Source organism: Setaria italica, chromosome I (assembly GCF_000263155.2).
Source record: "Setaria italica strain Yugu1 chromosome I, Setaria_italica_v2.0, whole genome shotgun sequence".
Lineage (NCBI taxonomy): Eukaryota > Viridiplantae > Streptophyta > Magnoliopsida > Poales > Poaceae > Setaria > Setaria italica.
Window position 1 is genome coordinate 1889204 of NC_028450.1, and position 70874 is coordinate 1960077.

Below are 70874 nucleotides of genomic sequence, written 5' to 3' on the forward strand. Positions count from 1 at the left end.
GAGCGGCACGGCGCTGAGCAGCGGTGGTGATGCTAGCATTAGCCATGTGCTTGGCGGCCTCGGCGGCAGGGTACTGCCCATGGAGGGTAGCGGCGGTGGAGAGTCGGTGCGGGAGCAGCGCCGCGGTCGGGCATGCTGAGGGCAGCACCGGCGGTCGGGAGCGCTAGGAGCGGTGCTGGCGGCGTGCTAGGATGCGGAAGGTAAGGAATCGGGAATAACCCGAACTCGTGATACCATGAAAGCAATAGGGATTGCGTGGAATAATAGATTAATTAGGGTATACAACATGTACAAATACATAGCAGCCATTGGTGAGGTTTACAGAAACACAACCGACCAAGGGATAAGACTGCTCATCCTAATCCATCTAGGGCATGGCAGGGAGCCGGCCTGTACCTGGCGCACAGCCAGAGCCCATGTACACGCACGGCACATACAACATATACACATCTTCTAACACCCATGAACATGAGAGACGAAATACTTCCAGCATGTATCCCGGCGCTGGGCTGCTGCAATGAGAGCTTTCCACGGACCTATCTTGGCCTGCCGCTTTGCTGTGAAAAGCTCAAGCTAGCGGCTTTTGACCCTTACATCAGCCGGGCAGATCGTTACCTATCAGGATGGCAAGCGTCCTTGCTCAATGCCATGGAGCGTACTGTACTGATCAACTCCGTCCTGGATGGTCAGCTCTCCTACCTGCTCCGTGCACTCCCGCTGCCGCCCGGAGTGATCTCACAGTTTGACAGGCGGCGACGCGGCTTCCTCTCGACTGGCGGCGACGCCACATCGGGTGCCAGTTGCCTTGTTGCTTGGGACACTGTGCGCCAAAGCAAGGACAATGGTGGACTGGGGATCAAGAACATCGGTTGGCAGAACGCGTGCCTGCTTCTCCAGCTTATCCACCGCCTGCACCAGAGCACGACCTCATCCTGGGGGCGCTGGGTCCGCGCCAATGCCTCCATTGCCACCATGGAAGGAGATCTCGCTTGCCACCATTGGGGAGTGCTGAAGATGCTCCTGCCTGTCTACCAGCGATCACTACAGTCCGACTCGGCGACGGTTGCACCACTTCATTTTGGCATGATGTTTGGCACGCCGACGACTACTTCGCCGACCAGTTCCCCGCCCTCCTGACGCATTGCCGGACGGTCAATCTGACTGTGCACGATGTCGTCACCAGCGGGTTGGAACGCCACCTGGTGGCGCGGCGCTCCACAATTGCCCAGACGGAGCTCCAGGCGGTAACGGAGATCGTTGCCGCGACGACCCTTGAGGACCAGCCGGACGCCAGGCTCAACCCTTTCCTGCTGCCCAATGGCAGGCTGCACACTTCCTCTGTCTACAAGCTGCTGTATACTGCAAACGACCCCAGCCCATAGGCTAAGTTTGTCTGGTGCAGAATTGCGCCACCAAGGGTGAAGTTCTTCAATTGGCTTCTCACCAACGACCGTGTGCAGAGCAAAGTGAACCTCCAAAAGCGCAAGGTGGTTAACATGTGAAGTCTGTGCTGCGACCCAAGAGACAGCAAGCCACATCATGTTCGAGTGCTCGTTCGCACGCTCCTTCTGGCAGGCTCTGCACTGTGACGTCGCTCCTCACCACCAAGTCCTCGACCTGCCCGCAATGCCGAGACCATAAGGAATACCAGAGTGCTACTTCGATGGCTTCCTCCTCCTCTGCTGCTGGCAGCTCTGGAAACACCGAAATGGTGTCGTATTCCGGGGCGAGGCTGCCAGACTGCGCACTCTTCTGTTAAAGGCAGCCAGCACATCTTCTCTAATTACCGACCAAGCTGTCTTGTAGGTGACTTATCGTTTGGCAGGTTTCTGATTGTGTTCCATATTTCAAGTTCAGAGAACGGTGCATCCAACGCCATCAAGTCAATGATTTCAGACCTGGCCGAAGGTGTGCCCAGAATTCTGCTGAAGTAGTTGTATAGGAGCTCCTCCTTGCCCCCGTGTGTTACTGCCACCACATCATCTTGCTCCAGTCTGGCAATGTACTTCTTCTTAGTGCGGTAACTTGCCTGCAAATGAAACAGCTTGGTGTTCGCGTCTCCGTCGCGCAAGAACAGCATCCTAGAACGCATTCTTGCCATCGTCCGTTCTAGCGATGTCAGGCCGAAAACCTTGCATTTTAGTTGCTTGCGTAGCTCCCTCTCATCAGGCGTGAGACTTCTATGATCTTGTGCTGCATCGAGCCAGAGGATGAGAGTTTTGGCTATGAGCAATTGTGTTTTGATCTGGCCGACGCTTCGACTGCTCCAACTCTGAAGCACTTTGGCTGTGTGCTTGAGTTTGTGGTCAAGTCGGACAAAGGGATCTGTGGCCGCACTCTGGCATGACCATCCCTCGACTATTGCATCCATATAGCCTGGTAACTTCGCCCACCACGGTTCAAAATGGAATCCGCGCTTGACGTTGAATGTTGAGAAGGAGAGGGCAGTGGTCCGAGGCGTCAGACGACAGCGCCTGCAGGAACGCGAACGGGAATTCAGTGTCCCATTCGACCGATACTAGTACTCTATCAAGCCTGGCCAAAGTTGGATCATTCCTCTCGTTACTCCACGTGTAGCGACGGCCGTGTAGACATATGTCTTTGAGGTGGAGCTCGTCAACGAACCGGCGGAATCTCCCCAAGTTACGACGGTTAACGTTGCTCTTATTCTTGTCGGTGGCGTGGAGTATAAGATTGAAATCGCCCGCGATCATCCACATGGGTGCTGCTAGCTGATGGACTACGCGGAGCTCGTCAAGGAATTCAATCTTATCAGCTTCCGGCTGCGGCCCGTACACTGCCGTTAGAGCCCATGCCGAGGCCTGGCCGGTGACGGTGATCGCCGCCGTGACTGAGAAACGACCTTGGTGCAGCAACGAGCACGCGATGTCGGGGCCTTTGCAGGCGCCCGCGGACGGCAAGTACACAAAGGAGGAGAACGCGTTACCCAACATCTCAGCCACGTCCAACGGGCTTATTACAAGCAATTTTGTCTCTTGGATGCAAACGATGGACGCCACGGCGTCAGTAGCTAGCTACTGAACGTAGTGCATCCCTCCGGCATCGGGCGTTCAGCCCCCTAACATTCCACACAAGGACGTTAACGTTGGCTTCATCCATGGGGATCGGTGGCGACAGGTGGTGACGCAGCGCCCGTTCCCGATCGTCAGGCGCCAACTTGTGTCCCCTGCCATGCGATCTGCAGTAGAGAGACCATTAGCCAAGGGGAAGCGGGGGCGTTTGGATACCAGGGGCTAAACTTTATCCCTATCACATCGGATATTCGGATACTAATTAGGAGAACTAAACATAAGCTAATTATAAAACTAATTGCAGAACCCATAGGCTAAATCGCGAGACGAATCTATTAAGCCTAATTAATCCATCATTAGTGAATGGTTCTGTAGCACCACATTGTCAAATCATGGACTAATTAGGCTTAATAGATTCGTCTCGCGATTTAGCCTAGAGGTTGTGTAATTAGTTTTGTAATTAGTCTATGTTTAATACTCCTAATTAGTATCCCAACATTCGATGTGACGGGACTCCCTCCTCCTAAACACCCCCAAGCGCCGCAAAGTGCTGCGGTTTCATTGTTGAAGAAAGGAATCTGTCGAACTCGCTCGATGTGACGAGGTCAGCCTCAGCATCAGTACTGATCACGCCAAGTTTCTTCATGGCAAGGACCTCACCCTTCCTGGACGGACGAGAACCGCGACGTTTAGTGGCTTGCTGGCCAGGCGGTTGCTTCTTCTCGGCGTGTTCGTCGTCTGCGTCACGGTCGTGTTAGCTTCAGGTGGCGGCCTGTCAGCGAGACGCAGCTGCAGCGCAAGGCGTACGCTGCTCAAGAAGGCGGCCGTTTTTGCTTTGGCCCTCTCTAATGATCCACGCACTGGCTGGGGCATCGTCTCAGTTGCCGGCGGCGTGGGTGCTGCAGGTGTTGTGTTCGACGGCCTAGGGGAAGCCACCCCCGGCGTGTCAGATGTATCAGCTGTTGAGGAAGCTTCAGGTATGGGATGAGCTTGGGCAGGTTCACCACCAGGAGCACGGTCGACTCGCACGCGCCGTGCGTAAGGTTTGGAGTGGGGGGCGGTCCGGTGCGTGCTGTGGCGCGCCGCGGTTCTCGATGTTGGTGCAGGCATGGTCAGTGGCTTGCGAGAGTATTGGCCTACATCAGCATAGGATCCTCAAGAGCTACGAAGGAGCAACGGCTCAACGGTAGCATCTGCTCCGGTGATAGCTCGACGCGTAGACTAGGGCAGCTACAGTCACGTGACCCCATCTCCTGTTGCACTTGCGTGTGTTCGCGCGCACACTGTAGCAGCGTCAACGCCGCGTCTTCAGAGTATGGGCGCGCCGCGTGCCTGTCCGCGTCAGTCACGCACGTCGTGGCCGGCGCACGAATTGGGGACTAAACAGCCACACATTGGGGTGGGGGTGCGTGACCGGAAATCAGCGATGTGCCGCAGTCGAACGATAACATCATACGACAACACTTTCTTCTGCCGGAGGTAGGGGGGAAGGTTACCCCAAATGCGCTGCATTTCCGGATCTTCGTACTGAACGTGCACCTCATTCTCGGCTATCAGGAGCTTCACTCGCCGAGGAATTCGATCGGGATCATCTGTCCATGCCTGAATCATCATCGTGGACATGTCGGTCCTGCCTTCATCCACCTCATCAATCTTCTCGATCCAACACGAGGAGGATAACAGTTTCCTCGCTGAACGGCTGCTCCAAGCATGTGCCGGGATCCCGTCGAGCTCCAGCGCGACGCGGAAAAAGAGCGTCCGCACGTCGGCACGGACAAGCCGCGTCCATGGTCGTAGGAAGTAGCGGGCATCGCCGACCGGGATGCTGCCTGCGCTCATAGCGGCGTCGTGAGCACGCTGCGTGGTGAACGCGACCAGGAAGTGTTCAGGCCAGAACAACCTGACCGTGAAGTTGTCAGTGCCGGCGACGGGCAGCTCAGCAATGGCACGACGAAAATCTTCCAGCAGTGCACGGACAGGCGCACCAGGAGCCACGGCGAGGAGAGAAAGTCGCAGGCGTCCTTCCCCCACATCCATCGCCGTGTCGCGCGCCATGAAGCAGACCTCTTCTCCCGGGCGGTTCGACGGGTGCCCCGGTGGTGTCTCATCATCCAGGAGGTAGAACGCCGGGCCACGGTCCTCGCCCCCAGGAGAACGTGAACCCGACGGCCCTTCCCGTAGGGGTGGCCACGGCAGGTTCTGTCTCCGGTGCGTCGGTGGCGGCGCCTGTGTGCGTGAAGAACCTCCTGAGGTCGGGCGGGTGCGTGCTTGGCCAGCATCGCGTGGCGGCGAGCGGCCACGCATGCCCAGCTTGGATCAGGATGCCGAGGGCGACGGCGTGCGGCCATGGGCGTCGCGTCCACGAGGAGTCGGTGGGGAGTCATTGCGCTGCCGGACTATGCGCCTCCCGCCATCAGCACCGAACGACACCGAGCTGGCAGGGCTTCGTGGCCGCTTACAGTCACGCGCCAGGTGCCAGAATCCGTGGCAACGAAAGCACCTCATCGGTCGCCGGCATTGCGCGACAACATGGGTGAAGGATAGGCAGTTGAGGCACCTACCGGTGAGCTCCTCCGGGATGCACTTCGCCGGCATGGGAGCCCGCGCAGCCATGAACTGTCGCTGAGCCAGCCTCTGTCGACGCCGGCGCCTGGATCTAGAGCGCTTGCTCTCAGCCGTCGTCCACCCCTCCTCGGTCACACGTTGGGCGGGTTCTGGGTGGACAAGGACGGACGGCACCCAGCGGCGTTCCGTCGCGTGAGGTTGCCGACGATGCGGCAGGCCGTGGACAAGGGTGGTGTGGCCGCAGCGTCGCAGGGGACGGCGGTCATCACGACCAGCGGCCTGGGTCACGCAACCGACATCGGGCGTCTCCAACTTGCGTGGGGACTGTGGAGCGGCGGCAGCCGGCGATGCAGGGGCGGCGTCGGTAGTGGCGCCAGACGCCTTTGTGGAGGGCGGGGCGCGGAGGAGGATCTCACGATAGGAGGGTCGCGGCGAGGAGCAAAAGGAAGCGTCGTCGTCGTCGGAGTCGTCTTGCCAGCGAACCTGCTTCCCCCTTCCTCCTGAAGCGCCGCCGGGGTAGAAGGGTGCTGTGAGGGGGGAGAGCTTGGACGGAGGCGAGCGGGAGGTGGTCGCCGGCGCCGGAGTGGCCACCGGCGAAGGTTGGTCGTGGGGACCGTGAGCGGGGGAGCGAGAGCGGGCGAGAGCCATCCTCGTACCGAAATTTAAAATAATTGATAGTCTAAAAGAGAAATGGCACCATGAGAACTGAAATCTACAGCTCCATGACATGCAGCAAGGAAATGAAATTTTTGACATGGCTTTTCAGAATACTGGTGGTGCCTCCTGGCAAGTGACAGAATGACAAGAGAAAAACGTGTAGCTTGGTTTCATCGGAGAACTGGTTAAGGCAGGTCAGTCATTTGTGGCTAGTCCGTTGAGAGAATGAAGCAGCACATTAACACATTGCAGCAAGCTCAATTCATTTGCACTTGCACACTAACGCCTTGCCAAATGCTGAAAGCCGCATTTCAGTGAAGAACACACTTGAGCTAATATTTGTAACAAATGTTAAACCAAGCAAACAAATTCAGCAATAGCTGCACATGATACTGCAGAGTTAATTGCAATTCACATTCCTTCCAACACTCACAATACAGATGTGCCACGCGGAAAGTACACGGTAATTAAAAATTATTCCGCAACACAGCTCCAGGTTCGGTAAATAAGGTACAGTAGTGATCCAACCAAATTTCAAGACACAAGAAGCTGAACCAAACCATGGCACTAAAATGGCACGCATGAAAATTAGGTAAGCACCGGTAGTTTCGATGAAATAGTAGCTACATTCATACAAAGCTGAAGCCTGAAGCACATAGAGTAGGCTGCTGCTTGAGTCACCATCTTGCAGACAGGAACAAGCAAGATTTACATCAACTAGCAAGCTGCAAGCTTTATAGCTATGAGATTAATAACCATTCCTTACGCAAAGATACGAAAACATGAAGGCCATCAGAAAAATACCAGCTGCAAAATCATGAGCTGCAAAATAGCTCTCCCACTACAAAATCATATGATGATCACTACTAGACACTTCATTCTTGATTAAGGAACACCTTCCACCAGAAACTTGAGTTCTTCATGCACCTGCACTTGATCCCTCCACTATAGAGGCCGCACTTAGTGCTGCAAAATGGAAGTGCATCAGTTAATTGAGGAATTGCTCTGCCCACATGAACATTGACGGTGACCAACAAGTTGCCTCTAATGACTGACAAAACAGCACTAACTTATTATCCACGGCTCCACCAGTTAATAGGCACACTTAGCAAAATCACTCATAGAAGATGGATTCAAACACCATAGAAACACGTCATGTTGTCAAGTGGCATTGACATATCCGAGCTAAGGATGTACACAATATCTTTAACGGAAGATGGACTCAAAGAGCAAAGAAAAGCCTCACTTTGTTTAGCACTGATATCATCATTCACATTTCATCATAATGTACATCACTAAACATAAGCACAAAGCAGATATCTGGATTGGAAAGTTTCAGATGTTCTTACGTTTGTGCATTCTATATTTTTCAGATCATACTGCTGTAAGCAACCACCAAGTGAGGCTGCAGCGATGAATCCATTAACTTGAGCAATGCTGCTGTCCACATCTTGCCGAGCCGATGCTTGAAGTGTTCTGTTTCAGTCATGGTCAAGTAGGAAGGTTTGCGGTGATAGAAAAGCAAGTTTCCATGGTCATTTATTCTGTTTATTCAGTGAATCAACCATGATTGTAGCCTAAGATCAATGTTTCCTTATATGGGATTCTGAGACTTGGTAATAGTTAACTTCATGCTTGGCCAGCACACTTGAAACTGATATAACTGCCATCTTTCTTTTTATGAGAAACGAATGCATATGACACAGCTCCGGTATCATCACGAGAATGTTTACTGTCAAAATATCTCTGTATTATTAAGTTTGAGACTTCTTTGTACAAGATTTTGTAAAGAAACTGAAGATTTTATTTCAGCTCCTTCCTTTGCAGAGTAAGCATACGTGCTTATTTTCCTGCTGCTTCTGTGATTCAGGGCACCAATTATTCAGGCTGCAGATACAGCATGCTGTGCTAGTATTCTCAACAGTTCGAGGTGTTCCTTGGAGATTTGCTCATGTTAACCTATCATTTTCTAGGTCTGAATTCAAAGTGCTGCAGCATAGACATCGTAACAGTTGTTGAATATTTGGCTGAAAGTGGACAAAATTATGTTTTCTGGACACAAGCAGGAATCATAACGGTAGTCGAATATTTCGATGAAAATGGAGGGATGCAGGCTTGTCCCCTTGCTGCATCCTAATAAAAAAAGATATTGAAGAGATGTGGAGCTGTAGCATGCCCTCAGCATTTCAGCAATATGGAAAAGCCTGCTGATGTTGGAAAGGATAGCCTCAATCTGGTGAAGACTTCACAAATTCATCAAGAGCAGCCTCTGAAACCTGAACATTGATGAAACTAAACCTAGCATCAGCACTTCTGTGCTGAAGACCATTAATATACTTACGCAATTTCTGTAATACAGTTAAAACTAATGTGTTACCATTCTTTTTGTCTACGTTGTTAGTCAAAGGCCTCAAGATCATGCTCAAGGTTTTTCACCGATCCTACTTCCCAGTGCATAAAAAATAGCCCTTATCATTTGTCTACAACCTACTACCTATTTCCAAGAAATACTAAAACGAAGCAATAAAACTGTAGTTGGCTAATTTCCTTCCATGGTTACATGCTAAAAATAGAATAGAGAATTTTTGCAAGCAAACACTAGTATCAACAAGTTGAACCAAACTACTGGAGTAATATATTGTGATGAAATTGCACCATGTCATACTTTCATACATGAGGAATCACACACGACACATCAATCTCATGATTTGACTCAGAAGACCTTGCGGCACTAGTAATCTGAGCTTCCTATGCACTTGAAGCACCAGCTCCCGGTCACTCATCTGTAGAGACCGCTTTTAGAGCTGCAGGAAAAAAAAAATCGATCATAAAGTATGAGGGATCGATTGCAACAATGAACATTTGCGCTTCACCAATCACACAAGAGCCATCAAATTGCTGCTAATGGCTAACCATACAGGAAAGAGCAGTAAGTTATTATCTAGTAAATGGGAACATATCAACATCACTAAGAGACAAGGATGGAATCAAAATAATCCAGATATAGGACAAGCTCATTTGCATTTTCTATTATGATAAAATTACATTAGCATACCAGAGATAATTAAAGAACATATAACATTAAAGATGGGCACGAGGATAATGTTTGCACTGCGCCGCCTCATGTAGGTATTACAACCTTATAGTAAATATCTCTCCTTCTCTATATGTACATTCTAAGGATGAATAAAGTTCCCTTTTTCAATATATGAACATCTAGTCAATTCCTGGTACGGTCCATAACAGTAACAGAAGATATACAACCGACCATATATATTTTCATGTTAATGACTAAAATATTACTCGTTCTACAAATGGAGAAATTAAAAACCGATCAAATCTGTACCGGGAGTGCTGAAGCTCATGTAGGGAACAACAGAGCGATCGAAGCCGCAGCTCTCCCCTACCTCCTTGCTCCTCCCAGACTTCAGATCGATACTGAAAAAACCGGCACCTGTCCATATGAAAATGACTCCACCTCCGGTCTCTGCAAATCCAGCCACCTGAGGCAAGATGGCACCATATGGGAGTAGCGCACCGAGCTCAATGACCCTGCTTCGTTCCCATCCTGCATCCCCATCATCAGGACCATGCTCTCTTGACGAAAGGTAGAGTCTAGCCCTATCGCACGATGGCAAATCCAAGCCTGCCATCCTTTGTAGCCATGAGCACAACACCCTCGCCAGCGCCTTTTGGTAGGCGAATCTTGGACATTTCTGCTGTCGCCAAATCATAGTTGAGGATTCTTCTTTCCTTGTGACATTTGAAGTAGATCGCGCCGCCGACGAGCACACTAGTGTCCCCAACCTCAAAGGAGCCATAGGAGCACTAGCTCGCGAAGTTGGTGCCGCTCCACGTGTCGGTCTCGGATGAGTAGACGCAAGGGAGCGTCCAGTGGTGGAAGGTCCCCACGAGGACGACGAGGAAAGGATCGCGGTGGCAGTCGAGATGGTCACAGCGGTCGCCGGCGGCGCAGAGCACGGCCGCGTTCCAGGTCCGCAGGGCCAGGGGCACCACGGGAAGCTCCCGCTGCTCGCCGGTGATGGGATCCCATACGGCGAGGAGATCCGTCCGGGCGTCGCCGCCACCCCAGGGCGCGTGGTGGAGCACGACGCGGCCGTGGCACGAGTGGGCGGCCCGCAGGCCGCGGCGCTCGGCGGGGCGGGCGGAAGGAGCACGTGGGGATGCAGCGGGCGTCGTCGGCGCGGTTGCAGAGGAGGCCCAGCAGTGGCGGCGCGCGGTGGAACTCGCGGAACCGGCGGCGGAATCCGCGGCCGGAGACGAGGCGACACCACCGCTTGCTGACGAGCGCGGCGCGGACGAGGCTCGCGGGGTCTTCGGACGGGAAGCGGAGGAGCACCTCCTCCACAATCTCCTCCATCAGCTCCGGCGGACGGTGCTTCACGATCTCCTCCATCATCTCCATCAGCTCCGGCATGGCCGGCGGCGGGCTGGTGGGGTGAAGTGAGGGGTGGGCGTGGACTGGTCAACTGTGGACCTGCTACTTGAAGGAGAGGATGTGGGTGGTGGTGGGCCCAGAGGCCGTGAGAGTAGAATGGTAACAGTTGGAATCCGAAAGGCTACGCGACTCCTCGACGTTGACGGTCAACAGCTGCTTGAACACGCGAGTTTATCAAATTCCCAAGTGAACCGAAAAGCCAAGGATGGAGGGAAACGGTGATTTGCTCCATCAGCTCCGGCGTGGCGGGCGGCGAGCTGGTGGGGTGAAGCGAGAGGTGAGCGTGGACTGGTCAACTGTGGACCTGCTACTTGAAGGGGAGGATGTGGGTGGTGGTGGGGCTTAGGGGCAGTGAGAGTGGAACGGGAACAACTGGAATCTGAAAAGGCTATGCGACTCCTCGGCGTTGACGGTCAACTGCTGCTTGAACACACGAGTTTATCAAATTTCCAAGTGAACGTAAAGTCCAAGGAAGGAGCTAGGAAACGGTGATTTGATAAAGTAAACGATCATCTGCCACGTTAAGCTATCCCGGTTTATAAACTCGCAAATTGTATGTTTGGTTCACTAAACTTGCTTCGCGTGTTACTCCGAGCTCCAAACTTGGAAATTCTAAATTTAGTTTCGGGTATCATCTCGATCCTGATCTTACAAATTACAAATTGCATATTTGGTTATCTAAAGTTGACTTCAAATACCTGTGCCCACAATTTAATTTTGTATTTAAAATTTGACATATCAAATCGAATTATTAGATCCTCATGGAAAAAACTTTCTCAATTATTTGGATTAACATAACTTCATAAAAATAATTTGTCAAACCATTTGTACTTTACTTAAGAGACTAACTTTATCATATATAAGGATAAAATCATGGCAAGAAGGTTCTAGAAAATTGGAGAGAATCCATGAGCTATAGTTGCCATGCTTCATGGTGAAGTGTAGAATACTCTAGAACTAGATATTTTAGCATGGTAGAAATATAAAAAATTAGATAAGAATGAGGAGGGTTCTAGAGTTAGGATATTTGGTATGGAATGGTGTGAAAATTGCCACATGGCAACACCACAATGATCATGAGGACCTATAAGTAGAGGTGCTTGCCCCTGATTCGATTTGAACTACTTATCACAAATATAAAATGAAAGTACATGCATTGAAGTCGAAAATAATAATAAATTACATGATCCAAAAATTTAAAGCCATTGTTTCAGCAATGAAGTCAGGACTATGGAAAGGCTGTTTCTCAATACCTCTCTTTCCCTGAAACAGAAAGATACATTGTAAATATAAACAAGAAACGGTTATAACAACAACAGATGAATATGAAAACATTGTGTGCTTAAATATGTATAGACTGAAGGAAGATTGATGAAAACCAAGGAAAACAGTTTGTATTTGTTGTTCAAATTAATATTCTAAGGAAAATAGTTTGTATTTGTATTTGAGTGTCTAGTCGAAACAGTTTCTTCTGCTCTATTTATATTGTTTCATTGAGAGATGCCTCCTTCTCAACTCTTTTTGCCTCCCATAGCTGCAACAACAACAATAATAATATTCAAATTAATGTACTAAGATCAATGTTCTTAGGAGAATGGACAGTGATGTACCATCTATGTAATATGAACACTTTATGATATTAAATGTAAAGTGGAAAAAAAGAAATTTTCAAAGAAAAGAGGTACAAATGGAAGAACATACCTTCCATTCTTCATTAATAGTTGAGAGTTTAACTTCTAATGATTGTATCTGTTGCTGGTAGGCCTCCTATAGCAATGAAAATTTTAGCAAACCATATTGGATAAGCATGAGATACGTGATCAGATATACTCATACCTCTATTGGCCTTGCAGTCAATAAATCATGTTTTTGGTTCAATATTTTTGCTTCTGCATTCTATAAAAAGCAAACACTAATTTTAGATACCAAAAAGAAAACACTTGTTAAAACAGTGAAAATAAGTTCTTTTTATCAAAAAGAAAACACTTGTTAAAAGGGTGAAAATAAGTTCTTTTTTTAAAGCATGCAAATATACAATGTAAAAATAAGACATAAGATTATACCTCATCACCAAACATTCTTTGTAGAAGTTTTCTGTTTGGTATTTCATGTCCCTCTTTTCTAACTTCAGCATCCCTATCCTGAAAAAAGAACAAACACAAATTATAGAAAATAATAATAATCACACAATCATATTGTACAAATCAAAATTGAATAGCAAATACCTTTATTTTTTTCCAATGCTTCACATCACAAGACTCTTGTTGGAATTGTTGGTATAATTTATATATTCTATTCATTTTTTTCAATTTACTCACCATTTGTTCAATGGTGAGTAAAACTCCTAATCTTGTCAGCATCTTTTCTTTCAGAATGTATAACTCATGCTTTGTGAACTTGAGCTTGGGATTAGGCTCAATGTTATTTAATTTCATTATTTCTACGCAACAGGTGCATAACACTTGGGTAGCAATTGGATCCCATATAATTTTCTTATCCACATGCCACCATCAGAAAAGATCAATACATTAATACAAGTCAAATCAAATCTGAGGGAAATGACCTAGTTCCAAAGTAAGTGTCAAGTAGAAATACGCGCCCATGGTTCTCTAGTCACAAACTGCTTCACATTTCACAATTCTAAGGGGCATAATAAACGAAGAACTATGATGTGTAGGTTAATTCTAAGGGGTATAATAAACAAAGAACTATGATGTGTAGGTAGAAGAGTAGACTGCTGCTGAGGTGGAGCAGGACGAGTAGAAGAAAGAGTAGTAGTAATGGGAATGGGGAAGGCCTGGATTCAAAAAAGAAAGAAAGAAGTTTACCTGATAATCTATATCCATCTTGCCCATTTTGTTGCTGTCCTCTTTCTCAGTATAAGCATGTAGGAATTTAGAAATCAATTAGGCTTGATATTCATGGGGTTCCTTCAAGGAAAAAATGAATAAGAAAAGGAGAGAAGTAAATTGCTGAGGGGGCGAGCGAGTCGAGGGAGACCGACGCGAGCCCTTCCCTGGCGTGCGCGGGTGCGGTGCGAGGGGGCGAGGGGGCGGTGGAGGGGCCGGCGTGATGCGGGGCGACGGGGGCGGCGCGCTGCGGGGCGACGACGGGGGCGGCGCGGTGCGAGCGCCGACGGGGGCAGCGCGGTGCGGGGCGAGGGGGCGGCGCGCTGCGGGGCGACGGGGGCGGCGCGGTGCGAGCGCCGACGGGGAGGCGTGATGCGGGGCGGGGGGCGGTGTGCTGCGGGGCGACGGGGGCGGCGCGATGCGGGGTGAGGGTGGAATGAGTCGGGCGGAAGGGATCTAGGGTTCGTAGAGGCATTAGGTGTTGTTGGGCCGGGCCGTTTCTCAAATTCAGCCTAGGGCGAAATTCACTAACAACTATATTATTGCATGTAACACCATCTATAAAGTTTATAATTTATGATAATATAAAAAGAAAAATAGTTTGTGACAATTTAAGTTTCATAATTCAAGAATAATGATATACTTTGTTTCAATTTTAAACTTACATGAAAACTTTATTGATGACCTTATAGTTTGTGTCATAATTTAAAAAACAATAATATAGTTTCATAATCCATGTAGTTTGTGTCATTATGTTTGTGTTAGATGAAGGCGCCTGCTTTGTGACTTGTGGTCTTCAAGAGTACATGTATGGCCATGTAGGGGAACATGGTACATAGACAATTGCATGGCAAGTCAAATGGGCTAACAAGAGGCTACTGATCTAATCTCACTTTTGGTGGTGGTATTGCGTACTACCTACAATGCTATGTAGAGGAACATGGGACATAGGCAAATGAATGACAGGCCAAAGGTGCCAAACAGTTTTGATTGACATAGTGACCTGTCAAGTACCTCTCGGGATCAAATGTGGTACATGACACCTTGGAAAACCTATATAGAAACTTAAGCTCATAATTTTTAAATTACATTAATTTACAAAAAATGGTAACATTCAAAAAAATTTCTAATGATTTTTTGTATACAAAATTATTGAGTGTTTATATACTAAAGTAACGATAAATATTGCAAAATAAAAAAAAGTTAAAAAAATGGCGACTTGAAAAAATTCGTCAAGGAGATCGAACCCATGCCCTTTTAAGCCAAAACCCACTGCCTAATCCACTAGAATACTAGTGTACATTAATTACATGTGCATTAATAAATTTATTTGTACCCTTCACCGACTGGTTCACGCTATATTTATTTGTACGAAAGGGCCTGGCCTCCATCCGTTGATAGCTCATCCACCGGCTGGTTCACGCTAATTACACGCTATATTTTAATTACGAAAGGGCCTGGCCTTCATCCGTTGATAGCTCACAATGTAAACTAATTAATGATATGATACGGGCCGATCAGCGACAGCACGTAATGTAAACTAACTCTTCACGTGAGGATATTTAAACTAACTCTTCACGTGAGGATATCACATCACCTAATTTAAACTAACTCTTCATGTTTGAATATCGTAGCACCTAATTTAAACTAACACTTGACGTGAGATAATAAAAACAATCTTGGTTCCCAGGGACTCACACGGACAACAATCTTGGTTCACACGGACTCACACAGACAACAATCTTGGTTCACACGGACATCTCTAACCTTCTCTAGCTAGTCAATCTTGCAGCAGCCAGGAAGAGTAGAAGGCAGCTGCAGCAGGCAGCTGCAGTTTACTATCTTGCTTCACATCAGACAACTCAGCCACCATGGATGTGGACGGAGCTACTTCTTCGGTGCCACCCATCAATCCTGACACACAAGAGCAGGACCATACACCACCTACGCAACAGAAGGAGCATGCACCACCTGCGCTAATTGTTCCAATTACATCTCTCCCATTCAATCCAGTAAGTTCAATCTCATCTACAACGATAAAGTTTATGATCAGTTTTATCAATACGACATGACATGTAAAAAAACTGAACAGGACCAGATTCGTTCAACCAATTTTGAGCCACCAAGGCAGATCAAGAAGCAACCAAGCTCTACAAGCCGTGTAAGTCTTCTTGCCTGCTATGAAAAACAACTTAGAAGAAGGAACTAGTGCTACGCGAGGGTAATGATTAAACAAGAGCAAAGAGATCATACATGTAGGTGCATAGTGTCATTCTGATTGCACAAAAGTTGGCACAGAGACAGTGGCATACCGAACCGGCAGTCAATATATAAAAGACACTGGTAACCAGACGACGAAGCTCTAGAAATATTTCGATCCATCCCATCCTGATAAGCTCATTGGCACTAGGTTGGGTGAATATATGCGACCATACTGAAAAGCACTAGGTTGGGTGAATATACTGTGTTCGTGCCACTATAATTCCTTCCGCTCAACAAAGCATAGCACTAGCACCAGTACTCCAATTGCGGACTGTAGGATAAGCTGGCCGAAATTGCACAAATCATGCAGACATGTCAATGGTCAACTAGGATGAAAAGGACAATGACTAAAATGCTCTCTGCAATTATGATGACCAAATTCAATGCATGGGAGTGACTATCTGTAGAATGCACTTGATGCTGGGAACATGCTTAACAAGAATGACAAGGTAAAGAATTATGTAAGCATCTATAGCAGACAACCTATCAGGCATTGTACAACTGTAAGCGAACATGAGCTTACCAAGACAAGGGCAGTAGACATTAGAACAAAAAACCTCCTATACTTTCTTTTTCCAATACATTTGTTGAGCCAATTAATCAGATTGAGGAAAACAGGGGAGTTATTATATGCTAAGTGGGGGAAATCAGAATATAATTTTAAAGGAGTATGTTACCCGGCAGTGATGATCAAAACTATCTACACATTAATATTAAATCAACACCTACAAAGGAAATAGCAGACTATTAATACGTTTATTGAAAAAAAAAGATCAATACCAATTACAAGAAACATACCTGACCTTCACATAAGCTACAGAAAAACATCCCTAATTATTATTTTCCTTCAGGGTACATGTAAATGCTCGCAGAAATTACTAGTAGAGATTATAAACGTGTTGAACCAAGAACAAAAGGATGCTGTTGAGAAAGCAGGATTTGGTTCTTTACTTAAGCTTAAGGACATAGAGATTCGACGCGAGCTATGCAAGGAGATTGCGGACAGTTTCGACTTAGACAAAGAAGAATTCAACATTCAAGAAAACAAGGTGAAAATATCCATCAAAGATGTTGAGCATATACTAGGCCTTCCATCCCAAGGCGATGAAATAAAGGAGCCTCCAAAGAAACATGTACCTGGTCTGTTTGACAAGTACACATGGAATGATTCTACTAAAATTTATTCATCGGAGTTGAGGGAATATTTAAGCAAGAACAAAACCTATGGTGATGACTTTATTCGCATATTTGTGCTGTACACCATTGGTTTTTACTTGTGCCCAACACTACAGCCATACGTCAAATCAGATTATCTTGGGCTCGTTGAAGAAATTGATAATATCAAGAACCTGAACTAGAGCAGCCTGGTTCTTAATTTCTTGATCAGAAGCATACGGGAATTCAGGGAGGTAAATGCAGCTAATCTTAAAGGAAATCTAGTTCTTTTGCAGGTATGTACATTGCATATATTGAACAAAGCTTCATGACACTATTTTTATATTCACAGCAAAAACAACTATAATTTTTTTAACTACAGGTCTGGTATGGGAGAAGGTGTCTATGTCTCATATTTACCCTACATTGGAACAGCCTGGAGGGGACAAACCACTTATGCAATATTGGGATGAAAAGAGAGCCAAAGAACGATGCAAAGTAGCACGCAACCATCATTTTGGGGAAGGGAAGGTAAAGGAATATCGGACATCAGTAACCATCTCATTACTTTATACAAACCCCAGCAGCTACTAACAAAATCCTTATTTCTATTCTATGTCAGATTGTCCATGACATTACAAGACATAAACATAACAACTCATGCTCAATCCCCCAATGCCACACAACATCAGAACAACCGGACCAGGGATAAGCTGATAGCAATCACAAAATTATGCAGGAACTTCAAGAGTTCATTACCAATCAGTACAGGTTACTATCAAATCAAATTGATGACAGGTTCAATGCACTTAACAAGCGGTTCGATGATACAATACAAGAACAACGTGTAAGTCTGTTACCATATTATTTGGCATACCTTCATTCAGTTCCGAGCTCGACTACCATAATTTGCACCGTTGCTAACTTGCAGGAATCAAGGGCAGTGGTAGAACCTACAAATGTCGTGCTTGAGGCGATGGAGACATATATAGGCAAGCCTGAAATCAACATAAAGGAGGATAAGGAACAACCAAAGCACAAAACTACAGCGAGGAATCCATCGAAACGTCAAAAAAAACCCATCCAACAAACAAACATCCAGTATGAGTACAGTATTGGCACAAAACGTCATCGACCCAACAAGAACAAGGAAAAAGAAGAGATCCCAGATGTTGCGATGCCTGATGAACCGCTATCAACTGATAGCACGTCAAATGGTACTACTCCGTGCGAATTTCTTTACCAATACATAGATAATATTAGTCATCTAACTATTATCCGCAGAGTATTTGATCAATGCAGATGAGTTGTCCACTGTCCAGTACATCAATTCAACATCATAGGATAAAGTTTTGGTTGATATTGGTTTTTACACAGCAACAAAGAAGGATCTAGAGTGCCTTCTCAACAGTGAAATGTTCCTGAACAATTCGGTTAGTATATCTCTACATAAAAATGTTCCTATTTCAACAATACAATCTAAAGAAGTTTAACTTGCAAATAAAGGTTATGAATGCTTACATCTGAATATTAAAAGCACAACCTAGTATCAACGAAAGGGAAGATGGATATGCCTATCTAGAGACAACTTACAATGCCAACATGATATGTGGGGATACCATCACCTCATTACGAAATAAAGAAGAAGGCAACTTCCGTTTATATCGAACATTAACTTATCTCAACAATGACATGGTACAGCTTGCATCCTGTTACATCTATAAATAGTTGATTTGATGCAGGCAAACATCTAATGAAATAAGTTTTTTAGGTCTTCTTTCCAATCAACATTAAAGATTGTCATTGGTATTTGGTGGTCATCAATGGTCGTAAGAGTGTCGTTCAGGTACTTGACTCCAAGGGGACTGCCACTCGCCGGCCACAACTACATCAACTGGTGATACACTAATAATCTGATACCGACTACTTAATAACAAATTATACATGATTACCTCAACCACTGATGATTCTATTGAACTCAGTTGCAAGGGTTGCAGAACTGTATGACACGCCTTGCAGACCTGCAATTGATCAAAGAACATAGGTGGAAGGACACCCAAGTCAAAGAATGGCCAGTCATTGAATGCATCAAAAAGACAATCCAGACTGACAAGTACAAGCACATCAACACCTGTCAATATACTCGGGTTCCCATAATTAGTACTTCCTAACTTGTGTAAATACAAATAAACTCGCAGTGCATCGTGTGGACTATTCACGGTTAAATTCATGGAGCTTTGGATCGGAAACAAATTATCTTCCTTATTCACACAGGTAAGTTGAACAACACAAATTCAGCAACCCAATCTATGCCCATCTTACATTAAGACTAACAGGCATTTGTATTTGTTATGTGCAGAAGGATATGACTAATTTCAGGCTCAAGCTAGCTGTCACATTGGTTAACTATGCCTGGAACAAAGTGAAGGGAAGTCCAGGATACAAAGCTACCGATGCCGAGGAGACATACACGAAGCAAGACAATGAAAAATAGATTACATTCCATTATTTCTGTGTTTCACTTCATTATCTATGATGATCGAGTATTCCAAACCAATCAAGTTATTTTCATTTCTATGTGCAGATCCCTAGTTTAGATGTTAATAGGAACATATCATATACCTCAAGGTAGTTTAACTTTTGTCAGGACACACCAACTGCCCTACAGGTCTAGAACAGCACCTATTTCCTCCCGGTCCTCACCATCTGCGCTATTTTTTTCAAAAAAAAGAACCATCAAAGGCGTTAAAGAATTACACCTATTACCTCATTTAGCCAATTCTGAAAAATCATAATTGGATAAACAATCACCAGAGCTACTGTTAGTTTCTACATCACAGAGGTGCCTGCCTAAATCATGCTAGTGAATTCTTTCATTTCTTCAGATTACTAAAGCATCTTCATTTAAGCAAGCTTGCAGTGATTCAGAGCAGCACCAATTCCTTTCCTAGAATCAGTAAGAAGCACAATAACCATACCTCGTATGAATCGGGTACTTTGGGAAGAGCTCCGCGAGGATCCGGTACAGCTCACCGCGGTGCAGAGTCCGCTCGGCACAAACTGGAAAGGAGGGAGGAGGAGGAGGACAAGGAGGAGGAGGTGGCGGACCGGAAAGGTCTAGCGGCGGCGGCGGTGGTGGCAGCGAACTGGAAAGGAGGGAGGAGGACGAGGACTAGGACGAGGCGGCGGCGGACATGAAAGAGCTGGCGGCGGCGGTGGCCCAAGCGAGAGCGACGGGAGGCGTCCAGACGGCGGGCGGCGGGCGGGAGGCGGCGGCGGCCGAGCGATAGGAGGAGGCCTGCGGCCTGGAAGATCCGGAGGCGAACCTTGCGGCGGGAGGCGGCGTGGAAAAGCCGGAGGCGGCGTGCGTGCGGGAAGAGCCAGAGGAGGCGTGCATATCCTAAGCCGCGCCGCCACCCGCCGCCCGCCCGTAGTCGCCGCCGACCCTTGGAGTCTCCGGCGCCCGCCGCCGCGGAGTCGCCGCCGCCGCCCCAATTCAACCCTAGGTACCGTGGAGCAGCAGCGCGGCGCGCATCTCCTGAACCGCGGAGTCGCCACCGCCGACCGCGTAGACGCCGCCGCTCGCCGCCACCCGCTGGAGTCTCCGCCGATCGCCAGATTCTTCGCCTACCGCCGTCGGGGAGTCGGCGCCGCCGCCCCGTTGCAACCCTAGATGAGGCTGCGACGGATTGGAAATGAGGAGGCCCAGTCGCAACCTCTGACTGATTGGAAATGAGCAGGAATAAAAAGAAATAACATTATAATTAACAAAGATTTCATTTGATCTATTACAACATTGCCACTTTACATCTTTCCAATAATACCCTTATACTACCCATACTACCCATGTATACTACCTATACTACAGCTTAAGGTTTTAGTAGTATACAATTAATCTCAACCGTTGGATCCTTCCATACGAGTTCTTTTCGAACAGTAGTATAGAGTAGTATTGTCCACCGTAAAGGAGCTCGCAGAGCCCTTTTACGGTGCACAATACTACCAGGTGGTAGTATAGAGTATAGGTCCTTTTTTAGTATGGGTAAAATGGTAATTAGTACCACGTATATTATCTGGAGATTTATTTTTTTCCACGAGTCGTATAGGTCCTTTCCCCACGCGCCGCCAGTCCCCCGCACCGCGCCCCTACCGCCGGCATGCCGCTCCGCCCCCGCCTGTCGCGTCGCGCCGTGCCTCCACCGCCCGCATGCGCCCTGCCGGTCGCGCCGCCACCGCTGCCTCGCCGGCACCGCCCGCACGCCGCCCCGTCTTTGCTTGAATCTGGCGACAGCTCGTGGCTTCCTTCCCATCTCGATTTCGTTGTGATTTCAGGTCGGCTGTTGCTCACCTTCGCCGATTTGTTTGCTCCCGAGAGCCAGCCTATAAGAATCCCCACCCCACCTTTCCTTCTTCCACTCCACGAGCTCGCGTGGTTTCTTCTCCCAATGGGCAACGCGTTCGCGTGCATGCCATGCAAGGAATAGCGGACCGCGGCCGCGGTGTCGCGCAACAAGCGGATGGGAAGCATGCGGTCGGCGCACGTGGGCCCAAGCTGACGCCGGCGGAGGAGGAGCTCCTGCACCGCCAGGCGCTGGCCATGGCCATCCACCAGCACCTCGACGCCGGCGGCTCCATGTCGCGCCGCATCGACGCCGGGGCCTCCCTGTCCCGACGCATGGGCCCCGGCTCCACCAGCTCTCGCCGCCGCGGCGACCTGCTCGACTCCGTCACGAATGCAACCTTGGGGATTGTGTTCTCCCACAATCCAGTCTCAGTATCATTCATGTTTCGTTGTTAGTTCCATCTTAGTATTGTACAATTTGGTGTTCTAATGAACTTCAGTATCAGTCTGCGAAAATTCTGTAATTCATACTCCATTACTCCAACATCGGCCTGGACGCATTGATTTATACGTAACTGCTCCAGGTTGAGTTATTGACTTATAATGTGGTTGTTAGTGTTGGACTGCTTGTGATTGGGTGAGTTCAACTAGTTGCTTGTGGTGTACTCTTTTGGTTGTTGAATAATTTGTCTTCATTTGTACATGGAAACTGTCCTAAGATTTTGATCTGTTTCTTTGTAACTTCCTTCGTTTGGTAAATTTGATTTGTATTTGAACAGTGAGCTCCTGTCGGTTGTTGAATTATAACAACTTGGCATTCCAGGTTCAGAAAGATGTTAAAACTTAGAAGTAGCTCCATTGTATGGACATGTGCCATACTGAATAAGAAGTTATACTTCCATGCTTGCTTGGTGCTGTGCTAAATGCTTTTTTCAAGTATATACTTCAAACCTAAACATAAAACAGAGCTTGCGTCTTCTGAAAATATGTTTCTTGTTTCAATAAAAAATACAGCAAACACACCTCTCCCTTCATCTGAAAAATGCTATTGTATGTCATAAAAAGAACAACAACAACCGTGTCCATGTTCTAGTTATCAACCCTTCCTTTTTTTCTCCTCACATCGGATAGCAAAAGAATATTACATTTCACAACCACAAGCGTGTCCATGTTCCATTACAAGTAGTTTTGTAGGCATTTGCCTGCTACCTTGAGGCAGTAGCAGCTGATGAAAACTCCTTGTTGGAGGCTGGTCCATCATCTCCAACACCAGGAACTTGCTGTCCGATTCCCCGTTGCAGCCTCTTCGTCCCTGGCCCCTGTGACCTGTGCAGTTTCTTCAGCCGTCTGCTTTCAGCCCCTGCTTGCAGCAGTTTTAAGCGGTGAGTAGTGACACCAGTATAGTATCATACCTATGTCCGTATCCATGGTCAGAGACAACAGAAAACTGAAAAGCAGAAAAGCCACAATACTTGTATGAGTAGATGACAAGGCCCACCGCTGTGCCGGCAAAAGCAACGAAGTACATCCAGTCAACCTGAAGATGGGAAGAGTTTGCTCCCACCAGATCAATTTATGGATGGCCATTGTGATGAATTAATGGAGAAGGGAACCCATATATTCATACCTTCTCATGATAAGCCATGATACGGATTAAAACAGCCCACATATCTGAGATCAGTAGTATCCGACTGTCATGTATAAACAGGATGTCATGTATAAACTATTCATTTTCAACAATCAGTACGTCAATAATTAAAAAGCTGAATGTTGGGCTACGAACTCTCAACAATGAAGACAAATTAAAAATCTGATTCTACTTTTAAGAATATCCGTCCTCGAGGCCCTTTGGGGGATTGTCCGAGGTGTATTTCCCTATCAGAGCACCTGAACCAAGAAAACAGGTAAACCATTACGACAGGATTTTTCATATCAGGTAATACAGCTGAAAGGTTGATTTTAGCATCCATTAAGCAAGCCATTCAGTTCTGAAATAGGCAATCTGTGTACACAGTACACAATGTCAGCTGAAATAGGAAATTACTCGACACGATTCTTATGCACGATAAAGAAAAAGCTGAAATAGGAAATTTCAATCTGTTTGTGCACGCTCATGTAGATACATGAGATAAACAAACCCTATACAGGAACTAAACCTTTTCCAGAAATGTGCTAAAACTCTAGGGAAGCAGAAAAATGCAATACATATCGATGTCAAATTATCAAATATTAACTATGATAGCGTTGCATAGTCATGACTTGTGACCAACATGCTTGGAAAGAAGATTACCTTTTGGGATCTCAGTTGAACCTTCTGCAATTCCATTTTCTATCCGCCAAAGCTGATAATGCCGTTCATCCGCTTCTTTGTCAGACTCAACTAGTGGTGCTGTAAATACAAAAGCAGGCTAAGTGTTCAAACGGGTCATTATTCATGTTAGATATTGAACATTATATCAGAGAAGCTTTATGACATGCCAAAAACTACTTATGTATTGTGTCAGCTGGGAAAATTCCTCTGTAACCAAGGTAGTCCAACCTAGGATCTTCGAGCCATTGCCAACCATGACCATTCCCTTGTGCAGCTGACTCACCAGCATGGTCAACCATGACCATTCCAGAAATCTGCAGAGCGGAGGGTTGGGAAAGCCGGAGCTCGAGGCCGCCCGCCGGAGTTGCTGCCACCCGCCGCCGACTGTCGAGTCGAGGACGGTCGGCGCGGACTGAGGAGCTTGGGACGGCGCTTGACCGCCCAGGATGGAGAGCGGAGGGTTGGGCGAGCCGGAGCTCGAGGCCACCCGCCGGAGTCGCCGCCACCCACCGCCGCGTAGTCGGCGCCGCCACCCGCTGCCGCCCCAGTGCAACCCGACCGATTGGAAATGAGGAACCCTAGCTCACCGATTGGAATGAGAAGAGGAATCAAAGAAAGAAAGAAGACGATAATTAAGAAAGATTTGATCTATTTCCACAGTGCCATTTTACATCTTTCCAATTATATCCCTATACTACTCATACTGCTCATGTATACTAACTATACTACACCTTAAGGTTTCAGTAGTATACAATTAATTTCAACCGTCGGATCCTTATATACGAGTCATTTTCGAACAATAGTATAGGGTAGTATTGTGCACTGTAAAAGAGCTCGTACAACAGGTCTACTAAGAAGAAGCTCAGTTATGGAGATGCCGCATGCCGCGGGCGACAAGAGAAGGTACCACGTTCTGGTGTTCAACTTTCTCTAACGCAATGTAGAATCATATGCAAGATCATGTAAAAGCTCTGTACTATCCCTCGGGCCGTTTTGGGCCGCTCAAGTAATGAAATTAGGTGGGGGATTCTCTCCCCCTCCATTGGCCCTAAAAAAATTCATATACGGATTTTGTCGTACTTTGACTTTTGATGATCTCTTTTGGTGGGGAGGAGTTCCCAGAGTTGTGGGGTGAGTGAGTGGTGGTGGGGGTGCCGAGCAGGAGTTCCGGAGGCAAATAAGACAGCGGTTTTCGGGGGAGAAGGTAGGTATGCGGGAGGGGACTTGCTGTGAGAAAAGAAATTAGTGGCAGAAACATTCCCTACCGTGAGAGGTAGGCTCATCGGACGAGAAATATTTCCAATTATTTTTGTTTTTTACCTATAATTTTGTCGTTTTCTTTCTGTATTGAGCTTGACTTTCCATGAAAACCATTTGGCCTCTGCCTTCTTGCACCATGCGCTGATGCCGCTTGCCAGCCGGGCCACCGCACGCCTGCGCCGCCTGCTGCCTGTGCATTTGCGCTGCTGATATGCTACGCCCGCAGGCTCGCAGCCCGCGAGCTAGCACACTGCTACGCACCCACGCCCGTCGCAGCCTCGCAGGCTCGCAGCATGCTGCATGCCCACGCGGCCACGCCCGTCGCCTGCTCGGCCGTCCGTCGGTGATCGCCTCATCCATTCGTCGAACTGCGGAACACGAACTGCTGCCCGCTAACTTGCGCGATTCAGGGGGGCGATAGACACGCGCACGCTCAAGCCCGGCATGGTGGACTGGACTGGACGGTCGGGTCATGGGCTAGCATCTTAGGCCATTAAGCAGAGGCGAGTTACATATAAGAGGCCCACAAAAGCAGCTAGCCCCGGAACACGGTTTGGTACACACGCCCTTTCTTCTTCCCTTTCTTCTTCCTCCTGCGTCTCTCCCTGGGCAGCTCGCAGCTCCAGACAGGTAGGCCTACCACTGGATATCCATACCCTCTCCTCGAATCCACACTCACTTCAAATGGGGAGGGAAAGGTATAGATAAAAAATTATATACCCATTAAAAATGGGATGGTATATTTTAATCAATTGGATACGTGTGTGTATATATATATATATATATATATATATCACAAAGTTAATTATCATTTGATATGAGTGGGATTGGAGAGGGTAAGGAGTGGATAATAATTATTTTTGGATTTGGGTGTGAATAAGAGTGGGTTTGCTCATACCTTCCCTAGTGGCAGGCCTACGGAGAGAGCCCTCCATGGAGGTTGGCACGTAGATGCACTCAGGAAGAGGAATATTAGACAGACTCAAGGTAAAACACCTCCGCCCCGGCTGTCAGGAACTTTTTTGTTTGGGTTGCTCGCTGGTGATCATGAAGTGGTCCGTCCTAAATTTATCATGGAATGTCATCTAGGTATATAAACTTTAAAATTACATGCTAAAGTTCCCCAAATACCCGTATCTTTGCTGATGTATAGCATCCCCATATGGAGGTTTCTTATTGGAAAAAAAATTGAATAAGAAAATAGATCTAAAAAAATCTCCAAGCGTAGCATTAAGAAGGAAAAACTCAAAAGAATCCTAAAACTTTGTAAAATTATTCAGTTTTAACTTCTATATAACAAACCTCCATGCTGAACAATGCTACACAAGTGATCCTAGGAGTATTTTGCGTACTTTTGATATAGATGATCGATTAATTAGTTTAAGGTCTTTAATATGCGATTTCAAAGCTTATAGACCTAAAATGGCACTTCTGTCATGTTTAGTGGTCGACTATGCATATTACTCTTTTTTTATTTTACTTGCATTTCTTTCTTATTTTATTACAATCATATTTTTTAAAAGTGGTATAATTTTATTGTCCATGCATAAACTTTGTTCTAGCTATACATTTTTTTCCTACACGTATATTGAATGTTCTAATATATTTGTATTAAATGATGTTTCTTCAACAATTTTTTAGTGTTGATTCCATGTTCAGAATGTTTTTATTTCAAGTGCATATATTTTTTGTTCCATAAATTTGTATGATTTGTTTTGAGTGTATAAACTTTTGTTCCAAAAGTTTACACTCTATTTGTTTCGAAAGCTTATGGACTTTTGTTCCACAAGTTTTCTTGATGTGATTAGGGTGACAAACTTTGATCAGGATGGACCATGTTGTCACACTTGGTTTTAAAGGCAAAACCAGATGCACAAATCACATGTGCGGCAGGATCAAATTACACACATGCGACGACTTCAGTGAATAAGAAAGACAATGTCATAACGTAGAGAGGGTATATAATTATTACATGATTGATAGTATTATAAACCGAATAGCAAAAAGAGTATTTATTATCGCCGTGGATTTTCAACGAAAACGGTGACTCCACAGGCAGTTGACAGGAGGAACACGTACGCCTAGAACTCCTCCCAGAACTCCTCCCAGTCTTGAAGAACCTCCTCAAAGTTGACCGGTTTTGAGCAGCGGTTATAGCAAGGGTGAGTACACTTATGGTTGGTACTCAACAAGCGTGAGGAATGTGTAGTGTAAGGTCATTCAAGGATAGGCTATGGTTTAATAGCAATTCAATATTTTAATTGGTTGGTCAAATTTTATTAGCATCTACTAAGTATAAGTTTATACCACCTACATTAAAGTAACATAAATAAATAACAACAATTTAATTTATCTTTCGATAAATTAATCATATAAGGGTCCAGGCCGCTCTTGACCGTGAGCACGGCTGATCGATCAGTTTTACATTGTGCGGGCTAGGTACAATACCACACTTCCAAGGTATGATTGCATAGGGACGCTACGAGGCCTTTACAAAGATTCCCTAGTAAGTGGTAACCCGCTAAGGTTTCAGGTTGAAGCAGAGCATAAACCTCTTTCAAGACTGCGAAGCTACCATAGAGCAGATCAGCCTGAGGGCCAGGTTATACCCCATCAACGCCTCCCCTCTTACCCTTTCGGTAAGATTTTTACCCTAGACTAAAGTTTCTAATTAATTAGCCAAGACCAGAGTCATTTAGCGAGTGGTTCTCCATGTTCCAATTAAGCATGGTGTTCTTGTATTAATGGAATGTATAATATAAATAAAACATGCTTGTTTCCTTAAGGAGAATATTGTCATATATTTAAATCAAGGAAATGGCTTGATTTTGGAAAAGGTGGACAGAAGCTAGAGATGGTAGTTCTGTCTTCTAAGAATGAAATTGATTAAGGACCATCCATTGCTTTAATGGCTGATCAAGTGATTTCATCTGGTTAGTTACTGCCATTAGGAACCAGCAAGCCCGGTAGGTTAGTTGGCTCTTAGGGTGGAAATATATATATTTACCCTGCTTGGCGTGGGTGTATGGCAGGGACGTAGCCTGAAGCTCACATGGAGATCAAGCCAGATGGGGATCCCATGTGGGGTGCATCTCTAGGTTCGGGTAATTATATTTTCAATCTTTAGGTACGACTAGTTGAAAGGTTGTTGTGCACAACCCGATCAGTTGTGCATGGCTGGTGATTATGTATCTCCTGCAGGATGTAAATTGGTCCCGATTGCCGCAATTCTCGGTTATGAATGCGCTTGATCACTGTTAAGCATCATAGATGAACAAGTTTAATATAATATTTTCCTTGAATTAAGATTGTTGTATGATGTTTAATACCACATGTTTGAGCAAAATGATTACATCACTTAGAATGGTTAAGTAAGATTTAAATTGCTTTAAAAGGACAAAACTAGGGATCCACAAGTAGTAAGCTTTTCGCAAAATGTTAAGTCAGCCAGTCCACTTAAAGGGTTTCATACTCCTTGAAGTCAAGTTAGCCAGTCCACTTAAAGGCTTTCATACACCTTGAAGTCAAGTTATTTTATACTGATTAGTCGGGTCAGTCTTGCTAAGTACCTTCGTACTCAGGGGATCCTCTTTTGTTGTTTTCAAAAGTGTTGTAGTTGCCTGCGGATGGGGAGAAACTAAAGATCTAGGGTATTCTATGAGTCTCAAAATACCTAGTGTTGGACTTAGATGTTTAATTACTTTACTTCCCTCGCTTGTATTAAGTTTCAAACTCTTAAGTTTGTTTCAATCTATAGTTTGTAATAATTCGTATCTTCAGTATTTATGTAGTATTTATGTAAAAAGGTAATGTTTGTTCATGTTTTCCCATCATGGAAGCGATATTGATGTATGGCTAAGATTCAAGTTGTATGTGGATGATTCGGGTCGTCCCGGGGACACTCAATAGATTGCTAGATTTAAATTGTTTTAAGTGTGTTTATGGATATTACTGTTCCGACATTGATTAGGCGCACTTAAGCTAGTTTAAGTTGGTCGGTTCCACTACAGTAAGGAACATGGTCGTTAAGACGGTGCAAGTGAGGCTCTGTGCTAGCATCCATGGATGTTGTGGTGTAATTGCTGGTTGTGTTGCCGTGTAGCGAGTTTGACTTGAGTGGCACTTGGGCCGATTGCTCCAGAACTGTTGAGTTTAGCGTAGCACGTGTTGATGTTCCAATCCAATCGTCTGGTGCTTAGAGTTGTTAGAATTGTGTGGCGTGTGTTGATATCATAATTCAATTAATCAGTGTTTGTTTGTTGTTCTTGCTTGTGCCTCTTGTTTAAATTTATAGTATTTATTATTAAAAGTTTATACCACAAAATGTTATATCAATAATAGAGTAGTAATTAATCAAAGTTTTGTCTAACAAAATAAAATATATCTTATATTTCTGGTTCAGGACGGTGGATAATCATCACCCTGCGGGCCACCACGTACAGCAGAGAACACCTTCCATGCCTTCTGTATTCTGACACACATCACTTCTCGTCTGCTGGTTGCGGATTGCCTCCCTTGGCTATCCCTCCCATCCACTCAATTAGACCGGCACGCGGCACAGGGTCTTCTACTCTTCTTCAAATTCACAGCTCCCCTCGAGGGAAGAAGAAAAGAAAAGGGAAGACCCCACGGGCACGGACACACAATGAAACCACCAGAGAACCACGCGCTTCACGCCGCAGGCACGCGCAAAGCGAGACTACCTGGAGAGATGCCACTCCACTTGGCGTGCCGCCGCCTCTTGCTGCTCCTCGCCGCGGTCGCCACCTCGCCGGCGGCGGTGGCCGAGTCCAACCGATCCTCCAACTGCACCCTGTTCCCTGACGCGGAATTCGTCCGTGCGGCGTTCTTGAACGTCACCAACTTCACGCCGCCGTTACCCGGCCGCCGCGCGTGCCGCCCGGTCCGGCGGCTCCGGTTCCCGTCGCGCAAGCTCATAGGCGCCGTGAATTGGGCCGAGCTGGGCAACCTGTCCAGCCTCCTCACCGTCGACCTCTCCGGCAACTCCCTCCAGGGCGCTATCAGCAGCGCGTTCTGGCGCGCGCCGTTGCTCCGGGCCGTGGACGTCTCCCGTAACAACCTCGACGGCGCGCTCCGGTTCGATGACCCGAGCTCGCGCCTGGCGTCGCTGAACGTGTCGGGAAACCGGTTCACCTCCGCCGTCGGCCTCGCCGGACTCACCAGTTTGGAGGACCTCGACGTGTCGGGGAACGTGATCAGAACGGCGCCGGAAGGACTGCGACAGCTGACGCTGCTGCGGCGGCTTGACTTGTCCAGGAACGAGATGTCTGGGAGGTTTCCCGACGACCTGCCACCGCTGGGTGGTCTCGTTTCCTTGAACATCTCGTACAACAACTTCTCTGGTGTCGTGCCCGCCGACGCCGTCCGGAGGTTTGGCAAATCCGCCTTCTTCCAACCCGGCAACGCGTTGCAAGTGATTGAAGACGACGCTACGAGCGGCAGAAAAAATCGCAGGCGTGCGGTCGTCATCGCACCAGCCGCAGCCGGCGCGGCGGTGACCGCGGCGGCGCTGGCGTTCTTGGCGGCGTGCGTTCTGACGCGTCGCGGGAGGAAGAAGAAGAATGGCAAGGACGGGAAGGCAGCGGTGTGGGAGGACGAGGAGGTGGTCGTGGGGGCGGTGAAGGTGGCCGCGGCGGCGCCGGTGGTGGTGCTGGAGCGGCCGCTGATGGAGCTGACGCTGGCCGACCTGGCCGCGGCCACGTCGGGATTCGGCCGCGAGTCGCAGCTCGCGGAGACGGGCGGCCGCAGCGGCGCCGCGTACCGCGCCGTGCTCCCCGGGGACCTGCACGTCGTCGTGCGCGTTGTGGAGGGGCCCCTGGCGGGAGTTGGGGAAGAGGACGACGAGGCCGCCACGGCCGCCGGGTTCCGGGAGCTCGCTCGGTTCAGGCATCCGAACATTCTGCCGCTCCTTGGTTACTGCATTGCAGGTCAGCTTACTCTATCAAATAAACTTGCTCCAAGAAAATGAACTTCGTTTTTTTTTTGATTTTACCATCCCCAGGCAGTAGTAAAAAACTAAAAACAATCAGATATACAGTCATTCCTGTTATTGTCAAGCGTACATTAGTATTTTTCAACAAAACAAATAAATTAAATCACTTGATGCGAATAAACGGATAGAGACCACTATAACTAGTACATTAGTATTTTTCAACAAAACAAATAAATTAAATCACTTGATGCGAATAAACGGATAGAGACCACTATAACTATACTACACCTTAAGGTTTCAGTAGTCTGCCTTCTGAAAACAAGAATAACATAGCAGCGTTCATTGTCACATTTCCATCACAGCAGAGATATTCTACAATTTGGAATAATAATTTAGCATCATCAATAAATGACAGGTGAACATTCTTTGATCTTTGAATTTCCTGCCTCTGTTCACAGGAAAGCAAAAACTCCTCCTTTTCGAGTACATGGAGAAAGGCGACCTCCACCGGTGGCTCCACGAGCTACCGGTAGGTAGCATGGACACCGAGGACATTGGCATCGACACGATGGAAGCCATCGAGGACAGGAAGCCCGCCGGCGACTGGCCTACTCGGTATCGCGTCATCCTCGGAATAGCCCGAGGGCTCGCGTTCTTGCACCAGGGATGGGCAGGATCCGGCCGGCCCATCGTGCACGGCCGCCTGGTTCCGACCAACATCCTCCTCGGCGACGACATGGAGCCCCGGATATCGGATTTCCTGCACCCCAACGACGAGACGCCGGAGAGCGACGTCTACCGCTTCGGCACCCTGGTCTTCGAGCTCGTGACGGGGCAGGCGAGGTGGAACGAGACGTCGACGAGCTGGGCAAGAGGTGTGATCCGGAACCGGAAGGGCCTCAACCTCGTGGATGACCGGCTGAGAGATGAAACCATGGGGACGGAGGCGGAGAAGGAGATGGCGGAGTGCCTGCAGGTGGGGTTGCTCTGCACGGCGAGCTCGCCGGAGAAGAGGCCCACCATGCAGCAGGTGGTGGGCCTGCTCAAGGACATCAGGCCGGCGGCGCCCGCCGGTGAGCCGTCGCCGGCCTCATGATGCAATGATGGGCTGTGAGCGCACACGCGAGGATGTGGTTAGCTGGGGAGTGGGGAGCAGCAGCCTTCTGCTTTTTCGCACGGTGCAACTCCCAAATCCGAGAAGATTCGTGTTGATTCTTTTGGGGCAGTAAAAATACTGGAATGGCATACCTCTTCTGTGCTCTGCTTTTGGAGCTCGCTTTCGTTGGGTCGCGGTGTTTCTGTCATGTTTTCGTTGAAGGTAGGATGACGCTTTATCGGTTGGTACAACAACTTTGTTGCGGCATACGGGGGCTGTTGGAGTCACGAGGTGCCTGGAGTGAGAGTTCGTTTTGATTGCACCCACGTATGCGCCTGACACGCCCTGTGAGCTTTGTCCTCCTGACTGGCCGGAATGGAGAGCGCCTGAGGTGCCAAGTTATGCAATAGCATTTTTGTACCGGCAGTATTTTTGTAAACCTAGTGATATGGGATAAAAATAGTATTGGTAATCATTTTTTATAGACAAGTGAGCTAGTAAATTACTTACAACCGTTCCAAATACGTCACTTGGTGATATACAGTGCGCCCCCATCATCCAATTTTGGATCCTCCCCAACTTAGGGGGCGTTTGGTTCCCTTTGCTTATTTTTAAGCAAGTGTCACATCAATGTTTAGATACTAATTAGGAGTATTAAACGTAGGCTATTTACAAAATCCATTACATAAGTAGAGGCTAAATAGCGAGACGAACCTATTAAGCCTAATTAATCCATCATTAGCAAATGTTTACTGTAGCAACACATTGTCAAATCATGGACTAATTAGGCTTAATAGATTCGTCTCGTCGTTTAGCCTTCACTTATGTAATGGATTTTGTAAATAATCTACGTTTAATACTCCTAATTAGTATCTAAACATTCGATGTGACGGGTGCTTAAAAATAAGCAAACGAACCAAACCAGGCCTTACTCAACCAGAATTGTTTAATTGAAGCCAAGAAATTACATATTTTAAATGCATGGGTTCAAAACATATTGTTTGTGTCAATACCTTCTACGTATTCTAGGCACTTATAAAATGCATGCACACGCAGTACGACTCAAGTCAAACACATCAAAATAGTTAAATTCCGTCAATTTCTTAGATATTGTCTAGGAGTATGTGTCAATGAAGGAAGTGCACTGCAACTGCAAGTGCCGTAGGTTAAAGCCCTTCTCTTTTCATAGAGAGGTCAAGAAATAGCTTAATAAATCCTGTCATCAAGATTTACCTCACAAGAAAAAGAAAACTCAATTTTGTCTGTGGTATATGTCGTAACACATCTGTTACGAATAATGGATGGATCAGTGCATGTCCCAGAAGGAGTTGAACACGTCACTGTTGCCAAGATGGTGACTTGATGAGTATTATTGGACGGACCGGTGAGTGGTTGCTTTGTAATCTTCTATTTGTTTTAGTTGAAAATCCATGCTGGCACACAAGAGTCAATAGACTGTTGTCACGATATAGTGACGGTTCTGTTACTGTCGGGCGCGTCCGGAATGGAAAAAGGCAAAGCTAGGAATGGGAGAGCGTTGTATCCTCAGATCAGCTTCGGAAGGCCTTCTATAAATCCATACACCACCTGACACATCTTTTTTTTTTCGCTTTTGCACCTCTCACTTCCATTTCAGCAACTTGGACAAGAAACTGATCATCACGCGTCTTCTCTGGGATTAAATTTAATCCGTCGAAATTAATGCAATTGATATTCAATAATCTGTTAAAAATAATATTTAATTAGTTGCCAACAACCACTGTCAGACGTACTTGATTTCACATGGACAATGCACGGCGAATAAAATTAGAAAATCGTGAATTGTTTTGTAACAAAAACAGGATGAACGAACGGATATCATTTAAGGCACGTTTTGGTTGTGTACGGTTAACCAACAATCTGAATATTGAGTGCAAATTAGCTTTTGGAGTATAGAAAACTTTATACTATACTAATATCTTTTGACATATTACTGAAAACATTATTAATTGCAAACGTTACTTTTGAAAACATGTTGGCCTATAGAAAATTTATTAGAAAACAGTAGGATCCTCCCTTCTGTTTCAGTAATGAAGAAAACTACGCATGCTGATGTGCAAACATCACTTTTAAGTATAGCCGGTCGAAGCAATTTGCATTGCTATCATGATCACTGTCACTTAGTCTGAAAGAGTATAATTCAACAACTCAATAAGGCATAATGAGGAGTCTGTCTTGCCTCTTAACGATGCCACAGGGAGCTAGCATGACCTGGTAGACTGCCTTGCTCGTACGTTTTTGACAAGGTCAACTTGCCAATTAGTGTCCCTGCTTTCTTTTTTGTTTTGTGACAGAAGTTGATGTCCCTGCGTTGAACAGTATCAGTGATTACATATTGGCACACAGAATGTTTCCATCAATCGATCCTGTTCACATTTCACTAGCCGAATAAAACCATGAACATCTATAGGGATATTAGTACGTAGTATCAAGGATGACCCCACACTCCCATGACTGTACCCTTTTCTTGTGGAATTCTTGTATTTTTCAAAGAGCCAACAGCTGTATCCATTTTCTTTTCTTATTATATTCAATTGATAAAATCCTCTGCGAAACTATATTTGCTCTTTACCCGCAAAAAAAAATTATATTTTCTCTTTGAGAATACAAAAGTCCCACAAGAAAACTAAGCAAGTAGTTCGATCCATTCAAAACAATCTTCGGAAATTGATCAGCATAAGTTCGCTTTGGCTGAAAACACGGATCACTATTTATTGCCAGAACCAAGATCATCTTGCGAGAAATGCAATTCTCTACACTGATGCACCTAACTTTAATTATCAGTAGTAGCTTGTTCAAAATAAGCCCAAAGATGTAAATATTTCAACTTTATGTTATTTGCATGCATGGATCTTATAATGGTTTTTTTTGTAAGTTCAAAGAAATGTCACATTCTTCGATCGTACTTGCTCTAGTATAGGATCACGACAGTCGACGGTGGAAATGCACTCGGATATCCCAGGATTAGCATTGGCGGACCACACGGGATCAAACCCCCTCACGCGCGTGGCTACAAAGCGCAGCCGTGCAAATGCGTCGCACCTGCCAGACAATGCACACGACAACCTGCCAATCCTGTCGCGCTCACCTCGCATTGTCACATGTAACCTGCACCTGCTGCCCGCAGACCAGCCGTGCCGCGTCAACCACGCAAGCAAACGTAGCGGCCGGCGGGAACGCGATGGCATTTTCCCCGGCCCGATCGGTCGGTCGGTCGCCGCCGGGACCTGTCACCTTGCGCCTTGTGCCCTTCCGCCCCTGGAATCGTCGTTGCAGTGGCGGAGCCACGATCTGAGAGCTGGGTGTTCCCAGCTTAAAAAAACTTATACCATTCAAACCATGCTCATAGGCAAATATGTTTGCCTAAAGTAGGTCTCCACAAGGGTTGTCTGTTGTAACCTTTTGTCCAACTTCATCCTAGTACATGTTTTTCGCAACTTAATCATCGTGTGTGTCGATGTCGCTGAAACAAGGCTAGAATTAGCAATCGAGGAGCATCCATCTTAAAATGTACGGATCGATATGCTGGACTAATTAATTACTAGGCTAAGATTAGAGGGGCCAGCATGGAATGAAAGCTTGGAAACCTTGATTTCACTCCTCACTAATGCGCTTCCACAGCTTGCAGGAGGTGCCACCCTATTTGGTCCGTCGCCATGATGTTGCCTGTCGGGAACACCACTGCGTGCATGTGCGCTACAACTCCGTCTAAAGATGCGTGAAGATGGAAAATTGCAGGTAGGGTTAGGGATTTGAGAAAGGAGAATGTATTTTGGGAGAAATCAAAGAGGGAGAAGTGAGAGCTTAAGCCTGACGGGATGTGATGCTAGCCATGGTGAAAGAATCCGTTGTGTTTACGGCAGTTCGCACTTCTGGGTGGAACGAATTAGACCTTAGCACGGATGATGCTGGTTGGTCCAAACTGCATGTATCGGATTTGTTTTACACTAGGGAAACAAGAATTGATGAGTATCTTCCAATTAATAAATATATACATGCATATAGCACGAACATACTTGAGTTTTACTGAAAAATCTTGGATATTCCCAGGAATACGGAGGCATCAATGTGCCTCCGCCCCTACCCTGCTGGCTAGCTCCATCCATTGACGATCAGGAGTCATCGCCACGACGATCGTTGTTCTTTTGGAAATATTGGCATCGACCACCTCTTCGATGATTTGCCTGCTGCTTGCGTGTCACGTGCCGGTGCCGCCATCCAAGTGCACGGTGGCGATCATCCACTGCTGGAAAACTGAGCATTTGTCCAACACGTGTAAAGCACGGAATTAGTACTGGTCATCACGCATAGTGCCACCGGAGCCCCTATAGTACCGGTTTGGAGCCTCAGCCGGTACTAAATGGCAGCACGTGGACCGTGTGGCCAATGGCTAGATTTCCCAGGAAGCCATTTAGTACCAGCTGGTGAGTGGAGCCAGCACTAAATGGTGTTCATGCATGTTAGTACCGGTTGGTATCTTCTAATATGCAACCATTTAGTACCATCTCGACCCACCAGCCGGTACTAAAGGTAACCCTATAGAATGAGTTGCTTCTTCCTCCCCGAGTCCGAGCTCAACCATTTGACCGAGAGCTCGGGCTTCTTCTTCACTCGACCTAGGGGAGGAAAATGTTAGCAACTCCCTCCTTTCATGGTTAGTATTATATGTTTTATGTTTTGTAGGTAGAATGGAGAGTATGCTAGCTAGAATGAGAATAGAGACTTTTTTAGAATGAGTTTTATGTTACAAATGGAGTATTTGTTGATTTTTTAGAATGAGGACAATATTTTAGAATGAGAAGAATGGAGAGTTTTTTAGAATGAGTTTTATGTTATAAATGGAGTATTTGTTGATTTTTTAGACTGAGGAGAGTATTAATTTTAGAATGAGGAGAATGGAGCGTTTTTTAAAATGAGTTTTATGTTACAAATGGAGTACTTGTTGATTTTTTAGAATGAGGAGAATGGAGAGTATTTTAGAATGAGGAGAATGGAGAGTTTTATTGCAGCATTTCCAGTGTGCTAATGGTATGCAATAGAATGAGTTTCATGTCACTCTAATTTAACAATAATTCTAATACGAAGTCCTATGTTCATTTTTCACGTAATACGATGCAGATGGACCGGTAATGGATGTACCACCTCCACTCCAATCCTAAAGAACAGTGTCTGCATATGGCATGAATGTGCTCACACTATTCTCTGATATTGGAGGAGCGGAGGTGGCTCTTTATAGACTTGGAATTCGCATGAACAATGTGATTTTAGTATAATCTAAGTCATTACTTGCATGGCTCAACGATTCAGCATAATCGTATTAACAAGGTAACTGCAATTATATATAACATCTTCAAGACACACCATGCAACGGAACATCAATGTAACTGGGTAAGGTGATCATAGCATTTGCATGATAATACAATTACTACTATACATACATAATCATACTATCCTTGTTTTTATAGGTTAAGAAATGTCGGTTCTACGTATGCTTATATGCAACTATAGAGTCACGATCACATGTGTGCTTGCCCGTGCGTGTAAATAACAGTAAAACTCTCAAATTAGATGTTGATCTAAACTATTTTGAGAAATAAATCAAATGGATTAGAGCAAATGTTCCTCAATTACAGTTGTGCTTACAATTAAAACGAAATGAACCCTAGCGCTAGCGGTCACGATGGTATTGGTTGGATGGCCCAAATATTTGAAATGCATTATAATTATAATTCTTGTTTACGATATTACGTACTGCAGTTATAACAACATCATGACACTATGTAGCAAAACATTGATGAAATGTTAAATTAACTATAACGTGTGCATAATAATGTAACTACTTCTCAAATGTGACGATAATGGTACAGTATCTCATATTTTACCGAATCGAACTCTCTCGACTACAGTTGTGTTTGGATTGTGATGTTACAAACTCTTGTTGTGATCACACTATAATTAAATGGACGTCCGTGTGATAATGGAGCTACATACAGGCGCTTGTGCACAACAAAATTATGATGACATACAACTCGACAACCAAGCTCTCACCACAATTGTAATGGAAACCTACATGTACAATTCAACATTTTGTCAATGGACCAAGAACACATAAAACCAATAAAAAGGATCCTTCGTTCCTTTTTTTTAAAAGAGCACCATAATTTTAAAGTGCATAGCAGGATAGCCACATTGATTTTTTTAAAAATCTTTGGATGTTGCCAATCCTGTCGCGCTCACCTCGCATTGTCACATGTAACCTGCACGTACTGCCCGGAGACCAGCCGTGCCGCGTCAACCACGCAAGCAAACGTTACGGCCGGCGGGAACGCGATGGCATTTTCCCCGTCCCGATCGGTCGGTCCGTCGCCGCCAGCACCTGTCACCTTGCGCCTTGTGCCCTTCCGCCCCTGGAATCCGAGTCTTCGAAACGCCCTGCTGCAGTGGCGGAGACACGATATGAGAGTTGGGTATTCCCAGCTAAAAAAAATTATACCATTCAAACCGTACTCATAGGCAAATATATTCGTCTAAAGTAGACCCCCACAGGGGTTGTCCTTCGTAAACTTTTGTCTAACTTCATCTTAGTACATGTTTTTCACAACCTAATCATCGTGTGTAGATATCGCCGAAACAAGGCTAGAATTAGCAATTGAGGAATATCCATCTTAAAATGCATGGATAGATATGCAGGACTAATTAATTAGGCTAAGATTAGAGGGGCCAGCATGGAATGAGAGCTTGGAAACCTTGGTTTCACTCCTCACTGATGCGCTTCCACAGCTTTCAGGAGGTGCCACCCTATTTGGTCCGTCGATGTGATGCTGCCTGTCAGGGACACCACTGCGTGCAAGTGCGCTGCAACTCCGTCTAAAGATGCGTGAAGATGGAAAATTGCAGCCAGGGTTAGAGATTTGACAAAGGAGAATGTATTTTGGGAGAAATCAAAGAGGGAGAAGTGAGAGCTTGAGCCTGAGCGGGATGCGATGCTAGCCATGGTGAAAGAATCTATTGTGTTTACAAGAGTTCACACTTTTGGGTGGAATGAATTAGACTTTAGCACGGATGATGCTGGTTGGTCCAAGCTGCAAGTATCGGATTTGTTTCACACCAAGGAAACAAGAATTGATGAGTATCTTCCAATTAATAAATAGACACATGCATATAGCACGTACATACTTTAGTTTTACTGAAAAATCTTGGGTATTCCCGGAAATACCCAAGGCATCAATGTGCCTCCAGCCTACCCTGCTGGCTAGCTCCATCCGTTGATGATCAGGAGTCATCGCCACGGCGATCGATGTTCTCCTGGAAATATTGGCATCGACCATCTCTTCGACGATTTGCCTGCTGGGTGCGTGTCATGCGCCGGCACCGCCATCCAAGTGCACGGTGGCGATCATCCACTACTGGAAAACTGAGCATCCGTCCAACGCATGTAACGCCTGGCATTAGTACCTGTCATCGCGCATAATGCCACCGGAGCCTCTATAGTACCGGTTTGGAGTCTCAGCCGGTACTAAATGGCGGCACGTGGACCGCGTGACCAAGGGCTAGATTCCCCAGGAAGCTATTTAGTATCGGCTGGTGAGTGGAGCCGGTACTAAATGGTGTTCATGCATGTTAGTACCAGTTGGTATCTTCAACCGGTACTAACATGCAACTATTTAGTATCGACCCACCAGCCGATACTAAAGGTAACCCTATAAAATGAGTTGCTTCTTACTCCCTGAGCCCGAGCTCAACCGTTTGACTGAGAGCTTGGGCTTGTTCTTCACTCGACCTAGGGGAGGAACTCGACCTAGGGGAGGAACTCGACCTAGGGGAGGAAAAGGTTAGCAAGTCCCTCCTCTCATGGTTAGTATTATATGTTTTATGTTTTGTAGCTAGAATGGACAGTATGTTAGTTAGAATGTGGAGAATGGAGAGTTTTTAGAATGAGTTTTATGTTACAAATGGAGTATTTGTTTATTTTTTTAGAATGAGGAGAGTATTTTAGAATGAGAAGAATGGAGAGTTTTTTTAGAATGAGTTTTATGTTACAAATGGAGTATTTATTGATTTTTTAGAATGAGGAGAGTATTAATTTTAGAATGAGGAGAATGGTGCATTTTTTAGAATGAGTTTTATGTTACAAATGGAGCACTTGTTGATTTTTTAGAATGAAGAGAATGGAGAGTATTTTAGAATGAGGAGAATGGAGAGTTTTATTGTAGTATTTCCAGTATGCTAATGGTATGCAATAGAATGAGTTTCATGTCACTGTAATTTGACAATAATTCTAATAAGAAGCCCTATGTTCATTTTTCATGTAATACGATGTAGATGGACCAGCAATGGATGTACCACCTCCGCTCCTTCAATCCTAGAGAACAGTGTCTGCACATGGCACGAATGTGCTCACACTATTCTCTAGTATTTGAGGAGCGGAGGTGGCTCTCCATAGACTTGGAATTCGCATGAACAATGTGGTTTCAGTCGAGAAATCCGAGGTCAACAGGAACATTCTAAAGAGCTGGTAGGATCCGACACAAACGGGCACACTCATTGAGGTTATCTTCGTAGAAGATTGAGTCATATATTAGAATTATTGGTGGTTTTGATCCGGTTAGATTGAGTCATTTTGCTCTGTTCTACTATTGGATTCTTGACTCCGTGAAGTCCACTATATGGAGCGTCTGTAGTCTTTAGTGTATCCTATTGTCTTGTTCCAGAATGAAGCATTTTTGTCAAACTAGTGAATGATATGTATTTGATAAAATTTTGTAGGTCAGAATGACGATACGTCGCAGCGTTGAACAATATGTCCCGTCATTTCCCCCGGATCCCCAGCGCTACCTGCTGGCACTTCCTTCCCCGTTGGTCACGGACCCGTGCCCATTACACAACGCACTTACGCCAAGCATGGTGCTTACGCCCTTTGTATTATAATACTGATTTTATTACTCATGACATCATACTAATGAGTTTTATAATTTGTATTGAAGATTGTTTCACCAATCGAGTGCTTACGACATGCAATAACTAATGTGACTGAACAAGTTCCTATAGTGCTACATGAATAAATGAGTCCGACAGGAGGAAGATATGTGGTTTCTCTGTCCATTAATTCTGCAGGCATGCAAAAGTAAAGACTTGGTCAAACAATTATTATCCATGTCAATTCTATTACCGCACAACAGCCACATGTTGCCGCATGCATGTAGTGCTGTGATGCAGGCTCTGATCCAAATAAAACGTCAGACAAATCATGTATTTCCAGACTACAGTTACTTCAAGGTTAAAGCATTCGAATATGATGAGCCGGACGTCACACAAATGCCTAAACGGATATCTCCAGCGTATCAGTTGCCCATTGTATGTAACTTACAGTTAGTAATTATTTTTTATTTTTGTTTTGTACTAACACTTTTGTTGGTTGCCACTTGACTCAAGGACGCACTGTATAATAGCTTCATGCACGCCTACGAAGGTCTAAATGAAGTCATGCGTTAGGTACATAGGAACATTGCTTGGACATTCACAAGAGCTGACCCGGGTCGAGTGCGTGGTGGTTGGCAAGCTGACATTACCTTATCATCATCCACGACTTCGGTGAGAATATTTGGAGAGACATTCCACATACCCTACAAGATAGGGATAGTGCATACATATATGCGCTAGATTATATCGATAGGTTTTTATGAATCAACATTATCAATATTAATCATATTTTGTATGTTGCAATGGTTAACGGTCATGATATGGACGATCCTAGGTTCTAAGTATCTCATTTATTAAGATTTAATCTGTACAATGAATTTCATATATAATATACTCTAGTTAATATTTGTGACGAATTTTTATCTCTACTATTTCATACATACATACATACATACACATATGTGACAACTTTGTCGTAATGATTGAAATATTTTATTAGAATTAAAACAGTGTGCACAGGAAAGAAAATTGATGGCCACACACTTTTAGCTCCCGCCATTTTAGCAACTTTAGTACCGGTTAGAAGTCCTGCCCGGTACTAAATGGAGCAATTTAGTACCAAGCAAAGGCTATAACCGGTACTAAATGCCCCAAATTTCTGCTCCCACCATTTTAGCACCTTTAGTACCGGTTGGCAAAGGCTATAACCGGTACTAAATTGCCCACCTACAAATAGTTCGTCTTCTCTAAATACTTAGCAGTTTCCTTCCTCCGTAGTTATTCCTCCCTCCATCTTGCGCCGCACCCCATTGCCATCACCGTCGCCCCCGACCCCATCCCCGCGGCTCCTCCCCGCCGGCCCCGGCCCCCGATGCTGGCTCTGTCACCCGCCACGCCACCTCCTCCCCGACGGGCTGCCTCCTCCCGATGTGTCGCCTCCTCCCTGCCCCCGTCCCCGACTCCTCCTCGCCTTCTCCTGATGCACCGCCTCCCCCCACCCCCGTCCCCGACACCGCCTCCTCCCAACGCGCAGCCACCTCCCGACACCCCACCTCCTCCAGCCATGCCACCTCCTTCCCACATCCTCCAGCTGCGCCGCTTCCTCCAAATGCACCGCCTCCTCCCCACCACCGATGCCACCTCCTCCCCATCGGGCCACCTCCTCCCGACCCATAAATTCTTTAACAGAGCAGACATTCCTTGGATGCACCTGATGTGGGAGAAATATTACACTAAGGTAAACTACCAAATCAGGTAAAGAAAGGTTGTTTCTGGTGGAAAGATGTCCTAAAGCTTTTGAATAAGTACAAGGGGCTTGCAATGGTATCAATTAATGATGGACACATATGCTCACTTTGGAATGATCTATGAAAAGATCGAGCACCAGCTCAGACATATCCCCAACTCTTCTCCTTCACTGAAAAGTAGGAAAATTCAATTTAGAAAGCTCAGGAAATAGTGGATGTTCAACACTTGTTCCATCTTTCTCTTTCAGCTCAAGCTCTTGAACAACTGATCCATCTGGCTGCCAGTTTGGAAGATTTAGCTTTAAGTAATGAACAAGATATATGGATATATATATATATATATATGTGGGGCAATCCCTTTTACTCATCATCAAAAGCATATCGTCAACTCTCTAGACATAGATAGGTTCATCGAGTTTTTCAATGGCTCTGGAAATCATGTTGTCAGAATAAGTATAAATTTTTTTTCTGGCTAGTCCTGAAAGACATAATTAGCACAAGAAACATTCTTAGAAGAAGAAACATGATCCTCCCTTCATATGATTGTGTACTATGCCAGCATGGAGGAGAAGAAACATTATTCCATCTCCTGGTTGGATGTCCCTTTGCTCAGGAATGTTGGATTCATATAGGCATGTTCCCTAACTTGTCTGATGAGCCATATGAAATTCTAAACAGCTTCAGAATCCAGCTACATGTTCAATTCTTTATGGAAATTATCATTACCATAAGTTGGAGCATTTGGATGGTCAGAAATGACTGGATCTTCAAAGGGATCTCTCCTCCTTGTTTCGCTTCAAATCAGTTTTTACTCAAGTTATTCTTAGAGTAAAAGAGGACCTGAAACCTATCATGTCTTCATGGCTAGAGCATACATTATAATCTTTTTTATCTTCTTCTGTTCTTTCTTCGTTTCTTAATTTAGATTTGTATTCTTTCCTCTTTTTCAATATATAATATATAACCAGCAGGGGAGCTCCCCCTCCTATTTCATAAAAAAGAAGAAGATGGTGCCAGATTCCATTAGCTTTACTGTTGCAGAAATTGTGTGCCTAGTAGTCGAAATATCACTCAACTGTAGGTGTTTCCCATCCCAAATGAGTAGGAGGCCGCCCCTTGAGCGAAATCCTAGTTGCCCGAGAAAAAGAAAAATCACCCAGCTGTAACCCCCCTAGATAAGGCGCAAGTGGTTGCTCATATCTCTTGCAGACAAGCTAGGTGGATCGAAGTCGAAGAGAGCACCTCATGCAATGTTTGATGTTAGGTTGTGCAATATGCAGCTGAAGCAAACGCCAAAGCAGGAAGCGTGCAAAACAAATAAAGCGGTAGCAGCAAGAAGAAACTAGGACCAAAACTGCCCAGGGGCAGCCAAGCAGACCATTTTGAAGCATGAAGACTTCTGAAACATGTGCAGGAAGTTCACTGATACAAACTTAAAGGAGCTAAAGTCGGCGATAGTTCTGCAGGGCACTTGAAACGATAGAAAAATAAGATGCAAATAAGGAAGGTGCATGCATGTGTGGACTGCATTGCTACCGGGTTCGACTTCCTTTATTTGCTTATTTCAGACGACAATGGATGATCAGTCGAGGGAGTTACTGTTATTAGTTGAAGCCTCCTTGCCAGTAGCGCTCGACCCCGCTGCTGCTGCCTGATGCCCCGCCGTCCATGTTGTGGTTGTTGTTGTCCGCACTGCCATCACCACCAACTACCTGCTGCTCCTGGGTTGTTGACGACGGCCACTGCTGGAGCCCACTACCACCAGCAGTAGCCATAGGTGGCTTCACTTCCTGATCCACACCCTGCAGAGGCCCCACCATCTGTTGGTCAGATGATCCACCCATCATCCCATGCCCATGCTGCATCACACCAAACGACGGCACCGGAAGAATTGGCAACGATGCCATCCCATTGCTGCTGCTGCCGTCAAGAAACCCTCCTCTCTCCATGAATGACGACATCATTCCAGGGTTGGACGACAGAGACAAGGGTGCGAAGGGCAGGGAGTGGTGGTCACTGCTGGGGAGCTGGAAGCTGCCGCCTATCGACATGAACGTCGGGAGCACGCTGGGGAAGTCGGCGGGCATAGGTGTCGTAGCAGTAGGCATTGTCAGCAGTTGCTGTGTGACAATGTTCATCTTCTTGGAGTCATTGGAGCTCGAGGATGATGCAGGTGGTGCCGAGGAGGCGGAGCCCCCGGCAGGGTTCTGCTTTTTCTTCCGGGAGCCGCCGCCGACAGGAACATTGCGGAGGGTGCCGCCCAACGTCCAGTTGCGGCGGCAGGCCTTGCAGAAGTAGCGCGGTTGTGTCATGCTGTAGTTGTTGTAGTAGCAGAACTTGGTGTTGGTGGAGTTGCAGCGCGGGCAGTTGAGCGCCTGGTCCTGCTGTGGCCGCGGCTTACGCTCCCCGCTGCCGCTCGCCACCACCTGCTGTTGCCGTGCCTGCTTGGCCTTGACGTTCCTAGCTGCAACTGCTTCCTCCCTGGGCAGAGGTGATGCCACCATCGCCGCCTCCTACACAAAATTAGAGTAGTACATGATGCACAAATTAGATTTTGTATATACATATAGCACGCAACAAAAAGAAATATACATAATCTTGTAATATAAGCAAAAGGAGAGGACGACATTCAAGGTGATGGATCGATTCTAAAGATGCAGCGAGCGTCACCAAACCATGAAGGTCTCGGCTGCGTGCTTGTGATGATGTGCTAGGGCTAAAGAGACATGGTACATACTATATTATTATTATGTGTTTCCTCTTTATTACTAAAAATGGACCCATGCATGAGGCTTAATTAATTAGAGACAAATGACTCATGAAAACCTTTACTGATTACATTTTTTAGCTAGACGGTGTAATAAGCAAACACATGAACATAATTACTCGGAGATCAACAGCACATCCTCCGGACACCTACCCCAAATTAGCTATTAGCTAGCTATAATAGGTGTCCAGCAAAACAGAATTTTTGTCTATCCAAGCTTAACAACATGTCATGTCTATAACCCACCTATGAGCATATCCTGTCCGCCAACATACACCTGAATTATGGACCATCAATCCACGTGATCCAACGGCCCATTTTTCCACTCCACTTTATCCAATTTTTCCTCTAGAATAATCACAACTCTCCCGTACGATCTGACCATAGCCTATTTGGGCATATCCTAAATTTATGTTAATTGATTCCATATGACCCAACGACCCATTTCTCCACACCATTTAGTTTATCTTGATTGATCATGACCCACTTGTAGGATTAGGCCATAGCATCCTAAATTTTGGGTTGTCAAATAATGTGATCCAGCAGCCCATTTCTCCACCCGACTTCTTTTCTCTTGATCGATCATGACCATCCCATTAGGATCCCACCATATAGCTTATTGGGCATGTCATAAATTTCGGGTCATTGATTCCATGTCACCGAACAAACCATTTCTGCACCCAACTTCTTTTCTCGATCATTCATGACCCTCCCATAGGATTTGACCATTGCCTATTTGGGCATGTCCTAAGTTTTGGGCTATCAATTCATGTGATCCAATGGCCCATGTCTCTATCCCACTTGTTTTCTAGATTGATCATGATCCTCTCCCTTTGGGCAAGCCCTGAATTATGGGCCAAATTCATTTGATCCAGTGGCCCATTTATTTCCTTGCCCAACCTCAATCCAAACTTTTCTCTCGAGGGACCGTCCCGTAGGATCCAACCATAACCTATTTGGGCATGTCACAAATTTTGGACCACATGCGATCCAACTGCCTCCCCCCCCCCCCCACCCCCAACACTTCTTTTCTCAATGGAGCTACTGGGCTTTTCCTAAATTTGGACCATCAATTCATGTGATCCAATAGCCCATTTTACACAAGTTTAACCTAATCTTTCTCCCCATCGATCCCCACCCTCCCATTTTGCCACCACCACCCACAACTCACCAGTACCCGACACCGCAAACAACCCCCAAAGCTTTCGTCCTCATCAACATTACCTAATTGCTTGACTATTGCGACCTTCTCCATGGTTCCCTGGCCCACGAATAACCAGCTCTTCTTCTCCGATGGCTCCTCATGACTAGATTCATATATCACTACACATACTCAAATAGCCTCTCTAGGATGACAACTTGATGCCCACTGTGTTTATGCCTGTTCATCACTACCACCATGGCAGCTTTCCCTTTTCACTTGTCGGCATGTTGCCGGAATCAGAGAAGAAGGCATAGAGTGTGAAGGTTCTATCACCTCAAAAAAGGAGTGGCATCTCCTACAAAAAAATTCTGGATAAAATTATCTTTCCCCATATATCCTATAACTTGCTATGGGCCTTTGAGGCATATACATATAGTATTACTTGTCAAATGAGGCACAATGATTAATTGATCTGAAAGCTAGAATAGAGAAAAAACTAGAGGAAAATCTCCTTTTCCTCGGCCTTTACAAATGCAAATTAGCTAAGAAAAGTAGATAGATCTATCACACATCAAAGTATCTTTGAATTGTTTTGATAGTTGATCCGATCCATGGGGGAGAATACGCATGGATACATTAAGATCGAGTATTTGCACCAGTGCACACCTCAACTCCTAGCCGCTCGCTAGGGTGCTACTCTTAGTTGGGGTAGTAAAACAAATCATGCTCACGCATATCGACCAAGCTAGTTCACAACACCCAAAAGAAGCAGCATATGTAAATACACATGGATCCATCGATCTGTATATGGAAGAAAGGTATGGAGGGAGAATCCGCTCAAAAAAAAGGTATGGAGGGAGAGGAGGAGCACGGAGCCAACTCATCAATGGCGTAGATACCTGCTTGTTTAACAGAGTAGATGGCGCAGTAGTGTTGCTGGTGGTGCTGGAGATCATGTCCATGGATCCTTCCTTCCTTCCTTCTGTCAAGGAGTATACGGAAAATTATAAAGGATTGATGAGCCCACCAAATAATTTAAGCCAAGATTGATCGATCCAAGCAAATGAGACATGTAGCAGAACACCTTACTAGCAAGGAGTTGAGGATGAATTATCGATTGGCAGCCACTAATCAGATCCCTCTCGTCGCTGTTGAGAGGAATAGGGAGAGTGAGAGAGAGATGAGGACTGTGAGAGATGCCTTTAGTTGTATATAGAGAGAGTGATGGGCAGATGGTGTGACGATCTAGGATGTATTGTGGGATGCTGGAGATGGAGCCAGCAGTTAGGTGGAAACGGCAGGCTGATTTTACGTGAAAGTAACCACGCGCCTTGGCGGCTAGATGATGATGCATGCATGGCATGATGACCCTCCCTCGAGGGAGAGCCATGCATGGTCTGCAGCCCGCCCATCAAGATGCTTTCCAGGTCTGCACTTCCGTTGCATATGAAACAAAAACGGTCTAGACACTAACAATCCGGACACGGTACACTACTCTCTCCATGCATCATCTTCTTCGACTGCAAGCTAGCCCACCCTTCCTCCTCATCCTTGATAGATTATAAGTGGGGTTAATATCCACGGGCGGATCCATAATCTAATTGGGAAAAGCTATATGATATGTGTCGGCCATACATCTATGAGCCCACCAGAAGGTTTGGACAGTCCTAGATACGGGGTTGTACACCGAGACATGTCATACATGGAGCCATGGTGCAGGACGGCGTGGTCTACATGGAGGAAAAGAACTAATCGAGGATTAGGAAACTACTTGTAGCAATTAGAGTAGGACTCTCTATTCGAATCCGACTAGTATTCTTGTAAACAACTGACCTATAACCCTGCCCCCGGCAATATAAGGCGAGGCAAGGACCCCCTCCAAACAAGTTCAACCGATACAACACAACTAACACATAGGACGTAGGGTATTATGTGACATAAGCGGCCCGAACCATGTCTAAATCGTGTGTTCGAGTTCACCTTTGAGTTCCTGATCTTGACGAGCCCATAAAACACTACCTCGGGTACTCCCTCGGTAGGTTGCCGGGTCTATTCTTTGATTCAACCTAAGGCTCGGGGGCTACTCCATATGGAGTGTGATTTTCATCGTACTTCCAATAAAATTCAAGATTGAAGATTCAAGACCAAGTTAAATGAGGCTCGAGCACATTCTAGCCGCATGACAATACTCGAGTGCATTTTGAAGACTCAATCCGATCGAGTACTCAAAGGAGCACCACAAACTAGTAGGAGACGCCTATAGAAGTACTCGGAACTGCTACATTGGACTAAAAAGTACTCTGGGGCTTGTCGTCCATACATCTATGGACCTACCAGAAGGTTTGGATAATCCTAGATACGTGGCTGTACACCGAGACGTGTCAGACATAGAGACTATGGTGCAGGATGGCATGGTCTACATGGAGGACAGGAACTAGTCGAGGATTAGGAAACTACTCGTAGCAATTAGAGTAGGACTCTCTAGTCGAATCCAACTAGTATTCTTGTAAACAACCAATCTATAACCCTACCCCTGGCAATATAAGGCAAGGAAAGGACCCCCTCCAAACAAGTTCAACCAATACAACACAACCAACACACAAGACGTAGGGTATTACGCGACATAAGTGGCCCGAACCTGTCTAAATCGTGTGTTCGAGTTCACCTTCAAATTCCTGGTCTCGGCGAGCCCCACGCATAAAACACTACCTCAGGTACCCCCTTGGTAGGTTGCCGGGTCTAAACACTGACAATATGCGAGTGTTTCTAAAACCTTCCACACTCAATTTTTTTTTGACTCCAGCTGAATGTGGATTCAAACTTTGGTGAGGGCAGTTTCAAGCTCAGGTGAGTCACTAAGTATCTCTAGTGAGAAATTAGGGTTGGGTTCGGGTTTTGGGGTTCAGGTTTGGGAGTTGGCGAAGTCCGACTTGCTTAGAAGGATGGTGGCGATGGCAGTCTGGCTTGGTAGTGGTGGCAAGAGCTGGGGCGGCAAGGCAAGGAAGCGCGGATGTCGTCGGTGCGACCGGTGGAGGACATTCAGTATGTGGGATTGGGTAGGAGCGACGACAACAAGGATGTCTGTGGCGGGAGGGGTGTTGCGACATGCTAGGGTCTCATCGATGCTCCATGTTGATCCGGCTAGTGTGGAGCTCTGGTGAGATGTTGAGACCATAGCCCACAGTTGTAGGGCAGCAGCACATGGGGGTGGTGCCAAGTGTAGGGCAGAGGAGGAAGGAGTCCACAATTGGAGGTAGCTAGAAGTTGAAGATGAAGGTGGTTTGTTGGATCTTCATCTAAAGGTGTAAAGCGTTGAGTGTCTAGATGATTGTAAACACTCTAGTAGCATCAAGATAGACCCATCTAATTTTGCAAACACCATGCAAGAATGTCCAATCTAATAGTGGAACAAATACTTTACTAAGGACAAGTATATTGGTATCATCCGATAGATGGTCTCATACATTGATATGTAACCTTGCGATGATTTAACAAACAACTTATAAAATGTGTTGTCTTTTAAGTTGTCTTATAGTAACTCTCTACCACGTGGAGGGGATGCGGTGAGGTTAGTGGACTATGCGCAGGAGGCAGCAAGCCAGCGATATGGGGCCATCAAGTGGAGAAGGCGTGCGTGGGTGTTGGTGGCAGTTAGCACATCAATTGGTGAACCGCAAGCGCACGGATCAGTTGTAGCTTTTCCCTTAGAGTCTTCCCCCAAGGTTTATCAATCCGTGGAATAAGTGGATTGCACGCTTGACTAAGCACTAATCACTAATCAAGATAAACAGAAAGCTCTATGTATTTGAGTATGATTAAGCTAACAAAAGAGCTAATAGTCTAGATCAAGCTGATGGAGATGTGAATGTAAACAACATAGATGGAACGCTTGTCCAAGAGATCTAGGATCACTTGCAGATGCAATCACCAAGAGCCAAGAGTGAATGAAACTGATCTAAATGTTATCGTGAGTGAATGTGAACCATGCTCATCACTTTCCCTCCCGCATATTGTCACTACACGAGGGTAATCCACTATTGAACAATCAGAACACGGCATGATGATAATTCTAGGTATGCAACAAAGCAACCCAAAATAGCGTTGGCTAGCCATTGCATGTAAAAGTATCATCAATAGATAAATGATAACAAACTTATCTCAACAAGAGGTTCGGCGATTAGATCTCCTTACAATCCCAAGGACAAATAGAGACTTTACCACATGATCTTACACATGTTGACGCACAAAGGGGTAAAGAAGAATTTGGAGATCAACCAGATCAAACGGGGTGATGAATGGGAGCAAGAATGCCCCAGGCTGATCGACCTGGGCATCTCCAAGATGTTCGGCTAGGGGTGTTTCCTCCTCCTGAGCTCTTCCTCGGGTGACCTTCTATAGATCCGATCTCTTCTTTGTTCCTGACCTTGTGGCGGCGGTGGATTGGTGCATGCATGATATTTCTCCTCCCCTCTAGCTCTCTGTTGCATGTGGTCCTTCAAGGGGTATTTATACTCCTCTCACGGAAGGTTGGGAGGCGGCTCTAGGCGAATGGTCACTAGAAAAACCCTAGAGGTTTCGTAGACTTCACACCGAAGAAATATGAGTGCAGCCAAGCCATGGAACAGACCTGGCCGATCGGCCTGGGCCCTTTCTAGCCTATTTGGTCCTCCCCTTTCACGTGTTGACCTTTCCCGACGATCCACGTCCAGTTATGAATTCAGCTCCGCATGAAAACCCTCTAATTATGTCATATTTCCTCTCAAAACATAATATGCTCCAAAATACAACACATATGCAATAATGAGGTTATTTCTTATACCAAGTGGCGGGTTAGTGTAACAATTGATCCAAAAACACCACTTAAATAGTATAAAAAGGGTGGCAATAATGAGCGCCAACAGTGAGGATGCGGTGGGCTGGCGCCAAGACTGACAAAGGAGGTGGCTGTGCCGCGTGACTGGGCTACCAAAGGAGGCGTGTGGGGCCCGTGACATGGCCCGTGAAGGAGGCGATGAGCTAGGGACGAGCAAAGGCGGCAGGGGCGGCTCGAGTAGATGGGAGGTAGGGCTGGATGAGTGCATATCCGATGGACGAGGATCGATCTCCACACGAATCTCAAACACTTAAAATTCAATAAGAAATGAGTTTCTGGAAGTTATATAGGATCTCCGGATCGCCGGCTGCTGCTTGCCATTCTAGCCCAGCAAACGGGCTGGCCTAGCTTGTTGCCGGGCCTGCACACAGAGCCTGGCGCACCTGGGCTGCTGTCTACCGAGAAGGTCGAGCATGAGTGGGCGGATCATGTAGTGTGGTTGAAACGATCCAAGGCTATGTGGTGGTATTGTAGCCAAACATTGAAGTAGCTTCTCACCTGCTACCGTATCATAACACAGTAGCGACAACATACTGTAGCACTTTCTCCATGTGTGCTCTCTATCAAACTTTCGGTCGTGTGAGGTTCCATGCGCTAGAGTATTGTGATGTGAGTACTATTTTGCAAAAAAGAAATAGTGTACTATTCTTATTTTATTTTCTATTGTGTGCCATAGCACTGCCTATAGACTATATTACCTTAGCATTATACTTCCTCCCTTCTATAATATAGCTACCCTTCTATAATATAGCTACGTTAAGCGTTCAAAATTTATCCCAAATATAACTACGATTAATGTTCCCAACCCACTTTTAACATATCAATGGACAAAAATACCCCTCATGCTCTAAACCCCCTCAGTAGTCAACGCGCTACGAATTGGTACCTACCACGTTCTGAATGCATCATCGTTCTTCCCCCAGCACGATACGAATCGTCCCTTATCCTCTCGTACCCCTCCTTGCAGAATGCATCATCGTTCTTCCCCAAAATTGCCAAGACCATGTGCTCGATCTGGCGCATCGAATCACCGCTCGATCCTAGCCTTCCTCCTCTCTCCAAATCATCAGATTTTATTTTTTTAATCTCCATAGATTCATTTGCTGGTTGTTACCGTACTTCTACCCAGATCACAGATAGCATGATAACTAATTGGTTGGAACTAGTCTCTCTCAGGCGACGACGACGGCCGTCCACGTCGCCGTCCCTGCCAACGCCGGCGACAAGCACTCAGTTCAGGTTCAGATACAACTCGGTTCCTCTCATCTCCACATAGGGAGGAACAAATAGCTCACGCAACCTTGACAAAGGAAACTGGGCCTAAGCTATTACATGGGCTGGGCCTAGATGACCCAGTCTTTTCTATTGAACCTGGTATTGGGCTTGATGCCTTCCTGGTTCCCGCCTTTTCTCCTCTGCTGGGAGATCCTCAGTATGCGACACCTCCTTACTGATGACGGGTAACACTAGCGCCTTGCAAATGAATTAGCACGGCATGTAGACAATGACAAAACAGGCAAGCATCCCTATGCCCACTAGACTTGGTGGCCGCCACCCGGAATTAGTGTGCGTGTAGTGCCTTTACTCTTCTTCTTAATCTTACTGAAAATCTCAAAATGTAGCTATATTGTAGGACGGATGGAGTATACAATATCCCTTTGACTATTGTCTGCTCGTAACCTGTCTTGTATTTTTACTTGAACCATTGACTTAATGCCTAAAAACTCATAAATTCTCAGTTAAAGAGATATTGTATAATGTTCGGAGGAGTACGGCACAAGGAGTAACTGATTCTGGGTGAATTTTTGTTTAGATGCGATCAATTCAATTCTGGATGTCATTTTGATTGTTTTTTCTGAATTGATTCGATGCATGGATGCGGTGTTATTAATATCTTTTAGAGGCGTATGGCGTGCCAAGCTTACTGCTGGTTACCATAAAACTTGCAAGCACAATGCAATATACAAACGTACAGCGACGCAGGAAATAGGAAATACATTAGAGATCAGAGAGAGGGGAAGACACTTAGACACATAGCTGGTACTAGAGTACACAGATGCATAATCACTCCAGCTAGGAGCTACGCACACGTACGGTGCATATCACCAATCATGGTCCCGATTATTTAATTTAAGATCGCCTGTATCAGTTGCAGTTGGCGACGCCGTCGACGAGGCCGAGGTTGATGATGCCCCAGGCGGTGCGCGGCCACTCCCGGCGCTTGGCCTTGTCCCTCATCAGCCTGCCCCACGACACCCACCCCTCCCATGACATGCGCTTGTCCCAGCTGCTCCCCCACTCCAGCAGCAGCCGCACCCCGCGCGCCGCCGCCGCCGCCGCCTCCTCGTACCTGCCGCCCCCCTCGTTGAGGAGCACCTGCGCCAGCACCAGCCACGGCTCGCCCACAAACGGGTTCCTCCTGACGCTCTCCCGCAGCAACCCTTCTGCCGCTTTCTTGCCGCCGCCGCCGCAGATGGCAGCCCAGTACAGGTCCCTCGCCGCCTTCTGCTCCTCCGGGTCCAGCACGCGGGTGCACCCCTCGAACACCGGCGGGACCACCATCTCACCCACCAGCATGTCATCGTCGCTGACCTCGACATTCTTGCCTCCGCCACCCTCCCGCAGCAGCAGCTGGTCGTCCCTGGCGATGAGGTTGTAGAGCGCCGTCATCCGCGACATGGCACTCACCCACAGCCCCGGCTTGCCGGTGCCCGGCCACAGCGCGGCCCAGTTGTCGCCGGAGAACTCCAGCCGCCCGTCCTCGTTCCCGAACAGCTCGTCCTGGTAGTCCGTGTACTGGTCGCTGAAGTCCGCCACGGTCATAAGGAGGAACGCCGCCACCACCCGCCGCGACAGCGCCACCGGCTCCCCCGTGCGGATGTGCCGCGCCACCACGCCGTCCACCGGGACCAAAGACCGCAGCTTCCGTCGCCACGCCGGCAGCTCTTGTCCAGTGGAGGCGGCGTTGCCATCCACTGCAGCCTGCGAGGCGGCGAGGTGGTCCCTGAGCTCCTGGTCGGTGTAGTGGAAGAGCAGGTCGTCGTGGATGATCTGGTGCCTGGGGACAACGCAGAAGAGGTGGACGAGGCGCTCGGCGGGGGCGCCGACGATGCCCCTGACGCGGTCGCGGCCGGTGTCGGGCTGGAAGATGGCGAGGTTGACGTAGGAGTTGGAGTAGGAGGAGTGGAAGAGGCCGCAGCGCGCCACGGCGCCCGGCGCGCCCCACAGGCGGAGGATGCGGTAGACGTCGACGAGGTGCGCCAGGAACGTGCCGTGCTTGTGGTAGCACTCGCCGGCGCCGGCCGCGCGGAGCACGGACACCAGCGATGGCAGCTCCGGGTCCGCCGCGCCGAGCTCGCCGCGGAGGAACGGGCGGGCGGCGGCGAGCAGGGACGGAAGCACCTGCTCGTCGTCGTCATCATGATGGTGGCGGTTGCCGACGCCGTTCACGATCATGTTCTTGTTGACGGTCGCCATGATCGATCGATCGATCGGTCGATCACTGTAGCGCTCACTTGTGGATGCAAGCTAAGAGCGAGTGACTGAATGAACGACGGCTACCTTGAGATAGATGTATATATAGGCAGGCGAGGGGAGGTAGCTAGGGGGCCTTCATGTACTGACTGACTGTAGAATTATTGTTGTTGGTAAAGCTGCGTGGTGACTGGTGAGGCAGAGGCCTGCCGTGTTGGTAACTAGTACCCGATGATGCTGACGATGGATCGAGGTGGTTTGCAGTTGCACCTATCGATCATCGATGGGCGCCATTACAAATTTTGAGGCCCGTGTTGTACTCATCATATCGCTGAGTGTATGCATATGATGAATAATGCTGCCAATTCAGTTTCAGCTGATGGACGATGGATCGACGACGACGATGACGCTAAGGCCTGAGGCATCCAAAGATTGCCGCCTTTGATTGATCATCTCTGCTCCGAGACTCCGATCAGTTGGATGCAAGCTAAAACTGACGATCGATCGCGATGCCAGCGATGGATGCGTCCATGTCACCCTGAGCTACCTAGCTAGCTTTGCGTGTCAAACTTGGAGCTATATGCCGAGGCCCCCACGTACGCCCCGTGATGTCGTCCTAAGAGTCTCGTTTCAGTCTGTGGATGCACACAGTACAGGCATGCTGCCAAACAGAACACAGCTAGCTGATCGATGCCGACGGAGCCAAAGTTTGCCTTCAGTATACGGAAGTGCTAGCGCCCGGACGTCCGATAATTTTATTTTATCAGACGCTCCATTACAATATTGAAAAATAATTATCGAAACATCAAAAATCAACACTTGCAACACCAAGGATTGCAACACATTTACGTGCATGAAACATCCCGAATTGCTTCGTGCAACATTCAAAACAGACACATTGCAACAAAAAAAACATCTCTTACAATATTGCAACAACGAAAGAAGAAGAGACGAAACAAAGAAAACAACTATATGCAACATCATGAACAAGTTGGTGCAACACCCGACTGCTGGCAAGTCAGACTGTTGCAAAACAGATGAAACATCAAAAGCCACCGTTGCAACATCCAAAAATAACTATTGCAACACCATGAGGTACCTATTGCAACACTCAGATCCACGACAACCAGCCTGCCACCGAAGGTCGTCCACCATGGCCGCCGCCCGATCCTTCCCCGCTCGGATCTCGCCGGGGTCGGGGAGAGGGCCACCGGATCCGGTGCAAAATAGATGAAACATTAAAAGCTATCGTTGCAACATCCAAAAATAACTATTGCAACACTCAGATCCACGACAACCAACCTGCCGCCGAAGGTCGTCCACCATGGCCGCCGCCCGATCCTTCCCCGCTCGGATCTCGCCGGGGTCGGGGAGAGGGCCACCGAATCCGAGGCGTTGGGTGCTCCCGGTTGGTTGAGGATGTCAGAGTGGGGGGAGGGGCGCTGCCAGGGTAGGGGACGAGGTTCCCGAGTGGAGGAGCGCACCGCCGCCGGGGTGGACGAGGAGGACACCGTGGTGGGGGAGCGCGCCGCCGTTGGGGTGGGGGACGAGGCCACTGGGGTGCGGGACGAGCCTGCCGGGGTTGGGAAGCGTGCCGCCGCCGGGATGGATGAGGAATACGTCGGGATGGAAGGTTGAAGAAGGAAAGAGATGGGGAAGAAAAAAACGGTAGCGCTTGCAACATCCAAGAATCCCTACTGCAACATAGTGAGATACCTATTGCAATATGGCCGCCGCCCGATCCTTCCCCGCTCGGATCTCGCCGGGGTCGGGGAGAGGGCCACCGGATCCGGGGGCGTTGGGCGCCCCCGATGGGTAAGGACGCTGGAGTGAGGGAGGGGTGCCGCCGGGTGCGCGAGGAGGATGTCGGGGTGGGGACGAGGTCGCCGGGGTGGGGGAGCGCGCCGCCGGGGTGGGCGAGGAGGATGCCGAAGTGGGGGAGCGGGTGGGGGACGAGGCCGCCGGGTGGGGGACCGTGCCGCCACCGGGGTGGACGAGGAGGATGTCGGGGTGGAAGGTTGAAGAAGAAAGGTCACGGGAGTGGGATGGGGAAGAAAAAGAATGGTGAAAATGGATAGATAGGAAGCGCCAGATATTTTTGGAGCGGAACGTCCGACACGTCTGGACGCTCGGACTGTAGCATTACCGTTCATTATATTGATTCACCCAGGCTGGTTGCAGTTGCAGTTGCAGGTAGAGAAGTAGATCCATCTCGCTTCTCTTCTTCATCTCATCAGCAGCACAGCAGCAGCAGACAAAACATTCAGAATAGTATCCATTGGTCACAAAATCACAAGGTTTATTAACAAATGGTGAAAATATATGGCCCAATCCATACAAATAACCAAGAAAAAAGTCCTTTTGACATTCCTCGTGTATTGCCGTAGTCTGAGTTTCGTCTCTCGTGTGTAAAATCAGGTATTAACCATCCCTCAACTTTAAAATCCATTTATTTTGGACCTCAACTATTTTGACGATGGTTCACATGACATGATGGTTCGAGATAACCGCTGGTCAAGGCCGGCCATGGGGTCGACCAGGCCATTGCTGATGGCCATGCCTTCGGAGAGGGAAGGTGGAGAAAGTGACCCGGCATGTAGGGCCATAGCCACATGTTGCCTAACATGTGGGCTCCACACCACGTCATGCAAAATTACTAATAAAACTAGGACGTGGTTTGCACGGTATTGTATAGTTCAAGCTATGTGATACCTGATTTTGCAAATTACGAACGAAATTCAGAGTACGACAATACATGAGCAACGTCGAAAGGATTTTTGTCCAATAATCAAAACCATATGGGCCAGCTAAGAGAACCAAGCAAGTTAAGCATATGGGCTATAATGGGTCAAGTCACAGCTAGCTCTCGATAGCCGCCGCACAAGAAGCGGAGCCACTCGAGACTTAGGGCCTGTTTGGGACTGCTCCGCTCCAAAAAAAATAGCTCCACTCCAGCTTCATCTTGCCAAACGCCTCCAGCTCCAACTATACCAACTCCAAAAAAAATGTGGATCTGGGGGGCAACTCCAAGATTTTCCTGGAGCTCCTCAAAGGGTGCTCTCAAAAAACAACTTTTATAACCCCTCTTGGAGTTGGGTAGAAATTACCCACCAATGCCACCCTTTACAGTACCGTTGAGAAAGAAAAAAAAAACAACCGTGGCTCCTGTTCTTCCCGCGACTCCTGTTCTTCCCGCGACTCCTGTTCTTCCCGTGGCTCCTACCGCCCGTACAGCTTCCGTCGCCGGCGTCGAGCGGCCGTTCCACCCGTCGCCGCCCATGGCCGACGGTGCGGAAACCGTTGCCGTGGAGGACTTGGAGGATGCCGGCGGCGACCCTGTCCTGGGCGCGGCCCGCCTGGGCGCCGGCGGCCTGGGCGCCGCCCGCCTGGGCGCGGCCGGCCTGGGCGCCGCCGGCCTGGACGCGGCCGGCCTGGGCGCGGCCGGCTTGGGCGCCGGCGGCCTGGGCGCCGCCCGCCTGGATGCGGCCGGCCTGGGCGCGGCCGGGCTGGGCGCCGGCGGCCTGGGCGCCGCCCGCCTGGGCGCGGCCGGCCTGGGCGCCGCCGGCCTGGGCGCCGCCCGCCTGGAAGCGGCCGGCCTGGGCGCCGCCGGCCGTGGCCTGGGCGCCGGCCTGGACGCCTCCGGCCTGGGCGCCGGCCGTGGCCTGGGCGCCGGCCTGGGCGCCGACCGTGGACTGGGCGCCGGCCTGGAGGCCACCGGCCTGGGCGCCGACCGTGGCCTTGGCGCGACCGGCCGTGGCATGAGTGCCGCCAGCCGTGGCCTGGGCGCCGGCGTCCTGGAAAAAAACGGCAGTGGCCTGGGCTCCGCCGGCCGTGGCTTGACGGTGGGCGGCCGTGCCTATGCCGGCAATAGGACGATGATGGCCGATGATGAGACTGACTTGGATGAGTTCGTGCCTGTCGGCCAGGCCGGGTTCGGTCGTGCCTTGGGCGCGGCCGGCCGTAGTTTGGCGGTGGGCGCAGCACTGTAGCATGGTACTGTAGCGCGGAACTGTAGCACAGAGCAAAACCTTTGGGCAAAAACGACTATTCCCACTTGTTCCTATAATTTTTGGAGCTGAATTTGGATCCGGTAGCCAAACAGGTACCCAGCTCCCTATTTTTCTGGAGTTGGTGGAGTGGATCTGACAAAAGGTGGAGTTGGTGGAGTGGAGCTATTTTTTTTGGAGCGGAGCAGTCCCAAACAGGCCCTTATACCAACAGGAAGGTGATTCCACCGTTCTATTTCTTCCGATACTTCTCTGCTCCGCATTACATTTTTTAATCGAAATCCATGAGTCAGTGATTATGTTTCTGCGAGGATTCCAGATAACTAATAGCTACTTCACTAGACCAGTTAGCATGGCCCGTGTGTAGGATTTCCATGTTTGCTTCAGGGAGCTTGTCGCATGCAGCGCGCGCAAGCAAGGAAATGGATTGGCCTCATCCATATATGATAGATGTTCAAGATGGTTTCTCATAACCAACGTCATTGCAATACCAAAGCGTACAGTAAAATTTATGCAATACCAAAGCGTACAGTAAAAATATATGTTCCAGGGTTCGTAGAGACCGTATAATGTAGATTCACACATCCATCTCAGAGTTTTCCTCTCACTTTATCTGTAAAACTAAACTACTTAGGCCTTGTTTTGTTATGTTTGAGATTATAATCCACCTAGATTATATAAATTGGATTATAAGTTATGGGTACTATAGTAAAAAATCACTTTGGGATCATACTGGGACCAAAATAATCTGAAATAAGCTATCTTATTTCAGATAGTGGTCCCAAAGTGATCTTTTACCCTACTACCCTTAGAGCATAATCCAGCTTATATAATCTAGGAGGGAAACAAACATGCCCTTAGCTCCTTTCGGTATTTTGAAACAGCACCTTTATTTCCAATTTTGTTTGATTACCGTATAAATTCAGCAACACAATGCACATGCTTAAAAACATGGTTCAGTAGGAAACTGCCTCACTAGCTAGTTCAGTTTTCTACTTCATCCTGATATCAGTACTGCAGAGAACGTCGTTCGTATTAGCTCATACATGTCGGGCTAACAAAGTGCACCAGTGTGTTTAGTCAATTCGCACCGGCGCAAACAACAACTGATACGAATAAAGACTTAAATTTGCCGGTCTTGTTTCACATCGGCACGTTTACTTAAACGTACCGGTGTTGATGCTCACCGGCATATATATTTCAATATTGAAGCCGGTTCAAAATTCAACATATTAAAATAGTTATTAAACGTAGCGGTTTGAATTTTGACTGATTAGGAGGAATTTAAACGGTTACGCACGCAAGAGAGAAGTTAAACCGCTCTAGTCTCTTCGATGACGGGTATGAAACCGAGAAGTTGCAGCGCTTTGTCTTCGATGACAGTTAATTACCAGGGGTATCGACTAATATAAATACCGGTTGTGTATGCATGGCCTTTCACCAATAATTCTGTTCATCGTCTCACTCGTTGTACGTCTCTGCGTCCCGTGCCTATGCTTCCTCTAATTTGATCCATCAAAGCCCCCCTTCTCCAAAAGTAGTGTAAGTTGTGACATACATACATAATTGTTGTAATTTTTCTTTTGTTTATTTTTGAATATTAATTTGTATCCTTTAATCTATATCGATATCTGGCTGGCGTGGACACTGGCGAATAGCCGTCGGCACCAATTCAGGAGCTCTTCGTCTCTCTCGACGCGTGCTGGCTCAACTAGGCGTCACCAATGGTGATCAGATGGAGGTTGTCGTGGCATACGTTGAGAAGATCGTTGGACACGGACGGTCCGAGATAGGCAATGACCTTATATATAAACCAGCTAGCTGGTCAGCTGCTGTTGACCACACTACAGTTGGCCCTGATCTGGCCGGCGTTTCCGGTGAGCGGGCTGATGTTCCCCAAGTTTATCATCGCCGCCACGAAGTCGGCGAAGAAGAGCGCGCCGTCCGTGCTGTAGTCCTGCACCAGCGAGTCCTGCGACCCGCCATTGAAGAGCTCCTGGTCGGAGCGCAGCAGGACGCGCCTGGCCTCCAGGTCCGCGTAGTAGGCGTTGTCGAAGGCCAGCTCCGTCCGCTCATCGAGCGGCGCCAGGTTGCCATCGGTGGGCCCAGCCGTGTAGTCGCAGCTGCCCCGCCGCAGCGCGGCGAACGCCGCGTCAATGTCGGTGTCGTTGTAGATGTGGCTGCGGAAGTTCTTGCACTGCGCGTAGCCGACGGTGTGCGCGCCGGAGAGCGCCGTCATGTCGCGCGCGCTCAGGCCCTTGTTGCCGAACGCCGTGATGAGCGTGGCGAGGTCGGAGGCCGGCGACGGGAGGTCGCTGCTCGCGAGGGTACGGCTCGCCGTCGTCGAGTCGCGCCGGCCGAGAGGCACGTCCCAGCTTGGACCCCCGAGCTGCGATGCAACAGAGATCGAGAATGTATAAGTAGATAAGGATTGATGACAGGTGAGAGACGGCGACGAGCTCGATCGCCGGCGCCGCTCACCACCATCGAATTTCTGGCTCTAGCGGTCTGGCCTGGCGCCGCGTACCAGAACGGTGCCGTCTCGTGCGGCGAGGGCGACGATGTCGGCGCAGGAGACGACGCCGGGGCAGTTGGCCTCGACGGCCGTCTTGATACTGTCGATGACATCGTAGCCGCGGACCGAGTTGACGTTGGGGAAGGCGGTTTTCTCGCCCACGAAGCTGCCCACGTCGTCTAGAAGAATAGAGGCGTCGCAGCCCTGCATAACCAGACGACGATACATCATTCGTGACACCCTGAATGAGATAGAGTGCATGGACGATCAGAGGAAGAAAATGGGTGCCTGAACGAAGCAGTCGTGGAAGAAGAGCCTGAGGAGGGAGGCGCCCATCCGGCTGTCGGTGGCAATGGCCTGAGCCACGGCGGAGCGCACGATGTGCTCTAGCGCCGGGCAGCTCGAGGCGTAGAATGACGTCGAGAGCTGTCCGTATACGGCGGAGGAGAGCGGGAAGAAGGCAACGAGTAAGCAAAAATGGCTTGTAGTGGACGAAGAAGCCATGGCTAGCGTACGCGTGCTCACAATTGTACCAAGTTTGATCAGCTATGCTTTGTGTATTGCAAGTGAGGTGTGCCTGCATAGGCCCCCAACTTATAGCGCGGTCTTGCTTTATTTGCATGCATGCAATCGAGTAACTCGATTTGCCACTCTCTCCCATGGGACACGTACGTGCAATACACATCGAGAAAGTCATAGAATAACGCGTGCTCCTCTGTGATTCTGTTCGGATTTCGAGCATCTCCGACGTCGTCGCCGGCTGACGACGGTCGGGGTAACGTGCAACTACGATGAGCTGCCGGCACATGTGACTACCCGGCGGGAATCCGGGATCATCGCAGGTCTTCATGCGAACGAAATATGCCGCTATTTCTTCGTCAATTTCGCTAGCTCAAGGTTTGATATCGTCTACTATTTCTTTCAGGAGAAGAGAGCTTTTTATACTACTAAAAGACAATATTACAGATTCCAGAGCAAAATTGCTCAACACACGATGGGTTTGTGAAAAGCCAAACTGCTGTGTCTCGTTCGCTTCACCAATTATGCGACTCATGCGCGAAACTATTACCCTCTCTCTTCGTTCTCTTGTGGACACCTTCCACCTGGGGAGCCTATCGCCAGCTTGAACTGCATCTTCAATGACAAAGAATTAATGAAATACGTGTTCTCACAAAATGTGTGCATGTGTCCGTTTTGTTTTCATTAATTCTGTGATATTACAAAATACATGAATACATGACTCGGCAACTTTGTCTTCTCTTGTCTTCTATGCTCGATGCTTAAAGAGGTCTGACTTGTAGGGATTGCGTAGTGATCATAAACCTTCTCACTTCGCTAGCATCTTGGCAATAGAGTTAAAATTCGTTTCAAGGCATTAAGCTTTGTTGGCACTACTCGGCAGCCAACAACAGTCCCTCCTTGCGTACCATAACTAGAGGGTTTTGCTAGCAATGATCTGATTGTTGGGCAAAACTTACCATAATTTCAGGCTGCAAGATTGCTCGAAAATAAACTGTAGGCTGCATAGGTGCGTCAACTAAACGTGACGGTGAAGACACTTTTCGATTCTATGAGAACATTTAAATACCCTGTAATCAGCACATAGAGTGTGTCACACACCTCAGCAACATGTGCACACTACAGGCAACAGGCATGGGCACACAAGCATGGGCGATTCCGCGATTGCACATTAGCCCGCATGCAACGTAACGTGTGCGCAAGATGAACGATGAATGGAAACTTTTTTTATGAAGAGAAGGGAGCTCTATTTATTACTCTGAAGTAACAATACAATCCCTGGGCAATAATCTGCTCTACACGTGCCTGCGCTCTAAATCTCCAAACTGCAGACTGTTTTGTTCGTTTCCCCAGCTGTGCAAGCTCATGGGTCGCGTAATTTTGCTACCTTTTGTGTGGACAATCTTCCACTCTGGTAGGCTTTCTCCCAGCATCAAATACTTCCTCGACTATGAATTTCATATACGATCTCTGCCCTTCTCCCTTCCCCAGCATATGCGCCATTGATGTGCAATAAGTTTCAACTTTCAAGAACTGTCCTTTGCCTGCACCTCTGCCGCACGCTGAAGAGTAGTAACGTGATCTAGATGAGTCTTGGAGTGTAGGTGTAATGCACACTTGTGAAAATTTCCACTAGGTAGCTTAGTTGAAGCCTAGAGAAGTGAAGAAGCAAATTCAAAACTAGAAATTGAATTGGACAACTTTTGCAGACTTTAGCTGCACATTATATAGCATCACCAGACCATCCGGTATCCACAATATGGTCGGTGTCAGTAGTTCAACTGTTGATACTTTCTAGATGGAAACAGTGCCACACCGTATGCTCTGTTGTTCACAGTGACAATCACCGGATGAGTTAGTGATCATCAGCTCAGTTCAGCATTGTCTCAGATTCGGCTCTAGATGTTCAACTGCCACACAGGATGTGACAATGTCAATAGTGTAAAGGCGTCACCAGACTAATCGGTGCTGTCGTGACTACTGAATTCAGGTGAAAAGGTGTCACCGACTTATCTAGTGTCAGCAGTAACATGTCATTGGATAAGTCAGCGACCATGTTTTCTGCAGCAAAAAGAGGCCAACAGTAAGATGCTTGCATTGGCCTACAAATACTTGACGTGTTGGTCCATTTTAACTCTCTTGCTAAAGGACCGGTATGGGCGATCAGAGGGGATGAATGGTAGATTTTAAAATTCTCTACGAGAACAAGGTATGTATTCCGATTGTCACCCCAAACACATCTCGCTTCTAATCGTCAAGATAACGCAAGTCAACTCATGACAAGCTCACCTAGAAATAATTAGAAAAGCTCAAAACGTAATGGAAACAAAGCAAAGCGAAGCACAAGAGATTGATTACAGCTCAAAAGGAAAAGGTCAGTTATAAGCTTGCCTGCACAGTGATTTATTTAAGCTGTCAAAAATCGGAACAGAACTGAACCTGTGAGCTATTCATAAATAAATAAGCAGGCAGTCACACAGCAGAGCTAAAACAAACTACGAATACCAGCAGCTAGCTAAACAAGCCAAAGGAACTAGCAATGGTAACCTTCACTGTTTCTTAGGATAAATAAACAACCAACATTAGCTACTGCTCAATTATGTGCTACGGCTGCCATCGACCATACATAACGGAAACAAACAAGCGGAGCTGAGATCACTGAGCTGTTACCTTGCTGCTTACCTGCCGTGGCCGCTGAGGACACATGCCGATGCTTACCTGCTCTGCTCCAGGCCTTGCGCTGTCTTGGGCTGCTGCGCCAGGAAGGCCGCCTGCCTGAGCCGCGCGTGCCTGGTCCGAGCCGGCCTGCTGGGCTGCTCGACTCAGCAGCTGGGCCGCTTGCTCTCCTGGCCCGCGAGGCAGAGCAGCTGGCCTGCCTCGCCTGGAGCTGGGCCGCCTGCTCCTCCTCTCGCTTGGGCTGATCGCCTCGCTGGGCTGCTGTGCTCCCACGCGGGCCGCGTCGCCTGGTCGGCCTGCTGGCCTGGCCTGACGCGCTGCAGGCCTAGCTGCGCTACTGCTCAGTTGTGACGCTTGTTATTGCACACTTTGAAATAACTCCATATTCTCATGTATGTTGTGTTTTGGACCATATTGCAAAATCACAGGAAATATGACATAAATGAAGGATTTTTCTACGAGTTGAATTTGGACCTGGAATTTGCTGGACCAATTCATCGTCCAAATGCGTCCATGTTCAATGAACCATCATTCCAGATGACATAGAGGCGAAGTATGTGGTGATTTGGCAAGTTAATCTCGTGGTCAAGCTAAGGGAAACCTAAGATTTGAAGCTCAGAAGGCCCGCAGAAGCAGCAAATCTTGCACGAGGCATATCTCCCTCGTCCGGATGCTAATTAGGGCGAGTTTGGTGTCTAAATTGCATGGCCGAAAAGATCTACAACTTTCATATAGAAAGTTTTGGCGTTTGAGGCCTGGAAGGTGGCGCACTCGCCTAGGCTAATCAGCCCAATGGGCCCAGGCCAATCGGCCTTGCCCGTTTTTGGCCCCGATCGACATGCCCTTTGCCCCACGGCACCTCTGAACTATAAATATGCCCAATTTTTATGGGTACACGGAATCCATCCACCAGAACTTGATGAAATCTAGGGCATTCATCAAAAGGAGCTGATGGCCACCGCAAGTCTTCGGAGTTGTCTAGGAAATGGCTTAGGCTAGACCTAGCCGCCATGGCCTCCCTATGCGATTGTGCCATAGTGGAGATCAGGAACAGAAGTAGATCATAGATGGTATGTACTCAGAGGTGATGATCTAAATACATCTATTATATAAGCAATGTTCTTCATGTCATCCGATCTGTTAACGACTCATTGCCTCTTTCTATGCTTTCTGTCTATCGTGGATACGCTTGTTCCTAGTCTAGTTCCAAATTATACTATCTAGCATGCTTGGTGTAATCATGGTGGTTAATAGTATGTCAATCCTTCATGGTAGTTAGACATGTTCACCTATGTTCGTGTCCTTAAACTGCTGTGCCGATAGGGGGGATCGTGACGGGGTGTGCTTCCGTGTAGGGTGGGGATTTTCAGGAGGTTGATCGGAGCTAGTAGTTTCAAGATTGCTTTGGATGAGATGCATAATTTACTTGCTTATTAGCTAGATTTACAACTAGAAGACTATAGGTCCTTGTTACCCATGGTTATGCTATCTCATATGAATCTATGGATGTGATTAATCTATACTCTATCATTCACATCTATTAGGTTTACCCTTCTTATGCAATCCATGCTTCATGTTAGGAATAGATCCATTGAATTAGATAGAAAATCCTAGTTAGTTCCCTGTTGATCCATGGATTGATAAACCTTGGCCACATACTCTAAGGAAAAAGTTACGATGATCCGTACGCTTGCGGTTCACAAACTGGCATGCTAACTGCCGTCAACAAGCTTTTCTGGCGTCGTTGCCGGGGATCGGCAACTCAAACCCTAGGGCGATCTATCTAATTTTTTTGGAATAACCATAATTTTGCTATTGCATATATCCTATTTTTTTATTTGCGTCCTTGGAAACAGGTAAATACTAGACACCTGATGATTGAACATGGACTTCATCAAGTCTCAATTCACTCCGATAAGATCATAACAACATCAAGCTCAGCTCTTTAGCAGTAGGTGCTAACTCTGTTAGTGGTCCGGCATCTGTTATTGAGTCCACGCTAATGAATACAATACAAATTATGATAAACAAGATATGCCACTTTGTCAATTAATTTTTAAGACTAATGTTTCTTGGAGATTTGTTTGTTTAAGTAGTAGGTGTTGAAAGCGACCATGTCAAGTAAAGAGGAAAAACTGTAGGACCTCTCTGCATATAAGGTGATGATTTGGGGTTGATCAAGATTGGAGGCAACAAGATTAGAAGCACCATGACAACTACCAATCTTCTCCAGTGGGATGCTCAAGAGCTTCTAATTGAATGATGCAATCAAGGAAGAAAACTGTTTAGATCGTCGACACAAAGCGCAGGAGCCTCCTCTGATCCCGGCACCTTAGCTAAAGCAAGAATTATGGAGAAGACGCATCATTGCTGCCATGCTACTCGCTGGTGCAACAATGGTGATGACCTTGAAGCCAAAGGATGTGTGACATAATGCCCCAAAAACCACAAGATCAAGATCATCAACATCTCCAAATCATTCTATGAGAAGCTACTATTGTCATCGAGATTTTTGCTCGATCTCAGAAAAAAAATGATAGAATATTTTTGGATATTCAAAATCCCCATGAAGTCTACGTTACAACGAATCAAGAATCAAGGCAATCAGAGATTTCTACAAGCGGTTATGGACAAATCATTGAACATCGCGCGTCAGTTCTGGGCAGCGCACAGTGCTAAAATAAAACGGGCATAACTCTCTTATTTGAAATCTATTTTAGATGAAAATATTTTTGAATTTCATGGAACTCGCGAATTTCGCTGATTTTCGGTGACCAAAAACATAAGAAAAATAAAATTTAAAATCCACTGGGACCAAGATTTATTTGTTGGAACTATTATGGTTAAGAGTATGCATGTTTTGTTTTGCAGCCCTCCATTTTCTATCGTAGAGAATGCATCTAAAATTGCTCTTTAAATTCTTGCAGTGGAGAAGAAATTATCTAATTAATTTAGAATTATAACTTATATGGCACAAACTATATTCGGGTGGCAAGACTTTATTATAGAAAAGTAAATGAACATTTTTTTAAGAAGGCCTTCAATTGAAACCTAGCTAAGCCCAGTCCATTCCCTTTTCCTCTCTGTGGCCATGTTACTCTACCTTTGGGCCACAACTCTCAGCCCATCTCTTGGGCTAGTAATAACTCATTGCTAGCCAGTGTGACGATTTCCATTACAGTGATCCTACAAGTATAGCGATATGTTTTATCGTACCGCTTCTCCTCTAGTTGAACAAGGACGAAAAACATAGCCAATACGTTCCACCGGTGACCTACATCACAAAAAGTACTCTCTCTCGCCCCCCCCCCTCCCCCCTCTCACTCTCTCTAATTTTAGATTGTTTTGACTACATGATTTTTCTATGCACCTAAATATACGTTATGTCTAGATATATAGCAAAATAGATGTATCTAGAAAAGCTAAAATGACCTGTGATTTGAAACAGATGAAGTAACTCAGTTAGACACATCAGTTTAGTTTAGGTGATCCAATGATATAAAGTAGCTACTCTAACAAAAATTTCTAATAACATATAACTTTCAAACATATCGGTCCTACATAGAGAAAGACCTACAACTATTTCCCTTTTTATATTCTTAATGTGAAGGAAAATAATTTCCCATATTATTTTATTGGATTACATATTCATTCATACTTTTCTAAAAATTTTCATTCAAATTGAAGGTCTTAAAAGTTAGATTTCATGTACTTTTCCTTGAATTGTATTAGCCATGGAATTTTTTCTTACATGTGTACTTATAAAAGGCAATCCTTAAATTTTTTCTAGCCAACAGATCTTAAGATTGAAGGTCTCAACATAGACGCATGTCACCTACCACTAAAGAAATAGTGTTGTTAGTTCTTCCAATAAATCTGGGGGAAAACAAGTGCACATTCTTCATCTAGCACTTGAGTCTAGGTGGACATTTTATACAACAAGGAACCTAACCAACTGAGTGTTTCTCACATGACATTTTTAGTTCTACCCCTTCCTTTTTTTCTCTTTATTTTAGGGTATATTATAGGATTTATAAAGAGGTCAATCTTTGTAAGTTTTGACCAATGATTATATTCACACAAGTGTATAGGAACTGCATTCATATTCCATATATCTTCATTATTACATATCAATTTTTTAATGTATTCGGAGAGAAAATAATGGTCAAAGTTTGTTTCCAAAGACATTTTCTAATGGTAATATGCCTTGCATAAAAAAGGAAGGAGAATTAGACATTGAATCTCGATTTAATTGTACTTCGGAACCGACTAAATATTCTTTTTAGGGATGTTAAATAAATATGATTTTTATTACTAGAAAATGGATACCATTTCTCCGAAGCGTATTAGACATCAATTTGCTTTTGAACTAACAGCTTGCGTGCATGTGGCCGGCCTCTCAGCTGTTGAGACAACCCCAAATGATGACCAGCAACAATGAGCTGCTGCTGTTAGTTAACCACAGCACAGTTGGCTCTGATCTGACCGGCAGTTCCGGTGAGCGGGTTGATGTTCCCCATCTTGACCATTGCCGTGACGTAGTCGGCGAAGAAGGCGGCGCTGTTGGAGCCGTACTTCTTCACCAGCGCATCCTGCGAGCCGCCGTTGTAGAGCTCCTGGTCGGAGTGGAGCAGGCCTTTGTTCTTGAGCAGGTCCCCGTAGTAGGCGTTGTCGAAGGTGAGCTGCGTCGCCACGTCGAGCGGCGCCAGGACGGTGTCGTTGATGCCCTGCGTCGCTGGGCAGTCGCTCTGGCGCAGCTTAGCGAACTGCTGGTTGATGTTGTTGTCCTTGTAGATGCGGTCGCGGTAGACCTGGCACTGCGCGAAGCCGACGGTGTGCGCGCCGGAGAGCGCCGTCATGTCCTGCGCGCTCAGGCCCTTGCTGCTGAACGCCGCGATGAGCGTGCTGAGGCTGGCGAACGGCGAGGGGAGGTCGCTGTTCGCTTGGTCCCGGCTCGCCGTCATCGAGTCGCGCCGGCCGAGGGACACGTTCCAGGTTGGTCCGTTGAGCTGCAATCATTAACGAGCGTAAATGGGGCATGCGACGAGGGAATCGAATCAAGTATTTTCGTGCGTCGATCTGGCTGTGGCTCGCCGGCGGCGCGCCGGGCACGAACCAGCACGGTGCCGTCCCTCGCGGCGAGGGCGACGATGTCGGCGCAAGAGACGACGCCGGTGCAGTTGGCCTCGACGGCGGCCTTGACATTGTTGATGACGTCGTAGCCGCGAACGGAGTTGGCGTTCGGGAAGGCGGTTTTCTCGCCGACGAAGGTCCCCGGCACGTCGTCGAGAAGAATCGAGGCGTCGCAGCCCTGCACAGCGTACCAAATGTCACACCAATTCATCGATCGTTCCATGACGGTATTATAATCTGGGGAGAATACTGCTTGCATATATATGGGACTCGTCAATACCTGAACGAAGCAGTCGTGGAAGAAGAGCCGGACAAGGGAGGCGCCCATGCGGCGGTCGGCGGCGATGGCGTTAGACACGACGGAGCGCACGATGGACTGCAGTGACGGGCAGCTCGTGTCGTAGAACGACGTCGAGAGCTGGCCGTAGGCAGCGGAGGAGCGAAGAAGAAGGACGAGGAACAGGCAATGCCCGGTCGTGGACGAAGCCATGGCGTGTCACAAATTGTTGCAAGCTTAGCCAAGGTCCCTGCTGGTTAGTCTTTGCTAGCTAGCTAGGGCTTAATTCCTTGCGAGTAGCGACTGCTGGCATTAGCTGATGAGATGGTGTCTGTGTGCGTGATGTCCAATTTATAGTGCTCTTCCGTTGCATGTAAATGGGGTAGCTTCTGCTTCTCGCTCCTACCCATGTGAATCTAGGACAACTTATACGATACCGTACTGCATATATTTGCAGAGATGATCTGTGTTTTCATAGTTTTGTCCTGAATTCCCGTATCCGTCGCTGTTAAAGTGCAGTTGCAACCATCTTCCGGCGTTATCCGTAAACAAAGACTAATCATTCTTCTCCCAACAGAAAATTTTGAAGGGGTGGCTACTAAATTTTGGTTAGGTTTCTTGTCATATAAACTGTTCATTAATATTTGGGCTCGAGTCTTCGAACATGTATGACTGCTAATATTTTTCTAGATTTATTACAGAATAAATAATAATATTTTTAATGGTAAACAACATGTTTATCCATTGCAAAGTATTTATGGTGACTTCGCCAATTTTAAGAGCTATCAGTCAAATCTCTCTAGGTGCTAAGAGAGGAAGGGTCGCATGCATATATGTTAATG

At 47.0% G+C, this 70874-nt stretch overlaps 7 protein-coding genes across 7 annotated transcripts; 1 reads left to right on the forward strand and 6 right to left on the reverse strand.

Moving 5' to 3' along the window:
• Positions 1 to 9364: 9364 nt before the first annotated feature.
• Positions 9365 to 10712, reverse strand: LOC101766412. The gene has a single exon (XM_022823723.1). The coding sequence runs from the start codon at positions 10690 to 10692 to the stop codon at positions 10207 to 10209; it is 486 nt and encodes a 161-aa protein (XP_022679458.1). The 5' UTR covers positions 10693 to 10712; the 3' UTR covers positions 9365 to 10206.
• Positions 10713 to 11892: 1180 nt separating this feature from the next.
• On the reverse strand, positions 11893 to 14037 carry LOC105913932 (vegetative cell wall protein gp1-like). The gene is made up of 5 exons (XM_012844376.1): positions 13687 to 14037; positions 12777 to 12854; positions 12550 to 12609; positions 12415 to 12480; positions 11893 to 11976 (listed from the first exon to the last, which is right to left on the reverse strand). Exons 1-5 carry the CDS (start codon positions 14035 to 14037, stop codon positions 11893 to 11895), a joined length of 639 nt encoding a protein of 212 aa, XP_012699830.1.
• Positions 14038 to 29286: 15249 nt separating this feature from the next.
• On the forward strand, positions 29287 to 32448 carry LOC101755853 (calmodulin-binding receptor kinase CaMRLK). Its single transcript, XM_004951284.3, has 2 exons — positions 29287 to 30840; positions 31304 to 32448. Exons 1-2 carry the CDS (start codon positions 29538 to 29540, stop codon positions 31939 to 31941), a joined length of 1941 nt encoding a protein of 646 aa, XP_004951341.1. The 5' UTR covers positions 29287 to 29537; the 3' UTR covers positions 31942 to 32448.
• Positions 32449 to 44251: 11803 nt separating this feature from the next.
• Positions 44252 to 45151, reverse strand: LOC101767245 (dof zinc finger protein PBF). The gene has a single exon (XM_004954549.1). It carries the CDS (start codon positions 45149 to 45151, stop codon positions 44252 to 44254), a length of 900 nt encoding a protein of 299 aa, XP_004954606.1.
• An 8242-nt stretch (positions 45152 to 53393) lies between these two features.
• Positions 53394 to 54908, reverse strand: LOC101767640. The gene has a single exon (XM_004954550.1). It carries the CDS (start codon positions 54906 to 54908, stop codon positions 53577 to 53579), a length of 1332 nt encoding a protein of 443 aa, XP_004954607.1. The 3' UTR covers positions 53394 to 53576.
• Positions 54909 to 60737: 5829 nt separating this feature from the next.
• On the reverse strand, positions 60738 to 61931 carry LOC111255817 (peroxidase 70-like). Its single transcript, XM_022823117.1, has 3 exons — positions 61716 to 61931; positions 61440 to 61631; positions 60738 to 61301 (listed from the first exon to the last, which is right to left on the reverse strand). Exons 1-3 carry the CDS (start codon positions 61929 to 61931, stop codon positions 60738 to 60740), a joined length of 972 nt encoding a protein of 323 aa, XP_022678852.1.
• A 6920-nt stretch (positions 61932 to 68851) lies between these two features.
• Positions 68852 to 70340, reverse strand: LOC101756652 (peroxidase P7). Its single transcript, XM_022823114.1, has 3 exons — positions 70036 to 70340; positions 69739 to 69933; positions 68852 to 69631 (listed from the first exon to the last, which is right to left on the reverse strand). The coding sequence occupies exons 1-3, from the start codon at positions 70243 to 70245 to the stop codon at positions 69074 to 69076; spliced, it is 963 nt and encodes a 320-aa protein (XP_022678849.1). The 5' UTR covers positions 70246 to 70340; the 3' UTR covers positions 68852 to 69073.
• Between the last annotated feature and the right edge of the window lie 534 nt (positions 70341 to 70874).

Coding starts and splice junctions, on each gene's coding strand:
- LOC101767245 (XM_004954549.1), bottom strand. CDS start 45,151: ATGGTGGCATCACCTCTGCCCAGGGAGGAAGCAGTTGCAGCTAGGAAC.
- LOC101755853 (XM_004951284.3), top strand. CDS start 29,538: ATGAAACCACCAGAGAACCACGCGCTTCACGCCGCAGGCACGCGCAAA. Junction 30,841..31,303: donor CCTTGGTTACTGCATTGCAG/GTCAGCTTACTC, acceptor CTCTGTTCACAG/GAAAGCAAAAACTCCTCCTT.
- LOC105913932 (XM_012844376.1), bottom strand. CDS start 14,037: ATGCCTCTACGAACCCTAGATCCCTTCCGCCCGACTCATTCCACCCTC. Junction 12,855..13,686: donor TCGACTCGCTCGCCCCCTCA/GCAATTTACTTC, acceptor TTCTTTTTTCAG/GATAGGGATGCTGAAGTTAG. Junction 12,610..12,776: donor AAAGAATGTTTGGTGATGAG/GTATAATCTTAT, acceptor TGCTTTTTATAG/AATGCAGAAGCAAAAATATT.
- LOC111255817 (XM_022823117.1), bottom strand. CDS start 61,931: ATGGCTTCTTCGTCCACTACAAGCCATTTTTGCTTACTCGTTGCCTTC. Junction 61,632..61,715: donor TCCACGACTGCTTCGTTCAG/GCACCCATTTTC, acceptor CTGGTTATGCAG/GGCTGCGACGCCTCTATTCT. Junction 61,302..61,439: donor CACGAGACGGCACCGTTCTG/GTACGCGGCGCC, acceptor GTTGCATCGCAG/CTCGGGGGTCCAAGCTGGGA.
- LOC101767640 (XM_004954550.1), bottom strand. CDS start 54,908: ATGGCGACCGTCAACAAGAACATGATCGTGAACGGCGTCGGCAACCGC.
- LOC101766412 (XM_022823723.1), bottom strand. CDS start 10,692: ATGCCGGAGCTGATGGAGATGATGGAGGAGATCGTGAAGCACCGTCCG.
- LOC101756652 (XM_022823114.1), bottom strand. CDS start 70,245: ATGGCTTCGTCCACGACCGGGCATTGCCTGTTCCTCGTCCTTCTTCTT. Junction 69,934..70,035: donor TCCACGACTGCTTCGTTCAG/GTATTGACGAGT, acceptor TACGCTGTGCAG/GGCTGCGACGCCTCGATTCT. Junction 69,632..69,738: donor CGAGGGACGGCACCGTGCTG/GTTCGTGCCCGG, acceptor TAATGATTGCAG/CTCAACGGACCAACCTGGAA.